Source organism: Quercus suber, unplaced genomic scaffold (genome assembly GCF_002906115.3).
Source record: "Quercus suber isolate HL8 unplaced genomic scaffold, Cork oak 2.0 scaffold_311, whole genome shotgun sequence".
Classification (NCBI taxonomy): Eukaryota; Viridiplantae; Streptophyta; class Magnoliopsida; order Fagales; family Fagaceae; genus Quercus; species Quercus suber.
This window is the reverse complement of record NW_027069767.1, coordinates 410,754-482,842: the sequence shown is the minus strand read 5'-3', so window position 1 is coordinate 482,842 and position 72,089 is coordinate 410,754. Positions and strand designations below refer to the sequence as shown.

The 72,089-nt window shown below is 33.2% G+C and overlaps 3 protein-coding genes across 4 annotated transcripts; 2 read left to right on the top strand and 1 right to left on the bottom strand.

Annotated features, from left to right (window-relative positions):
- The first annotated feature begins 11,585 nt into the window (after window positions 1-11,585).
- On the top strand, window positions 11,586-17,896 carry LOC136071421 (ADP,ATP carrier protein ER-ANT1). The gene is made up of 4 exons (XM_065782713.1): window positions 11,586-11,842; window positions 14,353-14,641; window positions 16,077-16,448; window positions 17,230-17,896. Exons 2-4 carry the CDS (start codon window positions 14,384-14,386, stop codon window positions 17,539-17,541), a joined length of 942 nt encoding a protein of 313 aa, XP_065638785.1. The 5' UTR covers window positions 11,586-11,842; window positions 14,353-14,383; the 3' UTR covers window positions 17,542-17,896.
- Window positions 17,897-24,763: 6,867 nt separating this feature from the next.
- On the top strand, window positions 24,764-26,202 carry LOC111991034 (uncharacterized; the record flags this gene model as incomplete). Its single annotated transcript, XM_065782718.1, has 5 exons — window positions 24,764-24,926; window positions 25,036-25,115; window positions 25,171-25,354; window positions 25,466-25,545; window positions 26,071-26,202. Coding segments are annotated over 5 exons (639 nt in total), but the record flags the coding sequence as incomplete, so codon positions are not given.
- A 2,071-nt stretch (window positions 26,203-28,273) lies between these two features.
- Window positions 28,274-54,235, bottom strand: LOC111991050 (truncated transcription factor CAULIFLOWER A). 2 transcript variants are annotated; one of them, XM_065782712.1, is made up of 8 exons: window positions 53,851-54,235; window positions 34,876-34,954; window positions 34,572-34,636; window positions 34,387-34,486; window positions 34,250-34,291; window positions 29,255-29,296; window positions 29,025-29,155; window positions 28,274-28,578 (listed from the first exon to the last, which is right to left on the bottom strand). In XM_065782712.1, exons 1-8 carry the CDS (start codon window positions 54,033-54,035, stop codon window positions 28,473-28,475), a joined length of 750 nt encoding a protein of 249 aa, XP_065638784.1. In that variant the 5' UTR covers window positions 54,036-54,235; the 3' UTR covers window positions 28,274-28,472. The 2 variants fall into 2 exon arrangements, with proteins under 2 accessions (XP_065638784.1, XP_065638783.1); XM_065782711.1 differs by having other exon boundaries at window positions 28,274-28,581; window positions 53,851-54,230.
- Between the last annotated feature and the right edge of the window lie 17,854 nt (window positions 54,236-72,089).

The window sequence follows — 72,089 nt, the reverse complement described above, 5'->3', positions numbered from 1 at the left end:
CAGATTGCGTGTCCCAATTTGTGGCTCATTTTCTATACAATTCCAAAAACTGATGTTTCCAAATACAACAATCAGTTGTCAAATGTTCCCAGTTACTTTCAGACTTACAAAATTTAACAATAGATTGTCAAAATATGGACATGAAGCTTCTGGATGTATCATTCTGAATTTAGGTTTGTAATGTCACTTAAATAAATAAATAAAAAGCTGTTCTCAACTAGACCCAACTGCTTGGATTGTGCTACATGCCATTTTCTGCTCGTTGGAGACATGTATTTTGTGTGGTGTTATGTACGCCATCTGACCTGGTTTCTACTGTTCATTATTATTCCCCCCCAAAAACCCCCCATACTGACATACTTATTAGTTGCCACTACCCTTCTCCACAAAGTGTTGTGTTCTGACACAGCCATTTCCCCAGCAGAGCCCAATAAAGAATTATTTGATGCTTCTTATTGTGAAACACAGCATTGAAAAAAACAACCAAGTTTCTTACATTGACACACCATGGGATCAGTATCATAACAAGCTCAATACAAGAGACATATACAATGGAAAATTAAGCTAATAACAATCTAAAACAACTCAAAGAATGATACTTCCCATTTGGTTTGGTAGAGCTTATTCTTTCAGCTTTTTGAAAACAGATGTACCTAGAAAAAATTAAGGTTTAAAAAAGCTGTACTTCGAAATTGTGAAGTAATGGGGAGATACTTGATCATCTGCTGTTACACTGCTCTGTTACTCTGAACTGTGCAGTTTTGCATTAAAAGATATTTTGGGATTCAATTAGTGTTACCAGAAAAGGTCATTGACCTATTGTTTGGTTGGAGGAATTGGTTTGGCAAGCATTTGTCAAACATTTGGAATTTAGTCCCATTGTATTTAATGTGAAAAATTTGGTGGGAATGAAATCAACGTACATTTGAGGATATAGAAACAACAGGAACCCTTTAGGCAGTTCTGTTTTGTGGTTCTTTATTCGACTGGTCTAGAGCAAGGGGATTCAATACCACTAGTTTGTACATAATTCTATTCTTGTGTATTCTTTAGCCTACTCTTATGTCCTTCCTACATAGCATAGTCTTTTTGCAATAAAACAAATCTTACTTATCCCCCCCAAAAAAAAAAATGTTGTACTTTGAAAAAGTGTGGTTTCAAAACAAAATACCAAACAAGTTAATCACATTGACTACATTCAAACATATAAACCAACTTCTATGCACTTCAAATTAGATGCCTAAATATTGGTTTCAACATCCAATTCAAAATTATTGAAAGGCTTAGATCATATCAAATCCTATTAATTGCACAGTCCATCTTAACCACAGCACCAAAAGTCAGAAACCAATTCAAATCACATACAAGCTGCAAAACCAAAAGGGTATCCTCAAAATCAAATCCATTGACCATAGAAGCAAAGCAAATGAAAGACATAGCATCATAGCAACATAAAAAGGGGTCAATACTCAATAGTATCCTTACCAAAGCTGTGTTTTCCACCCGATCTTCATGATGATTATGATGAAGTACAAACAAAACGAGACCTGCAATGGAGAACAAGCCAAGCAGCGCCCAGATCCAAGACGAAAACTTCCTTCGAACCGGGCGCCGGTACTCGGCTGCCCGCCGCCGCATCTTCCGCCGATTCCTTCCACAATTCACAACCAAATCAAGGATTCCACGCCAACACCGACACCCATATCGCAAATTTAATCATAAGAAAATTCCACCGCCAAAAATCAAGTTTTGAAACTGACCCACATCCCAGATTCAATCAATAACCCCAAACAAAACGAGGCCCATGCCTGTCTCTCTCACCTTATCAAAACTTTTCAACTTCTGGGTCACACCCAAATACACACATGCAAAATCAAGGATTGGAGAGAGTGAAAAACACTCGGGAAATCATGTGTGTTTGCTTGAGAAACGGGCGGTGAAAATGAATCGAGCAGGGAGTGATGGTGAATCTGTAACTGTGTATGTGTGAGTGTTTGGAAAAAACAGAGGGATTGAATTTTCAATTTAGTATAGAATTTAACCAAAGCTTTTATGTACGTGACAGGAAACATGGTAAAAGCCTTAGCACATGAAACCATGTGTGATGTATTTTTACTATTTTAGCAACCTAGTAAACTTTTTTTTTTTTTTTGAGATATTTGCAACCTAGTAAACCAAACTATGACAGTGTTTGCTCAAAAATAAAATAAATACTAGTAAACTATGATAGTGTGGCACTTTCTTTTTCTATTTTGGAATTTCATTAGTAAATAATAAAGAGTAATGTTAAGTTTACAATATTTTTACAATGATTTACAAATCTTGAATAACAAGTTTTTATTTTTTTTGGTCATGAATGACAAGTTATCACTAATGAGTAAAAAAATTATTTCCGTAGAGTATACCACAATTTAGATGTCTAAAATCTTTTTGGTCAAATGCATACTTTTTTTTTTTTTTGGTTTAAGGTAGTGAAATGCATACTAAATAAAAAGATTGTTTGTGTGTGTTTCACTTAGCTTAATCACTAAAGTTTCTTGAGTTCGAATCTCACCAACACTAATTGATATATTAAGTTATTAACTTAATAATAAAAAATTATTATTATAAAACAGATATCATAAATTCAAATTCTATCATATCTACTTTAAAACAGAGAACATTTAGTTTTAGAGAAGCAAATTATAACAAGTGAGATTTTTTTTTTTTTTTTTTTTTAAGAATGAAGTGAGATTACTTTAATGTTTCATTTTTCTGTTGTGATATAATAGTTTTTTTTTATTTTTTGGTAGAATGATATAATAATTCAGTCCATGGAAAATAGTATCCTAAGTCTAACCACTCTGCCCATAAAAGGAAGTGTTGTAACTTGCAAGATTATGCAGATGCAATATATTTGGTCAACTTAAAATTTTTGAAAGGTCGCAAATTTGATATTACAAATCAACAAAGTGTAAAAAACACTGATTTGTACATTTAGTGANAAAAAAAAAAAAAAAAAAAAAGAGGAGAAAACGCAGAAAGGAAACACGCCGTGACTTTCCTCTGTATCCAAACCCATATATTAAGTCAAGTTCCCCCAGGTTTTTCCTTTGGAACAAGTTATTTTTGTAAATCTCCAACTTATAGTGAAATTGTTTACTTCGGGATTGATAAGTCAAGTCTCCCTAAGTTTTTCCTTTGGAATAAATTGTTTAATAAGGCTTCTTGGGTCACCATATCTTGTATCATATTTACTTTTTTGCTATGCTTGATATGTATGCTTAATTATTTAACCTAAAGCTTTCATAATTGATTTAATTTACAACTTGGCCTGAAAATTGGTTAAATACCGCTCAGGGATCTAAAACTAACACCAATTATTGAATTATATATAATAAAAAAAAAGAAAGAAAACACAGGCCCCAATCAATTGTTCTGGTGGAGTTTTTTTTTTTTTTTTTTTTGAGTGTTAATTGTTCTGGTGGAGTTGATAAAACATATTTGGAGGATAATAATAATAATAGTAATTGCATTAAATGATTACAAAAGGCTCAAGCAATAATATTAAGAATCGTCAAAATTAAACCTTTATACCGAACCTTATTTGGCATATGCGGCTAATGATGACCATTTTTTTTTTTTTTTGTTTGGTTTCTTGTTTCTTGGCTGGACAAATAAAATGCTACATGACAAGCAATTAAAAACAATTAATAGACTGAATAGAGTTTGGCATCAACCCAAGAGAGTGACTACCCCCTGGCGAGGAGTGAAGTATTTACTACTATTTAGTGAAAGATTGAAGTTGTCAAGAAAATGGAAGATTCTGTAGGGGACCAAACAAAGAACTGTAATGATATACAACTTTGAATATGGTCCTATATGTTTGATTACAGGCTGCATTGTTTAATGGGATCAAGAAACTTAGACTAGAAATTGTTAAATAAATCAAACTTAGTTTAACCTTGAAAGTTTGATATTGGTCCCTTTATAGGTCAAGTTCGAGTCATATATGTGCACTCAACCAAGTGGGTGGACTATAATATATATTCATATACATGTTCACTGCCCACTCATGAGTGAAGCATATGGGAACAAATTGGGAGCATCATATAACAATTACATGTGATATCTAGTCAGAGCCTGGGTAACCAGTAAATGACATGTCCCACAACAATGATCTGAAATTTAGAGTACCATATGGTCCCAATGAATAATTTCAGTAACAAGTCAAGTCCAATATCTTAATCTTATGACCAAATCAACTGCTATGTTGAAATATATTAGCAAGTTTAAATACACTGTTTTGTAGATATGGGATATGAGTTTTTAGGCTGGTCTTTTGATCAAGCAAGTCTCAATGCTTGTTTTTATTGAACATGGCTTAAAATTATATGTGGTAATTGTTGTTTTTTTTTTTTTTTGGTAACTATGGAAATTCCATTTTTCACAAATAAATTTTGGGTTAAACATGTTTAAAATGTGGTTTTTTTTTTTAATAGATATGACAGGATTTGAAACTTATATCCATTTTATAATAATTGCTCTTTACCATTAATTTAACGTCTTATTGGATTTTCTTTTTAGTATAGGCGTGATTCGAATCCAATCCTTTCATTATTCAATTATAAAAAATTTTATAAATTGAACTAACTATTGAAAAATGACAAATTGAAGTAACATGTGTGAGAAGTCTTAATAGTAATTTTGACATTTTCCTTTTGTTAAATGGTAAAGAACCTTATTCCTACTATTTTTAGATCGTGAGATCCATTGCTAGTGTCTCAAGGCATGATAGATTCTCTATCCTTGCTTGGGGAAAGCACGAAGGTTGTTTAGGGAACTATTATCGAGATTCTTGGGACCCTCTTTGTTTGTTAGTATCATGCCTTGATAAAACGTTAAATTCTGGGCTTTCACTTACAAAATAACAATAAAATACTAATAGATTAAGATTGCATAACTATAATATACTAATAGATTAAGATTACAAATCAATATTTTTTTTGTTCACTAAATGTACAAATCAGTGTTTTTACACTTTGTTGATTTGTAATATCAAATTTGCGACCTTTCAAAAATTTTAAGTTGACCAAATATATTGCATCTGCATAATCTTGCAAGTTACAACACTTCCTTTTATGGGCAGAGTGGTTAGACTTAGGATACTATTTTCCATGGACTGAATTATTATATCATTCTACCAAAAAATAAAAAAAACTATTATATCACAACAAAAAATGAAACATTAAAGTAATCTCACTTCATTCTTAAAAAAAAAAAAAAAAAAAAATCTCACTTGTTATAATTTGCTTCTCTAAAACTAAATGTTCTCTGTTTTAAAGTAGATATGATAGAATTTGAATTTATGATATCTGTTTTATAATAATAATTTTTATTATTAAGTTAATAACTTAATATATCAATTAGTGTTGGTGAGATTCGAACTCAAGAAACTTTAGTGATTAAGCTAAGTGAAACACACACAAACAATCTTTTTATTTAGTATGCATTTCACTACCTTAAACCAAAAAAAAAAAAAAGTATGCATTTGACCAAAAAGATTTTAGACATCTAAATTGTGGTATACTCTACGGAAATAATTTTTTTACTCATTAGTGATAACTTGTCATTCATGACCAAAAAAAATAAAAACTTGTTATTCAAGATTTGTAAATCATTGTAAAAATATTGTAAACTTAACATTACTCTTTATTATTTACTAATGAAATTCCAAAATAGAAAAAGAAAGTGCCACACTATCATAGTTTACTAGTATTATTTTATTTTTGAGCAAACACTGTCATAGTTTGGTTTACTCGTTCAGTAACCTAGGGGCTTCAAATTGCCGTCAGTTGGACTTGGGGGCTTCAGCCCGTCAGTTTCGTCTTGATCTAGTCAGTATGCATCTCATTACTTTTATCTTTCGTCACAACTTGACCCGTCAGCCAGAACAGAAGCTGACGGGTGAAGTTCATGGTACCTGTCATAATTCTTCTATATCATCATTAAAAAAATTGTTATGTGTTTTCGTTGTGACTCACGGGATTAGTTAGAGGCATTCTGAAGATCAAGTCAACGCAATAATTTTCAGAATCTTGGAGTGAAAAATACTTACTTCCTAAACTTTGGAAGAACTAAAGGGATTGGTTAGAGGCATTCTGAAGATCAAGTTAACACAATAATTTTCAGAATCTTGGAGTGAAAAATCACAGTGATATTTATCTTAAGTGCATACCTTTTGTAATGGTTTAACGGGGGGTGGGAATGAGGTATTTTGGAGTTTCATTGGTAGAGTTGGTCATGATATTAAAAATCAGATCATTCAAAGAATTGTAAAAGGAAGAGATTCAAAGTTTTCAATATTAGATCTAGGTCCAAACAAGGTTAGACCATGATAATGTCATAATTAATTTAATAAATAAAAAATGGAACAAATTTGTAAAAATTAGCAGTCATGATTAAAAAAAAAAAGATATAGAGAAATTAAATAATTTTCAAGTACATTTTTGCAACTTTTATATAAAAAAAAAATACTGCACAAAAAAAATATAATTACACTTAATCCTTCAAATATAAAAAATAATTACTAAACAAGAAAATAATTTTGATATTTCACATATAATAATGTTAAGTATATTAGTCACAATAAAGATTTATGATTTTAATTATATATTGTATGATGAGAGCATTTGATTTTTTTTTTTTTTAATATATCTTAGTTTTTGAAACTTAATCTAAAACCAATTTGTTTTAGCTTTAGAGCATCAGAAGCCTTGCGCACAAGTTTTAATCCTACCGTTTGAAACTTTAACCTATTTTCTATACTATTATTTAAGAGGTTTCTCCTGTTTGGACCAATTTTTTTGGTCCAAAATACCCTTATTTTTCTAAGTTTAAGTAGAGATAGAACTAAAGGACAACAAAGTAAAAATGCATTTTTAACTCCAACTAAAACATTGCCTACAAAATAGAATTACTCTCCTAGTAACCCATTTATTTAAAAACAAACTTCACCTTTAAACTTTTCTCTTTCTTTATTTTTTTAATTGGCTGAATTTTTTTTTTTTTAAAACCCACGTTAAAAAGGTTTTTTTTTTTTTTTAATTTTAGAAACTCACGTTAAAAAGTTACTATTTTTTTGGGTAAAATTTAATAATTTGCATCAATTATAATTTGGGATTTCTACATTTTCCAATTACAAAAAAACCTAGGGGTGCGATGAGTGTTATACATTTGTACCAAATATTAAAATTATAATTGATGTAAATTATTAAATTTTACCCAAAAAAATAAAAAAAAAGCCTTTGAGCACGTGTGTGAGCGCGTGCTTAGAGGCTAGTTATAAATAATGAGCATGGTCTAAACTATATTTGAATCCTGTTTGTTCTAGAAATCAGCCAATTTAACTACGGTTTGAATAGCTCATGGACTTTTAGAGTAATTTTGGTTCTTGGTGCTTAAAACCAACCCTTGAGCAAGTTCCCAATTAACTTAATTGGACAAGGTAGTTTGGTCTGGGTTTCAAAACAATGGAATTTGTTATCAATTCCTTATAAAGTGGGAGAGGTCCTAACAACATTTTTTTTTTTTTTTTTTATTTTAGAAACCCACGTTAAAAAGTTACTATTTTTTTGGGTAAAATTTAATAATTTGCATCAATTATAATTTGGGATTTCTACATTTTCCAATTACAAAAAAAACCTAGGGGTGCGATGAGTGTTATACGTTTGTACCAAATATTAAAATTATAATTGATGTAAATTATTAAATTTTACCCAAAAAAATAAAAAAAAAAAGCCTTTGAGCACGTGTGTGAGCGCGTGCTTAGAGGCTAGTTATAAATAATGAGCATGGTCTAAACTATATTTGAATCCTGTTTGTTCTAGAAATCAGCCAATTTAACTACGGTTTGAACAGCTCATGGACTTTTAGAGTAATTTTGGTTCTTGGTGCTTAAAACCAACCCTTGATCAAGTTCCCAATTAACTTAATTGGACAAGGTAGTTTGGTCTGGGTTTCAAAACAATGGAATTGGTTATCAATTCCTTATAAAGTGGGAGAGATCCTAACAACATTCCATCCTCTCAAGTAGATTAAGGAGACATGCTCTTAATTTATTCCCTAATGCTATAAGATGGCAGTCTCTATCTTGTTGCATTTAATATAAAAGGATGGTGATTGGTGAAAGGTAATAAATGCGGATGTGATGGGGAGGTGACCTCTCACAGATGCTCCTTTGAGGTGGGGGTAGGGAAGAGGGGTTTCAACTATGTGTCTAAGTCTTATTGGTGAGAGTTAGCCTAAGTTAGGCTTTCTAGCTACTATCGTTGTATAGACCTTGAGAGATACTTCTCGTCCACATTTCAGTATTCTAACCAATGAACTATGTCTAAGTTCCTAATCATCATATAAGCCTTGTGCTGACAAAGGATGCCATAGGGACGCTTGAGGATTCTATCCTTTTGTCTAAGGATGGCAATTTTGCCCTACTCTACTTGACCTACTCCTCACCGCTTTGCCCCATGCAAGTGTACCCTGTCCCGCAAAGGGGATAGGGCAAGATTTTAGCCTTGCACCACGAAGAGGGGCGGGGATGGGTTTAGACTTTTTAGACCCACCACGTCCCACCTTACCCTGCATTGACAAGAGTTGTAATTGTAAATTTTTCATCCTCTAAAAACCTACTATTTAAACAAACATATCAATATTAGCTTATTTTATTCTACCCAATGTGGCTCTCTACCTTTCTTTTCTCTCTAGCAAGGTTGGAAATAAGGTACCAATTTTGTTATGCATTAGGAGTTTGGATTATTTTGTTATGTGCTATACTATAAGATTTTTGTTTTTGTTATGATATTATCTTGTTAAACACTTGGATTATATTATTTAGTTTTTGTTAAAAATTAGTTTGATTTGATGGGATAAATTTAGTTGTAATTTCAAGTATAATTTTATTAATAAACAGGTTTTATTAAAAAAGGTTGGTTTCAGTTAGTTCAACTGGTAAAGTCTCTGATGGTTAAATAGGAGATTTGGGGTTTAATCCCCACCTACACCAAAAATTGATTGGTGTCTTTGTTTAATGATAAAGAGCTATTATCAGGAGCGGACGCCATAGATTCATAGGCTGAAACTCTCTAAAAAAAATGTTTTATTAAAAAAAATTGCAATAATTGTAGGGCAGGGCTAGGAATGGCGACAGGTTAGGTTCGAGGCAAGTTTCTTTATGCTCAAACCCGCCCCACAAGCCTGCCCCCGAAACTCGAACTCGCCTTGTTTAATAAACAGGGTTTTTTTAACCCCCAAACCCTCCTCTGTGGGCCCCGCCCAGCCATGTGACTTCAGGGCACAACCTGTGGCCCAAACGATGGCCGAATCAATATAAATTTATATATATATATATGTGTGTGTGTGTGTGTGTGTGTGTGTGTGTGTGTGTGTGTGTGTGTGTGTGTGTGTGTGTGTGTGTTTTGCATGAATCTTTAAGCCTTGTCCCATGGCCCAAATGAAACATAAACTCAAATCAAACATAAATAATCAAAAAATAAAACATAAAATTTGGATTCTTGGTCCTAATGGGCCCAATTCAAAATCCATTGCTTTTTCAATCAATCACATGATAAACTTTAAAAAAAAAAATGAAAAAAATAGCTACAAAATAAATCTAGGACCATTACAACAAGTTCAAAAAGCTACAACATCATAAAACTAACATCTTAAAAAACCAACATCATAAGAAACAAAAGTTAAAACTTCAAACTAATCTTTCATCCTCTTCATTAGGATCCACATCATCAAGAATTTGCACCTAGTGCTTGGTTACAATTCTAACTAATTTGATTCTAACTATCTGTTACAGCAAACACTTCCAGCCTCCCATGCTCCCTCCAATTGCTTGCAATTGACTTGGAAGTTGCTTGGAGACTTAATTAATCTCCTCAACAAAACCTGGCATAGTTGAAGAACCTACAAAAAAAAAAAAAAGAATTAAAAAATGGAATAAATTTCATCAAATTATAACCAACAAATATAAAAATACAAATTTTCAAGATGAAATAATACACAGAAATCCTAATATTTTTCAAGATGAAATAAAAAAAAAAAAACTGTAAAACACCAAATAATATCACACAAATTTACAATAATTTCAGATTTCTCATTTTCCCTTTCAAAATCACAAACACAAACACAAAAATCCTAAATCTTTTTCAAGATGAAATAATAAATAAAAAAGTGTAAAACACTAAAACAAGAAATTTAACACAATTAATGCATGAAGCCACCAAAAATTTAACACAATCCATGTGAATATATGTTCAAGACTTTTATCAAAGCCATTATTTGTGTTCAGAATCATTAGATATGGAAATGAAACCAAAAAATAAAAAGGGTGTAGAATGAACTCGTGAGATAAAGGGGTAGATGGCGTCAACACAAGGAAGAGGGAGGGCTTGTGGGGGGCAGCAAGCGGCAGGCTGAGAGAGTGAGAGTGAGGGCGGGTTGCGTTGGTGTCTTGGTGAGAGTGACAGCTTGAAGGGAGGGGGTGGCTGAGAAAGAATGAGAATTGGGAATGTGAGATTAGGGTAGTTTAGTAATTTTAATATATATAGGTCGGGTTCGGGGCAGGTTTGCATAATACCCGCACCAAACCCGAACCCGTTACAGGTTGGTTTATTAAAACCTAAACCCACCCCTAATGTTTCACAGGTCGGGTAAAACCTGCCTCATTAAGGTCAGGTCGGGTTAGGTAAATATTGTCATCTCTAGGCAAGACAAGGATGGGGTAAGACAAAACTATGTGAGGCAAGGGCAAAGACCTTATCCTTCGGCCTTGCCCTACCACATTGTCATCCCTACTTTTGTCTAGCTCATTTGGGCTAGTCTTAGGTTAAGTGAGCTTTCACAATGGCCCATGTACTTTGGGCCTATGTATTTTCCCCCTTCCACTAAACAATGTAGAAGATAAGACTAGATTGCCTTTTTTTTTTTTTTCGGACATGAGACTGGATTGTATTTTATTAGTTCCATTAACAAAAGAGTAAATATGATGCTACTACACAATTGGCCTAGATCCAAATAAAATAAAGTTACAAGTACAACAATTTTATAACAAAGCTAGGTGGCATGTTATTAATAGTAGATAAAAAAGTTGTGTTAGTAATGGGTTTAGGTGAAAATAAATAACAGTTTGTCATTTAAATTTTGTTGTGAAATTATTGTGTTCATATCACTACACATCTAAATATCCAATCCATGTGTATATTACTCACACCACAAAGTTGAACCACAGAAGCCCATAATAATAATAGGTTTTTGTTAATGGTATGCCTAGAGTATTTGTTAATTGACAATTTTAATACAGTTTTGATACAATTTTTATAAAAAATATAAAAAAAAATTGTAAAAAAAATTAATTACTTTTTTTTCTTTTTGCATAAAAAAATTTTAAATTTTTTTTCTAAATCAATTCATTCTTTTTATCTTTTCCTACAATAATAACCAATTCCGATTCCTTTAACCTTTTATATGATAATAATCCGATTCTTGAAAGTTGTTTCCCTCTCACGTATCCAAATTCCAAATTCCTACCACTAAAAAAATGGTTGATGTAGCACAACTGCACAGACAAAAACAATGAAACGTGACGATATGACATGACCACTAAAAAATTTTGGAATCCACTTTTGGTGTGAATATTCCAATCCTCGTCCAAACATTAGTGGTGGGTGAGGTGTGATTTGTGAGCCGCGAGAGGGGAGTCCCACTAATAAACATCCCATTTATCTCAATAACCCAACCAGCCAAGCCAAGCCAAGCCTCACCAGCTTTGCCATTTTCCTATCTCTCAAACATTTTCCAGGTTCCTCTGTCTCTCTCTCTCTCTCTCTTTAATATTATATTTCATTGTTACAACATTTGATGTCATGCCCGTTTGGTTGCTGAGAATATCTTGGATTTATAGATGAAAGTCTACTTTTTACACTCTTTGGATTTTCCAATGTTGTGGGACCCGACAACCTTGAAAACCATAACATTAACTGAGAGTTAGAGATATATGCCCCCTTTTTTTTTTCTGGGGTTCTTCTTATCCTTTTGAATTTCTTGGGCATGAGTTGGGATTGGCTGTGTGTCAGCCTTGTTCAGTCACATTTACCAATTATAGAAAAATAAAATTCTCATTCTCGGGCCCAAAAGTTTTGGAGCTAAAGTTCTCAAGCCTAAAACTTGTGAACTTGTTAGGTGGCATTAAGCTGAGAGGTTGAACTTGCTATTGGGATTATATGTTTTCTTCTCTGAATTGGGCATTTGGGCTAGTGATAGAAACTAGAAAGTGTTGGTTCTGGGGTTTGACATGACTACGAGTGTTCAATTAGGATAATGGAATGGATATTTTTGGATAGGTCATAGCTATATGTGAATGTAAATTAGGTGCCATTAGATGTAAAGTAGGTGTGATACAAACATTTCGTTTTTTTGTTTACATTTTTTTTAGACAAACTAATTTAATTTTTGTGATAATTCAATTGTTATCACAAGTGGGGGATGGAGAATTTGAACTTGTTCTTCTTATAAAGGAGACTAGACAATGCCACAGATGAATGAATGAGATTAGCATAGAGATTCTCTGCATTGAATTTATTTGTAGAGACTGGTATGGTTTTGAAATTTTGTTGTTAATGGAAGGTCTGGTTTTTAACTGGTTAATGATTTCACAGAAGGGGCTCTTGGAAGTGGGATTTTAGAAGAATATTGGTGTAAGAATATTGCTTTCCTGAAGGAGGGTTTCTATCTTTTCTGACAATTTTTTCGATAAAGAGGATTATTTGAGGTGGTTAGTGTGGAGATTTAATCTAAGTCTTACAGTTCTAAGATGTTGTTGTGATTGGGATATTATTAGTGTTGATTGGACGGTCATGTCAGATTAATTTCATAGGAAATTCGATTATGTGTTGACTGGAGAGAGAAAAAAAAATGTTATGCTTCAGTAATAATCTTGTATGTGATTCTAATGGGCTGCAGACTGGAAGTGATTCTAATTATGAGGAATGTTTTTTTTGTTACTCTTACTCAATGCATCTTCTTATAATGGGTAGCTGTAAGATATAATTTAAGGATGGTAGACATTTTTTTAATTAGAAAGTTTATGATCTATAGTACTAGTTGTATATTTAACGTACTGGCAGAATTTTTAGCATATCTTTGCATGAGAGTCTTGATTGTTCCTGTTTTATTTGTTTGGTGCATTGGGTAATGCCAAGTAGGTTTTAGAAGATCCAAGAGGAAATTATTCAGTGATTAAAAGATTCTTCTTTTAATTAACTTCCTCAATCCGCAGGTTGTACTAAGATTATAGAAGTCCTTTGCCAATGGCCTTTGGGCTAAATGGCACTTTTAGCCCCATAAGCATGGGGTGGTGGGTGAGGATGGGTTTCGAATCCCCTTGGGAGTGCAAGTATTTACCTAGCACATGAAGAAGAAGTCCTATACTTTAAATTTTTGACATAATAATTCTGTAACTCTTGAATCATTGTTGAACTATTACCAGTAACCACGACATCGTTCACATATCAATAAGAGCTATAAAGTACAATCTAGCAAGCTTAAGGGAGAGAACATGATAAGCCTGACTATGTTCATGTTGACCCTTCTTATAGAACCAACAAGCCTTTAAGGTTTAACCATGCTTAAGTTGATTCTTGAAGACTACATGGAGCTTTTTTAAGTTTAAAAATCCTGTTGGAACTTGGAAGCACTTTAGATAAAACTCTGGTGATGTCTTCATATTGACTCCATCAATTTTAGAGGAAATTCTTGAGGAACTGCAATTTACACCATCCGGTTAAGCTACCGTGATTGATTCTTTGCAAGTGAGAGAGTCCCATGTTGAAGAGTAGATGGAGCTTTCTTAAGTTTAAAAATCGTGTTGGAGGCACTTTATATAAAATTCTGGTGATTTCTTCATATTGACTCCCACAATATTAGATAAAAACCTTGAGGAAGTACATATTATGTGATCTGGTTAAGCTACCATGATTGATTCTTTGCAAGTGGGAGAATTCAATGCATAAATCTGAAATGAGAATCTAATAGTAGTCTATACCTTTGTAACAGAAAAATGTGAGCTTGGCAAAGTTTGGTTTTATTGTGGGAGAAAGGATCTGCTTAGCATTTGAATAGTGTTAACAAAAGTACACATGAATAGATACACAACATTAACTATGTACATAATTTATACCCTAGCAATTATTGTTCTTCTTTCAATAGCTTACATTGTTATGTCAGATTCTCAAAACCTTCATCTTTTAATAATTATCATTTCCAGTAATTCTTGTACTTGCTTTCCCCCCCTCTTTTGGTTTACTGCTGCAGAGCTAGAGAGACAAATTGAGAGATAACAGGAATGAAGACACAATCTGAGAAATTTTCTCTAGATTTTGTATTGGGAGGTGTAGCGGCAGTGATATCAAAGAGTGCAGCTGCACCAATGGAAAGAGTGAAACTTTTGTTACAAAATCAAGGAGAGATGATAAAGAGAGGACAGCTCACGAGACCTTATATGGGTGTTGGTGATTGCTTCAAAAGGGTCTTGAGAGAGGAAGGCCTGCTGTCTTTCTGGAGAGGCAACCAGGCAAATGTCATACGATATTTCCCTACTCAGGTATTTTTCTTTTCCTCTCAACATCTTGTTTTCCTTTTAAGATTTTGGGCTGGCTTTTTATTTTTAACAGTATGGTTTTATGTGTATTTTTATTATGGATAAATTTATAGTATTGCTCCCTGTAATGTGTGTCTGGCTTTGTGGAGCCTAGTTATGTTTGATCCGGATAATAACCCAACCCGAAATAATGTTGCGTGGTTTTTTAATGGGAGATTTTCTGAGGCTTAGTCAATGGAGCGGAGGCTTCCGAACCACGTAAATACTGTCTTGTGCGTGTGATTATTTTTCTTTGGCGTGTGTTTTCTCTATTTTGTTTCTCACAAGTTTGGGAATTTCAGTTAATTCCCTACAATGTGAGAGTCTTATGGTTACTCTTTTTGTTTGTGAGCTTGTTTTTACAATTATTCTTAGAATAGAGCTGATCCTGGCATTGTTGTCTTAAGGTTTTTTTTTTTTTTTTTTTATTTATTTATTTTTTATGTGATTAGTTTTGCCCTTTTCACAAAGACAAGTAATTCAAAAGTTGGAATTTATAAATATAATTTCTGCAAAAGTATGTTGAAAACTGCCCACGGGATTTATTAACATGCAGAATTCTTTATTTCATGAACTGTTTGCATTCTTTGTTTCCCATTCTGTGGAGCTTACATTGGCGTTTATATTATTAATTCATATATAATCCGGGCTTAGATTTGTTAATAATAGTGTTTCAAATTTCAGTTCAGAGTATAAAATGAATTTCCTGTTATTTTCCCCCTCCTTGGGGTTATGTGCTGGTAATCTCTTTAGGAATATGCACAAATCTTCAATTTTATTATTCTTGAAAAGATCAGTTAAGTCCTACTTCAGACCAGCTTTTCTGTAGAAACGTATATTGGGTGCTTGGGATGGCTTGTTAGAAATGGCTTTTTACTCTCTATCATAAAGAACTTCAGCTATTTTCCTACCTAATCACTTGAAGGTGTTGCATTACTTAACTACATAATTATTTAAAATGTGATATTGACTAGGAAGCACAGACACTTAAGGGTGACTCTATTATGTTACAATTTTTCAAAAATTGCTCATGTTGTCGTGTCATACTCGTGTCTATGTCTATGCTTCCTAGGATATTGATGTCCAATTTTGTAAATTTCTAGCATAGAGAATCAATAATGAGCAGATAGTAAATTTCTGCTTCATTGTATCCATGCAAGGCCTATGCTTATTAGATTGCAAAAACCTTACCATATATATGCAACATTCTTGTTAGAAAATGATATTCAAAGCTGTATACAAAAAGGATTGTTTTTCTGCTATATCATTTGAAAGTTGCACTTTTGTTTGCATGCTTAATGCCATTTGACAGTTCATTTTAAAAATTATTAATAAAATTTATCTGCAAATTACAATCCTGTCAAATGTTTTCACCAAACAGATGTTAAATTGTCCATAGGCTTTCAACTTTGCGTTCAAAGGTTACTTCAAAAGCATTTTTGGACGCTCAAGAGAGAAGGATGGATACATAAAGTGGTTTGCTGGTAATGTGGCTTCAGGAAGTGCTGCTGGAGCAACTACTTCATTGTTTCTATACCATTTGGATTATGCACGTACTCGTCTAGGCACTGATGGAAGGCAGTGCCAAGTTAATGGTCAACGCCAGTTTAAAGGGATAATAGATGTATACAGAAAAACCTTGTCAAGCGATGGAATTATTGGCCTGTACCGGGGTTTTGGGGCTTCAATCATGGGAATTACTCTGTATAGAGGCATGTATTTTGGGATCTATGATACGATGAAGCCAGTTGTTTTGGTTGGGCCTTTTGAGGTAAGCCTCTATATTTAAAAATAATTTTGAGATCTTTGTTTGAATATAGTACTATGATTGCAGCCCCAGTGAAGGGGAAGTCACATGGCTTCATTGTTAGTTTTTCAGATCATGTGTCTGCTTGTAATTCTTTGAGGTGACTACTTTCTTCTGATATATTATATTATAAAAAGAAAATCCTGTGCCTGAGAATCTATTTAAGAGCGAGTGAATTAGCATCTTGACCTCTAACTGTATTCTGGAAGCATGATCCTTGACTACTCTGGGGTGGGGGGGATGTTATTTATCTCCATTGTTGAGTTTTTGGATCATGTCAGTGTCCTCTTGTAATTCTTTGAGGACACTACTTCTAATAAATTATCTTATAAAATAAAAATAAAAGAATAAAAAACGTGCTTGAGAATCTACTTGAGAGTGAGTGAATTAGCATCTTGACTGCTAACTGTATTCTTGACCAAGTTAACTGACATTCAAATGGTTGGCTATTGTTGTGATAACAGTAACTCAAGGTCCCCACGTAGGAGATAGTCAATTGGTCCAATGAATTTGAACAGCTGATCTAAGGGAAGTTGATAACTTTTCACAAAATTATTTCATGATTATTTTCATTTCCAAATTTATCTGATCCTTGATCCTTCTATGTTCTGTTGAAATCACATGAATGACATTGTGCTTTACAAAACTATTTCAGGTTCTTTCATGCTATTCAAAATAAAGAATTGCTGCCCCTTTTTAGACTTTGTTTTCAACCCTCCAGAGTAAACCATCTACCTTTCTGCAGGGAAATTTCTTTGCTAGTTTCCTACTGGGTTGGAGCGTCACAACAGTCTCTGGCGTCTGTGCCTACCCCTTCGACACAGTGAGACGGAGAATGATGATGACCTCTGGACAACCTGTAAAGTACCGTAATGCCATGCATGCTTTTAGAGAGATCGTTCACCATGAGGGTCTTGCGGCATTGTTTCGTGGAGTCACTGCAAATATGCTTCTTGGTGTGGCAGGGGCTGGGGTACTTGCAGGATATGATCAGCTTCACAAAATTGCATTCAGACATGGTCATTCTTTTGAGCCACATCAAGGAGTTCTTAAGTGAATCATGGTCATAGGATTTGTATATTATTATAGATTATAAATTTTTTACCCAAGAAGGGTCCATTGAAAATTTTCATATAGTAAAGAGGGGAAAAGAAAAGGGAAAGAAAGAAGAGGCTAGGAAGGAAGTAAACATGGATCTTTTGGGTCAGCTTCCTCCTTGAATGCAATGTCTTTGTACAGTTAATAATTCTGCTGTTTTATTTGTGATACACTTTGTACGATAATAGTTTTTATTAATAGAACTAGGTTTTTTTGGAAGTAGTACCATTCTGTCTTATTTTGGAACTGTTTCAAAGACACGAAGTGAAAATTTTGCCCAATGTCAAGTCACATAACAGGTGGTGGTTTTGTCAGTTATCTTTTTTGGACTCACTAAATGTTCATGTATTTTCTTCTTTTGTTGTTTCATTTCTTCTTCGAAATGATTGTGTAGAGAACCTAAATCTTCTTGTATCATCATATTCCGCAATCAGGCCATCAATTGTGCTTTACATCCAAATTTTAGCATCGGAGGAGTGAAGAAGTCATGCCCTCAAAAATCTTCTTTCCTGTGCTGCCTAAATTCAATGCGTATGATTATGAGGCATTATATTACCTTGAGTAATATTTATTTTACACCTGTTATTGTACACAACCACACACACATTTTGGATCTATTTGAATACCGCTTATTTTGCTGAAAACACTGTAGCAAAATAATTTTTAAGTTATGAATAGTGCCGTGAGACCCATAATTTACCTAGAAATCTGCGTTTTGCTGAGTTTGGCTAGGTTGTGAACAATGTCGTGGGGCCCAGCCAAAAACACAAAACGCACAATAATTCCTAGGCAAACGCACACTTTGCACTAAATCATGACTTGAAGTCATTATTTCAGTACAAAACCACAATTTCAATGCAAAGTGTTTGTGTATATGGTTATGTGCAATAATGAAGGGTGCACTCGTATTTAGTTAAATCTTTCAATTTTCATCTAGAAAATACTTATTTTTTAATGCTTCAAGGACTAGCCCAAAATGAAGGCTAATTATGTAAAAATCCCTAAAGTCCCATAGGGGTTTCATAATAGAACTTATCTTCCCCCAAAAAGAATTTTTTCAAAATAAAATAATTAGGGTTTTAAGAATTTTATTACAAAGAAATTATAAATTGATTAGTTGCTGAGCATGGGCCCGCTTACCCTGGTCTATTAGATTTTACAATTGTTGGGTTAGATTTGTGTTTAATTCTTGAGAAATATTGAAGCTACTTCAAAAGGAAGAGCGAAATTTCATATTATTCTCCGTTTGCTGTGACATAATATGAATGACTCGAAACCTCATAACGAGGCAAAGTGAAAGAGAAGTTCTTGACCCTACACTTTCAAGTAGAAAAATTAATTATATTTATGCTTCCCATATCCGATCTTGGGATTGTGCAAATGAAGAAAAACCTAGAAGGAGCGTGTGGGACCCCATTCCCCTTTTATGAAAGTAAACTTTGATGCACCGACATTGAGGAGAGAGCATACTTAGTACTTAGTAGTGGTGGGTTAAAAAAAAAACTCTTTGCTTGGGCAGAATTGACAGTAGACTAAGACCCTCTAAAAGTAGAAGCTAAGGTGGCCTAATTAGTTGTAGGAAAAGTAACAAAGTTGGGTTACAAGCATGTCATTTGCCAAAGAGATGTTCTAATAAATGTTATTTTCCTACTTCAGAAACTGCAGCCCATGAAAGTGCGTTCCCTTAATATAATGCAAACTACAAAGATCTATAGCATAATGAGTAGATATGGGAGTGACATAAATTGATTGATCAATTGAACAACATAGAATATAGGTTAAGTAATAGTGAAATAGGTAAGGCTACCAACCAGTTTACAGTAGAGTGTGGCATTTGAGAGAGGTTAGCTATCAAAGGCAGTGAGCTTCACATAACCTCCAAAAGAAATAGTCTTGCCATCAGTTCATCAAACATAACTTTTTGCCAAAAGGTTTCAATACTAGCCTTGCAATAAGTATGGGGTTCATGAAGAGTGGCAATGATAAAGAAGCAATGGCAATCAATGAGATGAGATGGAGGAACTCTTTCCTAACTAGAGCGAATAAATGTAAGGCTAATGGAGCAGGATCCAACGTGCATTAAGAGGGGTCGAAGTTGAAGCATCTGTTGAGTTAGATTCCATGACAAAAGTATTTGAGGGCTTGTGTTAAAGGGCAATAGAAGGATATGTGAATATAAGAGACATGACAAAGAATCAAGATACTAGAGAAGGTTCGGTGCTTCCAAATTCCTCATGTCAGGAGATATGTACGCGTGGCAATAGGGTCATAGCAAGGATAATCCTTGAAAGCTCAATAGTGCAAATCACTATAACTTGTTTAGACTCTCAATTTTAAACTAACGGCTAAATTGTTTTTACCCTACTTAACTAAGTGCAAAATAAGGGTAAATGAAATGCAATAAACCAAAACTACTCTCTAGTGCATAAACATAAACAATAAGCAATAAATGTAAAGCACAAAGAGTAAGAGAAAAGAGATGCAAACACAAGATAACACTGAAACATGTTATCGAAGATGAAACTGAAGTACTCGAAGAAAAAATTCTCCGCTGCCCTTTAAGCCGAAATGATCAATTAGTGAATAAAGTTGGATTACAAGGATATTAAAAAGACCCTCCAAACCTAATCTACCAACTATACTTGAACCTTTCGAGTTCCAGCTACCAATGGACTTCACCAAGTCATTTCTTCACTAATTATCTGGATCCCACAATTAGCTTTAAATTGCATCCGCCAATCGATGGCTTCTTCCAATGCTTCCCACATGCACCATAACAACTCTCAACACTTAGATTGTGTGAGGTATGTGTTTGGGCTAAGAACCTTTCAAGGTTAGTATTTTGAGATAGGACAGTGGGGTAAGATTCATTATTCTTGTAACCGCTTGTTTCTTGATTAGTGAATTCTTCGAGAGTAGTGAACTGAAACTCACTCGGTGAGGTTTTTTTTTTACGAAGATTTTCCCCATCGTGATCAAATCGTCATATCAAATTTATTTTTTAATGTATTTAATTTAGTATGATGATTTGATTGTGCCTCCACGTAATTTACATATAATTTGAATAATTAATCAACTTGAGTAATTGAATTGATTAATATGAGTCAATCTCTTTTAACCTAACACCTAGTGAGTAGGGGCTCAAAATTGGTTCTTAAGTTGTAACTTGCAACACTTTGAGGTGAGAGGACCATACTGTCGACAATACTTGTAAAAGGCATTTTCTAGTTTGGTTGTGAAAACTCATTTAGTATGCGTTTAGGTACAGATTTTTTTCTACGTGTTTGTGTTTTGCGTTTCCAAACGGTGGGACCCATGCTACAATAGCAACGCGTTTAGTGGAGAGGCAGCAACTTTTTCATTAAACGCAGTAACTTTTTCATTAACACACTAAATATGCGTTTGGGTACAAATTTTTTTCTATGCATTTGTGTTTTGTGTTTCCAAACGGTGGGACCCATGCTACAGTAGCAACGCGTTTAGTGGAAAGGCAACAACTTTTTCATTGGAATGGCATTGTTCAGTGGGTCTCGTGCACTATTCACGAGACCTACAAACCTTTTTTTTCAACAACTTTTTCATTAAAAATGTGTCCCACGGCACTATTCACACATTTAAAAATTATTTTGCTACAGTATTTTCAGTTTTCAGTTTTTGGCAAAATAAGATGTATCCAAATGGACCCTTAGTGTGTAAAACACTTGTGAATGTTTAGACCCCCCAAATACAAAGTACCCAATACAAGCTTATATTCAAACAATATATATGCGAAATATGAAATATAAGCAATACCCAAATATGCAAACTACTCTAAGCCATATTTTAATCACAACTCAGCAGTAATTAAAAGCAAAGAGTAAGGCATAAAGAGAAGCAAACACAAGATAACACCGGCACGTGTTATCGAAGAGAAAACCGAAGAACTCAGTGAAAAACCTCTCCGCCGCCTTCTAGGCAGTAAAATGAACCACTAAAAAATTAATTAGGATACATAAATAGCAAAAGACCCTCCAAGCCTAATCTACTCGATGCACCTAAGCCCTCCAAGTTTCTTACTCCAACAAGGTTACGCCTAACCGTGTCTTCTCTAACTTTCTGAATCCCGCAATTAGCCCATTGCATCAACCAATATGAATTGGTTCTCTCTTGAATTGCTTCCCAAATACTAAGAACCTTCTCACTGCTATGAATTGGGTGAGGTTAGGATTTGGCTTAAGATCCTCTCATGGGTATGACAATAGAGAGTGTGAGAGTAGAGGAATTTGAAGAATTAAATGTATAAGATTGTGGATGAATCAATCTTGTTTTTCTCTAGAGTTTTTCTCTCAAAATTATCTCTAGAAGCTCTTTACATTTCTTAGGTATAAGGGTATTTATAGTAGGGTATGAGATGGAATGTGAAAAGTTAGTTTTCAGCAAAACAGGGTGTACTGGTGACTCATATCGCGACTGATCCCAGTCGCAAGTTCCAGTCGCCAGTTGCCAAACTGACCAGACAATACTTTTTGTCTTGTAGTGGTCCTGATCCTTCAACTTCCTGCATGCTTTACACGTGTGCTACATTTTGACAAGTCACCACTCGTGAGTTCCAGTCATGAGTCACTTCTTGTTGTACACTCTTGATTAAATCATCATACTCTCTCACACACAACCCTAACATTATTTTCACCTAAATACAGGGTTTCTAAATGCTGAATTACAAGCAAATTTGGCACGGAATAAAACCAACACATAGTTAAATAAATTCAACTTTACAGGTTGAGAGGAGGACACCTTAAGGTTGGTTTAGATGAAGTTAGATGAGCACTAAATATGACAATATTGGAGGATTGCATGTGCCTTGGCATCCAAAGAACAAAACGTTGGAAAGATTTTTTAGGCTAGGTGGAGATTATTGAAGGCCACACAAACGTGGCTCTATGGCTCTAATACCATGTATAAATAAAATGGACCAAAAAAAAAAATGTTAACATAGTGTTCTAATTAGAGTCTCTATATGCCTGATTAAAAAAAAAAAAAAATGGAATCTCTATATGCCTCTACATAATTTGTTTACAATACTAGAAACATGAAAAATGTGCGAAATATGCTAACAAAAGGGTAATCAAATGGCACAAATAGTGTAGCTGTATAACACTGTACATTTTTAGATCTCTGTAAACTAGATTGTTTAACCTAATTAATTAGTCAAGTGATTACTTAGATAAATTATTCAATTCTAGGTTAACACATTCAAATCATATAATGTAAATAATGTGGAAATATAAAGAACACACAATATAATAACCCAGAAAAACTAAACCAGTAAAAAACTTGGGGAGGATTTAACCTAGCTATCCTCAAGGTAAAACAAATCCACTATGAAAGAATTGGAGTTTGTACAATAAGACTTAGACCACTAACATCCTATTGTTCCCTCATGTAGAAAACTTACTACCACGACCACGTGATAACTCTGAGTTCACGGACTACTTCTTTCCTTAATCCACAACAACCACAAGTTCTCCTACTTGTGTTTTCTTTAAACTCTTGAAACAGTAACCGAAGAGATCACCAAGTTCTTGACATCAATCTTAATCTTGATAACCCTAAGTGTGTATGAAGGTAAACACCTCTAGATTTCACAGAAGATTCACACACACACACACAGAGCATATCAACAACCTCTAAAATGTTGCTAGAGTTTTTCCTTTTATACTTGAAGCAAAACATAAAACCCTACACGTCATATGGGCTTGGGTTGAGTTAGAAATTCTACAGCAAAAACAATCTACACGAAGTTTGATTGATCGAGTTTAATTTTCGATCGATCGAGCCTTGCAAATTTAGACAAATAAATCCTACAGTTACTCGATTTCAACTTTACATATAAACACACTTTGAGCAGTTTAAATCTAGACTATAAGTTTTAATCATGGTTTACCAACACATTACACATTGAAGTTCTAATACATTTAGTTCTTAAAGTTTTAGAACCTAACAAACACAAAAGAGAAGATAACTATTTGACACAACCACGAATTCGAACTTAAACGTTTATTATATAACATATGATATCTATATTTAGGAATTGTATCATGTATAAGTTAAGAACCCCCAAAATTTTAGAATCGTACGGGGTGTGAGAACAATGATAAGTTGGAGTCATATATATTAAATTTATTTTAAAAAGTAGGATTAGACACATTTGATTTGGTAGCCATGTGCTGATGTGCATAAGGACATTTTGAACATTAGTTTGATATGTTAAACTTTTTATTAATATATCCTTTAAAAAAAAAAACATAAATTCCATTTTTCGGAAACAAACTTTACATTTACAGACAGAACTCCCAAGCAGAGCTAGCATATATCATATATATGCCACTTCTCAGACGTTCCACAGCCTGACAGCCAAATTATCTCACATATTATCAACAATTATATTAAGCTAAAAGCCAAAAATTCTTATGTCGCTTAGTTGTAATCAAAAACCCTCCAAGCTTCTTGCTCTTCCTCCTCACTGCAATTGTCATGCAAGAAGCATTTTGAATACAGAATTCCACAACTTCGCTGCTGCGATCCCTCTTTCCTGCCCATCTCTTCACTAGGCACCATAATATATTAGAAATTTGTATATCTTGTTCAATATTAATAAAACACTCTAATTGCCAAGCTGACTTTGTCTCATTAATTATAAATTATTTACATATATTAGATTCTGATACAAGAGGAGAAAAACTTTAATATTCTCATTAATAATTGATCTATCAAACGTGTAGAACCAATAAAAGAATTCACATATTATAAAACTTCATGGTTTGCACGTTTATGGTCATGGAGAACCCGACAATAAGTTAAAAAAAAAAAAAAACAAACAAACAGAGACTAATTTGTATTGACTTTGAAGAGAAGAGTCATGAAAACGAGTGGCACAAAGATGAAACAGTAGTTGCGGCCTAATCTTATATATATACATACACCCCTAGCTAGATCTATTTTCCCACCAAGACCTTTCTCATTGTCAAGAATTCATATGGGCAGGAAAAGAGTTAGAGTGCAGAGTGTGTGTCTTGGCCGTGCTCCTGCTTGTTCTCGAATATGTTCCTTATTTTTTCGAACCAAACCCACCTCTGATTCCAATATTGGTAATCAAAAACCGAGTTTTCTAGCAATAGCAGGGATGACTTTAGCCACGATGACCCGCAGAAGGGTTTAAAGCTGGATCGGAGATTGGCAACAAGATAATGGTAGTTGTTGATTCCAGCCTTGAAGCTAAAGGGGCTCTCGAATGGGCACTCTCTAACACAATTCAAACCCAAGATACCATTATTCTTCTTCACATAGCCAAGCCCTCCAGACGAGGTGAGATTACTTTTTTTTTTTGGTTTATTAATGACACGTTAATTTATAAATATACATAGTAAAATTTATAGTATTTTTAACAATTAGTTTTGGTTGGTTATTGGTGCAGGGCCTAATGGGAAGGGTAACCTAAGGGCGTACGAATTTCTTCACTCCATGAAAAATACGTGTCAAACGAGAAGGCCTGGGGTAAGTTGAATACTTGTATTCAATTTTGATCTTTCTACCTACAATGTTGTCGTGANATGACTTTAGCCACGATGACCCTGCAGTAGGGTTTAAAGCTGGATCGGAGATTGGCAACAAGATAATGGTAGTTGTTGATTCCAGCCTTGAAGCTAAAGGGGCTCTCGAATGGGCACTCTCTAACACAATTCAAACCCAAGATACCATTATTCTTCTTCACATAGCCAAGCCCTTCAGACGAGGTGAGATTACTTTTTTTTTTTGGTTTATTAATGACACGTTAATTTATAAAATATACATAGTAAAATTTATAGTATTTTTAACAAATTAGTTTTGGTTGGTTATTGGTGCAGGGCCTAATGGGAAGGGTAACCTAAGGGCGTACGAATTTCTTCACTCCATGAAAAATACGTGTCAAACGAGAAGGCCTGGGGTAAGTTGAATACTTGTATTCAATTTTGATCTTTCTACCTACAATGTTGGTCGTGTATATCGATTGGAGAGAGGTCAACTTTGTTTATGTTTTTTAATTTCTTTTTAGTATTTTATCAGTGAAGAAAGCTTATTATATTCAGTAGTACAGAGAATTGAATTTCATGATCAATATAATAGTATTCTAAAATGTGAGTGCACATCTTTTAGCTTAATAAATGAAAAAAGAAAGAAGAAAAATAATAAGAAGAGTTGTGTCTATATCTTGTCTCTTCTGGGTAAGGTACATCTAACGTCGCTGATCCTCGCAATGTGTGCCTGTGTATATAAAAAGTCAACTAGGTGTAAGGTGCTGATATACGTTTATAATTGCAATTTTGCAATGATTGTCATAGTTCATTAATTAAACATAGACATGCTTTCTTAGAAGAATATTTTACGTAACAGAATGACAAGTTTCTCCTTGAAACATTAACACAGTTAGTTCCTGAAGTTTGTTCTGTGTGATATGCTTTGTTTCGAATAGGTGCAAGTTGAGATATCTTTGCTTGAGGGAAAGGAAAAGGGTCCAATAATAGTGGAAGAAGCAAAGCAACAGAGAGTGTCCCTATTGGTCATTGGACAAAGAAAGAAATCATCTAGATTAGATATTAGATAAACTCAAAGACTCCACGATTCAGTATATCATTCGTCAAATACGTGTATACCATATTATAATTGTTAATTTTCAATCGCTTGTATTTTATTATAATATGTCCGAATCCCAAGAACAAGGCAGGCGTGACACGTTGCAAACTGCTTTATAGTTTGAATTAGGCTCGCGGCAGCTGTTTCCAGAAGTTCGGCAAAATTCCATGAATAAGAAATGACTCCAAACTCGAAAGTGACTCGCTTGCATTCTTTGCCACTTTCTTCAACCCTCTCGTTGACTTGCATACAAATGACATTTAATGCATGGCACTGTATTGGAATTATCTCTCACTTTCAAAGGGTACAGAGGAGTAATTATTCGTACTCTTCTATTATCTCTCATATAATAGTACATATCATTAATAGTGAAATCTATTATATTTATCTCAAATAAAGGAATATTAACGTCACTATCTTCTAAAAGTACTTAATATTTTTTTATTACGCATCCCATACAAATTTTTTACAAATTTAAAAATTATAAAAATAAAAAATAAAACCCCTCCTCCCATCCTCTCTTAAAACTCAAAAAATTAAAAAAAATTAAAAAAAAAAAACCATTTCTTTTTGGCTTCATAATCATACAATATTTTCAATCATTAACATTTAATTAGCAAAAAGGATTATCTTAATTTACTTTCAATTCTCTTAAAAGCTTTGTGATAATATTTGGTAAAATGTATTGTTGTCAAGATTAATTATATTATTTCTACTACTTCTACCCATTATTATTAGTATTATTAAAAAACAGAATCCTAATTTTTTAAAGGAATCGTCTTGTCACTCTTGTGTCTAGTGCACAGAATAACACCAAAATCAATTTTTGTCTCTTTCTTTTTTCTTTTTTCTTTTTTTTTTTTTTTTTTTAATTCCAAGAAATGGCTTGGGGTTGGGGCACCACCACAAGAAATTTTAGACCACCGACTTCTAGAAGATTGGTGTGTGTTTTATGATTGATACGGATTAAGCCAACTGTTCAATTAATGGTCATGACAGTTTGAGTTTTTGATGACTGACGGCCATTTCTCATCATGGTGATAGGAAATTGGACACATCTTTGTGTGAAAACAATGAACAAAAGGTAGACTTTCGTAAGAGCCTCACATGCGATGCACCAGACTTCGCAAGTTACAATCATCATGAACTCAAGCTGAAGCAGACATATTATGCATTTATGCCTAAAAATCCCATTTTGATAGCACTTGCAACTCTCCAAAGCCCTAATCTCATGCAATTACTTGGTGGGCTACTTATGAGTTCTTGTTTGCTGGCTAGCTCTAATGAGTGCATAAAACGATGAATGTAACTGTGATTTGCATAAGCCATTAAATGTTTACATGGGGCTAACAATATATCATAACTTTTTTTGTCTTTTGGGTTCTCTTTTTTGCTTTCATACGTTAAATTTGAAACCTTAAGTTGCCAATAATTGAAAGAGTTCAGACACTACCAAAATGTCTGGTATCTCATAAATAAAAAAGCAATTTTTATTCTCACTCTTACAAGAATAATGGAACACGGATTTTAGCCATTTTACTACTTGCACTCACTTGTATACAAGGGCGGACCCACTTAGAAGGGTGGAGCTATGGACCCAAACTTTTTTAATTTTATAAAATTATTCTTAAAGTTTTCTAAATTTTTCAAAAAAATATATGGTTAGCCTCCAAAACTTCTCAAAAATTAGATTTTTACCCCCAAATTCACCTAAAATTTTCAAAATAAATATGATTAGCCCCGAAACTCTTCATATTTTTTTATATAACACTACCAAATTGGTTCAATTTTATATTTATTATTATTTTAGCCCCCATTCATAAAATTTTAGTTCTGCCCCTGCCTTTATAAGAGGACGCGAATAATGCCATAGTTACTTGTCTCATGGTAATTCAGTAACTCTTATGAACTTTATCTAATTTTTCCTTTTGTTATAACGAAAACAGCACATGCACCATGCAGTAAAACCTACATAATTTCTGATGTTCCATAGAGGATATGCGTGCATGTATGTATTATATATACATTAATGGGTCTATATCTAAGTACACAAAGCCATGCATTGTAACAAACATTTTGAGACTGTTCAATCAAGCATCAATATTCAATACAACACAGTTTACAATGTTAAAGATTCAGGATCACATCCATATCTAAGCACACAAAGAGACATAAAAATTTGCATAGATAGGAGCTCGAGCCTTGAGGGTATATATATATATATATATTATATATGTCATTCTATTGATTAAGATGACGAAGCATCCAAGGGGGTAGGAGTGTATTGGCTTGATTTTGAGATGGAGTTGTTTCTTCCTCTCTTCCATAGCCGCTTGCTTGGTAAGACCTGCTGCATTGCATATAGTTTCACCTTCTTTAATTTTCATATGTAATAAATCTTGAATAAGAATCAAAGTTCTGGTTCAATGCTTTGATGCTACAAAGTATTTAATAAGCGATGCACTTGATCATTTTTCTTATGATGCTTTAGGCTTCCAAATTTTATCTGATTAGGCATACCATGTATGACAAGAATATGCACAAAGACAACCAACCACTCACATTAGTAGCAAAATCATATACATGAAATGTTGTCAGGTACAATGGGCATATAAAATGCTCCCTCACATGGGAGCAGACTACGAGCGTGAGACTCATCCCTATGTAAGAGGGTCAGATACCGACTCCATATACACATGTGAGATGCACAAGTGCACACATAAGATAATGCATGCGTATATGCACATTGCAAATGAGAGAGAGAGAGAGAGAGAGAGAGAGAGAGAGAGAGACCCAATGTTCCAAGGCTGCAACGGTTGGGGGGGCTGCAACGGTTGGGGAAGGACGGAGGATGATTCCAAGGTATGATTCTGCTGCTCCCATAATTGTTCCTGTTGGGCTATTTCTTTCTCCTTCTCCTTAACCTAATGATTGCTCAAAATGTATCATGTAACATATATTTTTTTAAATTTGAAGCCATTGGTGCTAAGAAGAATTCACATTTGTTACCATAAAAAGTTTACCTTTTTTGCAAGCGAGTTGTTTTGCTCCTGTAATGCCTTATCCTGTCATGTAATACGTTAGGCAACCCATCAAATAACATGAATTTCAAGGTCACTCGTTAAAGTTGCGTTTGGTAAGCCTATATATTAATGTAAAAATACATTATGACCTAATACGTTCTTTTAAGACATTGCGTTTGGTATTTTTTTTTTTTTTTGATAGGTAAAAATTAAAAATAAATAAATAATACCAAACGCAATGTCTTAAAAGAACATAACTGTATTTGGTTATGTCATTATAGAAAATATCTTTTACTTTAAATAATGATTTATTATAAAAAAAATTATGCAATTAATATATATTTTTTTAAATAATAAGCATAACACAAAACTAAAATATAACTCTATTATATTCCAAACATAAGTCCAATATAATTACAGTCTCTACTTAAAAACAATTACCCTAAAAAGAAACTCATTCACAATGAGAACAAAAAAAATTCTCATTTCCAATGGGATTCCACCACAAAAAAAGATGTGATGAAAAAAATAATCTCAATACAAGACCCAAATGCATCAACTACCCAACAAAAAGAGAGGGAGAGCCAGCATATATGATGAATTTGCAAAAGCAACAGAAAATAGCAAAATTTACAATAATTATATTTAAAAAAATTGAACAAATCAGATATTCAACGTTTCTGTGAACAATATGGCCATAGATGTAGAATTCATAAAAAATGCATAGGATGACTCGGAGACTTAGGACCTTGGCTTAGCATGAATGTGTCCACCGAGCGGGACAGAGTGTGAACCCTTTGCAAATGGAGGTTCTGGCTCATTTCAAGGGTTCATATCATTTGAAAATTTTTCTTGTTATATTAGTACAACTAAATTTGAATAGGATTAAATGAGCCCGTTCTCTCTGGTCTACTCGGGTAGATTAATGAATTTACAAAAAAACGATCATTGGTAAACAAAATTAACTAATTTGATCGTAAAAACTTACAAAAACTTAATTAAGGTAGCAAGTTAGAGAGAGAGGGGGGGGGGGGGAATTGCTAGGAAGCATGGATACGGACATAGATATAGGTACAATATTGTAACATTAGTTATTTTTTAAAAATTATAATTTGAAATAACCGGTATGACACAAATATAATATAAATACTGCATTCTAAGTGAAGTGTCTATACTTCCTAGCAAAGTTATTATAAAAACTCATTTTATACCTTAGATTGATGAAGAAAACCCAACATCGGCAGAAAACAACGGCAGAAAATCAATTGGTAGAAAAATTGTGGTTGATTTCACTATGAGCCACAGCCGTCAATTTTGCTAACAAAAATTGATAATATATCGATTAAATATTTTGTTTATTTTGTTGGGAGTCAGAGCTAGCATTGTTTACATCATCGTAACCCACGAAACCCTTGAAAAAGCCGCGAAACAACATCGAAAAATAACACACACACACATTGAAGCTAAAGGAGAAAATTAAGAAAGAGGGAAAAAGAAAAAAAAAAAAAAGAAAAATAAATAAAATAAGAGAAATACATTTTTTAATAGAGAAGGAGAAGTAAGAAGAAATAAAAATAAGAATCCTCAATTTTCAAAAAATATCATTTTGGATATAGAAAATTAGAAATGAAAAAAAAAAAAAAAAAAAAAAAGACAAAGTTTGGCTACAAACTTGACTATAGTTTAAGGTTACAACTTCACTAAATATCTTTTTATTAAATGTAAAATTTGACAAATCCATCATTAAATTACATTTTCTTGATAAATAGCTATGTTATCAATCAATTGTTTAGATTGTATGTTTTTGTAATTTAAAATTACATATAAAAAAAAAAGTTTATGGATCATATAGTAAATAACATCCGATTAACATAAAAATTGACATGTATGTTAAGAGCATAAAGAACATGCAATCCAATAATTAAATTTTAGCTACAACCGTTAGATTGCATATTTTCAAAACTCTAACCGTTAGATTGCATGTTCTCTACACTTTTAATACACATGTAAAATTGTGTTAATTGGATATTAGTTACTATATGATCTATAAGATTATATTTTATGCATAATTTTAAACTATAAAAACTTGCAAATTAAACAACCTATTGATGATATAACTATTGATCTTTAATTTTCTAGAAATTTTGCAAGCATAGAAGATATAAGAAGAAAATGTAATCCAATAGTAGATTTATCAAAATTTACCTTTAATAAAAAGATATTGGGTAAGATTGTAGCCTTAAGCTATAATCAATTTTGTAGCTAAACTTTGTCGTTTTCAAAATATGTAGTAATATTAGTTTTTTTTTTAAAAATGAAGTTGTAGCCTAAGTTTACAACTAATTTTGTAGCCAAACTTTGTCCAAAAATGAATTTCCTAGAAATTAATAAACTTGCCCAAACACTACCAAAAATTGCATGAATTGAGAAAGCAAGTGAGATAAAGAGCAAGAAATAAAGAGCAGAAATAAAAATTAGCATGTTTCAACTTTCAACTTGAAGGCCTATGTCCACAGTAGAAAATTACAATGGATGGAGTATGTGATATATATAGGAAATACAAGGTAATATGTAAATTATAATTGCATGTTGAATTGCAAAACTACTATAATCCATAGTAGTATACAACCATGGTTTTTAAGTATTTATAGTATTAACTTATTGTATTTTATTATTTCCCTTTTGAATATACAGCACTGTCAGTTTCTTTAAGATCTTCTGATCTTTCTCTATGTGTGTGTGTTAAAATAGGAGGTGTTTGGTACACCATTTCAAACAATAATTTTCAGTTTTTAAACAACATTACACGAATTTTCATATTTTTTCACCCACACATATTTCTACACATGTTTTCCAACAACAAAATACATATTTTTAAATGCATGTACCAAACACCCCTAGTATTCTAAAAAAAAAAAGGGTAGAAGCTGGAAGACACCTCAGAATGGAGGATCAGGCCTGATATGAAATATAGAAAATGCGAGATAGTTGGCAACAACAAACGACACATGGAGACCAAAGAATGTGGTGAAGTACAAGACAAAATGACAAGGAAATAGTGACCGAAGAATGGCATATGCAAGACATCAACAAAGGACAACTTTGTGGTGAAGTACATGAGCTAGTTGGTGGCCTTTGGGGGAACCATACAGGAGCTTCATCTTGTTACCATGTTAAAATCATTTAAGTGAATGAGAAAGTAAAGAGGGATAAATAGACTGGTACCAAAGCGTGACTTGGTTTGGCTTAATAACCTACTTCCAAACAAGTTATACCTTTATTATATTGTTTTTTTTTTAGAATCACAACTCAATATCTTTGTTATATGTAATAGTTATTCATTAGGATTTTCAGTTCCTTAAATTGAGCAATAACATTCCTCTTTAGAAGGTGTGTAATAATTGTTGCGAAATTGCCTCAGATTCCAAATGTGGTTTGGAAAGTCAATTGGATTTTCTAGTTAAAGAAGAAAAAATTAGTTTAGTTATTTTTGGATATCTTTTGACATGCAAAAAAAATTCTTTTGAGTGAAAGAAAAATATATTCCTTTTCATAGAAGTATTGTAATCCTTGTCCACCAAGGAATAGAAATTGAAGTATTATAAACAAATTGTGCTGTAAAGAATTTAATGACTTTAGCCCAAGGATCCTCCCCTATGGGGTGAAGAGAAAAATAATAGAATTGGACATGAAACCAAGAGAAGAAAATGAATTTTTGCTTGGTAGGTAGCACAATGAGAGATACAAAAAGGTTTGGGTTTTGTTGATATTTTTTTTTTTTTGGTAAAAGCACACAAATCAAGTAGAATTTGTGGGGGGTTTTGTTCAATGATGCAGAGTGAAGAAAGACGAGTATATCGCAGTGCACAATGAGTCTGTGTGAAAAGAAGAAGAAACCGCAATGAGCACAATGAGTGTGTGTGACCAAAGAAGATTTTTTCTTTACACAAGGAATATAAATTTGAGATTTCTTGAAAAATATATTGCAATTGATTTTATAATTGTGGATTTATTCAGAGTTTGATTGATTGAAATTGTTAGTTAATTCATATGGGACTAGATTGGGACTCAACAATATCTATTCTTTTTTTCTTTTTCTTTTTCTATTGAGATATAAATCTTATTCCAGTGGGACCTAACACATGAGATTTTTAACATTTTAAATGAAACGTAGAGTAAAGTAAGGGGAACTAAATTTAGCTACAAATTTGGTTGTAACCTAAAGTTACAATTCCCACTAAAATAATTAACATAGTTATATATTTTGAAAATCTAATTGTTGAATTGCATGCTCTTTATGTTTTTGACACGCATATCAAATTTCATGTCAATAAATTGTTATTTACTATTTGACCCATAAACTTATTTTTTATGCATAATTTTAAACTACGTAAACTTGAAATTTAAACATTTGATTGATGACATTACTATTGATATTTAATATTTTAAAAATTTTGCAAGAATGGAGGATATATGAAGAAATGTAATCCAATAGTGGATTTATCAAAATTCACATCTAATTAAAAAATATTAAATAGAATTATAGCCTTAGGTTATGACCAAGTTTATAGCCAAATTTTGTCAAAGTCAGGGATCAAACTCATAATTTTTGCTCTAATTTCATATTAAAATTACTAATTCTCCAAATACCTATCAATCCTCCTAAAAACTTAAACTATTAAGAAATAGAAATTTAACGTCTATATTCAAGGACATCATCAATAAGGCATGGCTTAGGGCCATAAAGTTTTCAGCTTCATAATAGAGGACCATACAAAGTTAATAATTGTAAGGACCACATCTATGATTACTCATGAATAACAATGAAAATTGTCTGCCATTTATCAGTTAGATAAAGTAACTCATGAGTTTATCCAAAAAAAAAAAGGATAACTATACTCATGAATAACAATGAAAATTGTTTGACATTTATTAGTTAGGTGGTTCTCCGCTACATCAGTTATAAAACATGAGGGTGAGGCAGCTGGGGCTTACCTTTTTCTGAAGATCTGAAATGGATTCGTGCATAACCTGGTTCTGCAAGTGAAAGATTATTTTATTAACCATAAAAGTTTTGGCTCACACCACAACACCAAAAACTCCAAAACATTTACTATTACAATGATTTTTACCTTTCTTGTCCTTATATGTTTAAGAGCAGAATCAAGCTGTTGCTCCAAACTCTGAAGCTCTTTAAGACTCAAGGAATCAAGATCTTCTCCCCTGAAATGCCTGCAAAGAAGAGGAAGTAAGTAAACTTCTCTGCTGTTTCTTTCATTATAACAAAGTACACAACTGCCTGTATTCAAGTTTGTACTTTTGATTTCTCTGTAAAACCTCCATCCTTGCTTTAAGCTTTGCATGTTCAAGGTTCCAGCTTCCCTAGAAAAAATTAACGGGTTTAGTCAACGAAAGTACCATTCTTTGTACTTACTCTTTATACTCCCTGTCCAACTGGTGTGGCAGTTGCAATCTGTAATCAATGCCAAATTAATTGCCATTTTGGTTTTTGAAATAGGAAAATAAGAAAATTGTAAGCCACATCAGTCAGAAGCTAGAGTTAGCTTGTATCTAACAAGATTCTTGAATTTGAAATTTATTCAATGGATTAGAAATCACACGTTTGGTTCAAGATCATTTGCAAGAAGCCGCCTCTCTGCATATGAATATCTCTCATATCGTTCAAGGATCCTTTCCATACTGTTATCAAAGGAAATAGCATGATAATCTATTAGTCAGTTGATGAATCAAAACTTCAAGCACATAAAAAGGAGTTTGTAGTTATAACAAATTTAATTTTAATGAATAATTATTCTCAAAATGCCATAGCATGATAATCTATTTCGAGTAACGTTACAGACACAAACTATTTTACAACATTTTTACAAACTAATGTTGTGGCCAACTTCTTACTGGTTTTTATCTAAACTCACCATTAGCATCACTTTTTCATTTACCAATTATTACTTACCATATCGGCCATTTGTAAATTTTTTTATAAAATAATTTTTGTATCTCTAGCATTACTCATCTATTTTTAATAATCTAAACAATCCTCATAATGTGATTACTCTTTTGTATTCGTTAAGAATAGATTTCCCAATAATTTAGATGATGAGATTTTTTAATCTATAATTAGATTTTAAATTAAATGAGAAACTAAATAATATGAATTTTCTTTATTAGTTTGCTTGAAAATAGGATAAATAATTGAACAAATACATAATTACTTTATTAAATTACTTAAATAATACCCTAAATTAGTTTTTTTTCTCACTTTTTATAATTCTGACATAATTAGCTTTTATACTATGAGTTTTTTTAGATGAACTTATTTTTATTGGCTTCTTTTGTTTAAAAGATATGTTGCGTAAAAGTTCAACTATACCTTTTGAAAAGTAGTTTTTAAAAAAGATGCACGCAAGATGGTGGTGAAAGGAAGTAGTATTTTAAGCTAAAACAAACAGATCCTAAGATAGAATAGATATGCTATTAAATTGAAATATAACAAGAAAATGATCTAATCTATAAATTTGTTCTTTGTGTCCTGAATTTTTCATTCAAACGGTAATGCACTTGTACATACTTTTATTCACGTTTTATTTTTTTTTTATGCCAAAATTTTTGCATGCTTTCTGCCTTAGGTTAATTGAAATATGTAAATATTATATATTGTACATATTTCATTCTGGACATTATTAAGAATAATAATTATATATAATAATCCTGTATAAAAAAAATTATATATAATAATCCTGTATAAAAAAAATTATATATAATAATCCCTAGATTTGAGACTTGAACGAAGCATTTATAATCAAAGAAGAATACAAGAAAGACTGAAAGAGAGAAACATAAAGTGCAGGACTAAGATGAAACGTATGTACCACGCGCATGTAATTTCTATTAAAAACTTTTGTAACTTTGTAGTAATCTAAGAGCATTTGTACCCGTCAATGCGATAGAAAAAGTGCTTAATTTTACACGTTCAAATCCAAAAATCATCCACATCAATTAAACTAAAAATATGTAAATTTGCAAAGTTGTTATACCTTTTATATAAATTTACATCGACACTATTCATTTTACATTTATTTTTTAATTCTTTCTTTACATATCTTAAAGATAAAGAAAGAAAGTGAATGATAGTTGTTATATATGAAGAAAGAAAAACAATTAAGAAATTAAGAAAATTGATATTTTAATGCAATAAAGTATGTAATAGATAATCTAATATCGGTGTTTTTAAAAAGTGGTTGTGTAAATTAGAAAAAAATAAGATCTTATCCTAAAATAAATAGAAATTTTTGTACGAGCTAATGAGAATGCTCTAAGGCTATAACACCCTACAAAAAATTAACATGATTACAAATTTTAAAAATCTAACTGTTAGATTGCATGTTATATATATTCTTAACACATATGTCCAATTTCATGTTAATTAGATGTTATTTACTATTCAATTTATAAACTTATTTTTTATATATTAAGCAACAAAATTTGAAATTTAAACATTTGATTGATAACATAACTATTAATATTTGATCTTTTGGAAAATTTGCAAGCATGGAGGATATAAAAAGAAAATGTAATCCAATGGTAGATTTGTCAAAAGTTATATTAAATAAAAATATTTTGAGTGGAGTTGTAGCCTTAGACTACAACTAAGTTTATTGCCAAATTTTGTCTTTCATCCATTATAAACAAAATATTGTAATTTCACTAGTCTACCATAGAAAAAAAAAGGGTGGTATTACATGTTTCGACTACATGTATTCACACTCTCACATAAAGATGGACACCACCCTTGTGGGAGCATTCCATGTGAAAGGGTGAATACATATAGCCCAAATATGATAGATTTTCCCGGGGTAAGGGTGAGGGTGTGGTTATTTCCCTAGACTATCTTAGACACACTCCACTGTGTGAGACATGGGATATGGTAGTGTAGAATAATCCAAAAAAAAAAAAAATTGGAAAAAATCATTTTCCTAAACAAAAGTGGAGCATTTTCTAACTAAAAATCACCACTCATGATGATAAGTTAAAAGAAAATCTTGATTATGAGAGGAAAGTATTTTATTAATCCAATATATGCATCTTTCTCTTATACTACATGAGTCTTACACAAGTATGGAGTCTACACGCCATAAAAAGAAATATGTATACCAAATATATATATAAAATAATTATTGGATTATAAGGAGCTGGCCATGGTAAATATTGTGATAAGTAATGTATAGCACTTCAATGAAAGAGGTTTTGGGGGAGGGGGAGGGGGAGGGGATGTAAGTTCCAGCTAGCTTAACTAGTAAAGTTTTTTATTGTTAAATAAGAGATTTAGGGGTTCAATCCCTGTCTACACAAAAAACCGATTAGTGCCTTGATTTAATGATAATGAGCTATCATCAGAAGTGGTCATCATAGGTTAAAACTTCTAAAAAAAAAAGAAAAGTTGGAAAGGGGGGGTTATTGGCTGTAAGGTATTAAAAAACATTTAAAAGTATGGCATAAAAATGAAAATAAAATATTATACACTGATTTTACTAACAATGTTACGAGTATAATTATTTTCTAACTCTTGATTCTCAACAAAGAAAAAAAAAAATACTAACTATTTGAATAAATTATGTACACAATTGTAGGTTTCATTTGTGGTAGATTCAATATCTGATTTTAAGGGGTGAAAAACTTTTATGTAAGACATGCATAAATGTGCTCACAAGTACATGAGACCAATCAAAATAATAAATAATTATTCATGTGAATACTAAATGATATTTTAATATAATTTTTTTAACAGAGTAACACACTATATCGTTATCTATGACGGGTTTCTTCATTTTACACCTGAATAAATTCTTCTTTTTTTTTCTTTTTTTTCTTTTTTTAAAGTCAAAATTCCAACTAGGATTCATATGAATGGATTTTTAGTAGGCAGACAAACCTAATGTACAATTGGGTGGGGTGAGAATTGCCCCTTAGCCCCACCCAAAATCTTATATATATAAATATATATATATATATTAATGGATTTCCTTTATGCATTTATTTTTTATATAGTTTTTTTTTTTTTAATGTTATATATTAATGGATTTCCTTTATGCATTTATTTTTTATATAGTTTTTTTTTTTTTAATGTCATAACTAATGAATTATATACTTTTCATAGTTCAAACTTCACTAAGAAAGAAAAATATTTCCTATTTTATTAATATCTTTTAAGGTTCAAGATTTATAATGGAAAATAAGGATAGGGAAAAAGATTAAAGAAATGAGTATTAATTAAAAAAGGAAAAAAAAATTGTTTCTTTTCAAAATGATAACAAAATTGATAATAGGATCTCAAATTTCTTATATAATAATTAATTTTTCTTCAAAAAGTTGTATGTAAAGTAATTAATTATGAAAATAACTACATACCAAACTGCCTATTTTGATATTATTTTTTAGATTAATCTTTGAAATTTTCAGTGCAAAGAGGATCATGATATAGTTCTAAAAATTTATTACAATTTGAATATTTTATGAATATATATCTACCAAAATAACACAAGTTTATCTATTTATTTACACAAATTTATATAAATAAATAAATAATAAACACAATACAAATTTGCTATTTATTTTTTAGATTTCATGCATTAAAATATCATTTACTGTGGTTGGCTTTTTATTTTCCAAGTTGCCTCATACATTTATGTGTGGATAATAAATTTTGCCTCCCTAAAATCAAATTTTAGGCTCAACCACCAAGTACAACTCATGTGAATTCGTTGTTTTGGTTAAACCTTACATGTGGATTCTATACATGGTACCCGTATTCATGATAAAAATTTATGTTGGGATATTCTACTATTCATGTGGGTGGAGCGATTATCACTCCCAAAATCTTGAATAATTTTCTTATCTATATAATAATTTATGTAAGACCAAACAATTTTACTTTTGTCAGACCTTTAAAATTGTGCCACAAAAGGTTTGTAGGCCTCACAATTTTAAGCTCAAAGGTCTCTTTGGATACTCTTCTTACTGAAAATACTGTAACAAAATAATTTTTAAATATGTGAATAGTGCCGTGGGATCCAATTTTAAAATTGTTTTTGCTGAAAAGTAAACAGTACAGGGGACCCACAAAAATAAATGCAAACGTGCAATGCAAGCTAAAAAACGCTATCCAAACTCCACCTAATTATACAGTACATTTTAGTGCAATAATGACATATTCTTTCCTATCACATAATAATGGGTCCCACTAATTATTATACTACTTGAGCATTGTATTTTTCTCAATTTTATATCCATTATAATTATATTTCAATGTGTTTTTTAGAGTCGTAAATATAAAGGTTTTCAAATGGTAGAATATAATTTCATATACAAACACAATAATAATAAATGTCTATTTATAACTATCATAGTTATCGAATTTCATATAATAGAAAATTAATTTTTTACCCACTAATAACAACCGGCCACATAGAATTTGTTGTGTAAATATTGTGGACATGACATTGCTCTAAAAAGTAAAATAGGGAGTATCATTTTTGGTTAAATAAAATCTTTCATTTTACTTATATAAATACAAGCTTAATAAATACTTATAATAACTTCTATAATTATTGTCTAATTATTACAATATAAAAATTGCAATTTTTTTTTTCGAAGAGCAAAAATTGCAAAATTATTGCTTCGAGATAAGAATGGAACATTTATAAACAATAAAGAATAAAAAGTGTCACGGCTACAACATTTTCATTATTTCACAACAAATTATAGCCAGTAAATTGTTAGAGCATCAACATCAGTATATGTAAAATTTTTCTATCTGTTTTACACTAAGAACCCACTTTTTTTTTATTTTACAAAAAAATTTTGCAAAAACACCTACATCAGTTCATCTATTATACACTATGTTTTTTTTAAATAATCATTTATTATTTTATTATACACTATGTTTTCATTTTTTAGAACAATACTCTCTCTCTTCTCCACAGCCCGACCATAGAACCACTCCTCTCTATCTCTAAAACTGTCCCTCACAATCTTCCATAGCCAGAGCTCGGCTTGAGCTCCGTCTAAGGCTGAGAGCCCCAAAGCCTTCGCCAACACCAATGGCAGCGAAGATCAACAGCACCACCACAAATAGTGGTCAAAACCCGATCCTTGAACCATCATAGACCCAATTTGGGTGGATATGGTCCGATCTTCACTCTCGCTCTTGGCAGCGACGAACACTCCTCCCAAGCTTCCATGGCAGCGGCAATTCGAGATGGGTTTTGGGTTGATTTGGTTTTTTAATGGGTTTTCCGTTGGAGATAGGAAGCTAGAGAGCAAGGGAATAGAGAGACTAAAAGAGTCAAGGAAGCAAGAGAACGAAGAGAGGAGACAGAAAAAAATTGATTTAATAATCAAATACAAACTACAGTAACCATGTAAATATGCTCGATTACTGTAGTATTTTTGGATATGTACAGTGTTATAGACCCATTTACAAGGGTAGTTTTTGAGGAAAAATGTGTAAAATTCACCACTTTCTCTATTTTCCATGGACTAGTGCAATTACTCTTATTGGTTCTAATTTGAATTCACAACTTAAATTACTTTTTGCCTAGCCATAACAATTAATAACAACTTGACATATAAAATTTATTGTGAAAGTATTATGAAAATATTGTTAACATAGCATTTCTTATAAAGAATAAACGTTAAAAAGAGCAATAGAGGACTCTATCTAGGTTACTATTGGACTTAGACGCTAGATATTCCACGTGCATGCAATTGTAATTTCTATTAAAATTTACAATACAAAAATGGTAATTTTTATTGCACACACTATACACATAATTTGATTTTTAAGTTATGATTGCAGTTCAAAAACTCAAATATATGTATGTTACATGTAATGGGCAACCTATATGCAAAAGGGTCCAAAAGAAGTATCACTATTTTCCTTTTATTTTTCTTTTTTCTTTTTTATTACATTGGTACGAGAGATGCTGGGCATATGGTGGGATCCACTGCACACTAGGATATGAGACATGGTGGCGCTGAAGAATAAAAAAAAAACACAAAAGAAAACTAGTTCATTTTCTTCATAGAACACACACATTACTTGATTACAAAGGAGGGTGGAAATGAGGTGATCTTTGTGATAAGTAAGACATTAATCCTTCCCAAAGATCAGCTCCTAGCCAACCAAATCAACCCTTAACCAAAATCACAAGTTCCCTCTTTCTATCTAGAACTGATCATCATTATATTGGTGAAATAATCCCGTGAACTCTTTATTTATTTTTTATTTTTTTAAATAATCCCGTGAACTCAACTCTGTTAAAAAGTAGCTCAGGCAAGGGAGAGGCTTATTTTCTAGTAAGATAATCTATTTTTGTTCAAGCACCCAAATATGATCATATGTATCAAATTGGATATCTTTAGGATTTCCAATTCGCATCATACCGCTCACATACTGTTGTAACCCAACTCCCCAATAGTAAGAGATAGCCCAACAATGTGTAAAGATTTTTATTTATATTTTTTATATATATTTATTTCAAGAGTCCGAATTTAGTAAAAATAAGGTGTAAAACTCATATTTTACACCATCTAATTAGAAATTTCCACATCAATTATTTACTTAAAACTTTATACATCCTACTACACCTAATAATATTTCAATAAACTCTCACTTGAGTTGAATTTTCAAATAGGTATTAGAATTGATTGTGTGTGGTTGTGCCTACTCTTTAATATGTGATAAGATGGTGTGACAAAAATGGGATTGTTAAGTATAAAACTTGGATTTTACACCACATCTTTATAGAATTTAATCTCTAATTTCAATGTTGAAAACTTATCTAATTATCTTTTATTTACTCTTTTGGATATTAGTGGTAGAGTCCTTAGTAATTCACTCTCTAATTCTCTTACTCACTCAATATGGTAGTTCTTCGAGGGAACTAGTCCTCCACTGATTCTTCGAGGGAATCAACCTCCAAGTTAGTCTCAATGAGAGCTAAGTAAATGTATTCTTATTATCCCTTATGTTACAATCATTTCAGTCTTTATACTAGTTATTGTCTTACTGTTGGTACTCCTTATTACAGCACACACTCCAACTAACAATGTACAATACTTTGATGCTTGCTCTAACTGATTTGCTCTAACTGATTTTGTACAAGTACCTACTGCACACAATTATCACAGCTATGATGTCTTGTACCTAACATTACCCTCCCCTTTTAAAGAACCTTGCCCACAAGGTGAGGGAATTGGTGCTGTAGCCTGTGAAGGAGCTCCCAAGTAGCATCATCTGGTGAAGAACCATCCCACTGCACGAGAACCTCAGTAACCTGTCTCTGCCTCCTTAACTGGACTGATCTCTGCTGCAATATTGCAACTGGTTCTGGAGATAAGTGACCCTGGTCATCCACTGGTGGTAGTGTAGGAAGAGGAGAGATGTGCTGACCAAGCTTAGCCTTCAAGCATGAGACGTGAAAAACAAGGTGAATGCATGAAGTTGGAGGTAAGTCCAGCTTATAAGCAACAGAACCAATCTTCTGCAGAACTTGAAAAGGGCCAAAGAACTTAGGTGCCAATTTCCCAACCTTCTTTAATCGAATGGTCTGCTGTCTAAAGGGCTGCAACCTGAGGAAAACCCAATCCCCCACCTCAAAGTGTCTCTCCACTCTATGCTTGTCAGCCTTAAAAAAAAAAAAAAAAAAAAAAAAAAAAAAGGCCCTTGCACATAAATGTATAAAACTTGGGCTAGTTCAGACAACTACAAGACGTAGGAGGCCCTGTCTAGTAAGCCAATTAGTCAGATTCCACAGCCCAACACTCGTGTTCAGTTCATAATATGGTCAATTACTCTAGAGAATAGGGTTACAACAAATTTCACAATTAGTGACGTCACATATTGTTATTAATTGATTAAAAATTGATGTTAGTGATGGACTTAAATAAGAAACTATAAAAATTTGAAAACCCAATTATAATGAAATTTTTTGTATTTGTAGAAATCTTAGCATGAAGAGATGAATTCTTATTGAATTAGCACTTGACATGAGGGTGTACAATGTAATATTGCATCTTGATGATGTGATCTCTTTCTTGGATGAAAAATGCAAATTCACCCTTGGATCAAATCTAAACTTGAATAAAAGGGCAGAGCAGAAGAGTCGAGCTGTGGGGACAATAGCTCCCCGGGCTCCTGCAAAAACTGCCTTTCCCCCATTGATGTCCTTTTCCACTGAAAAAACAAAACAAAAGGTAAAAACAAAAACAAAAAACATATATACCTCTCACTTTTTTTGGTAGTAGAATTTGAAAATTACTTTCTCTTTCAATAAAGTCCAACAAATTGTTCTATTACATTTTGTATATTTAGGATTCAACTCAAATTTGAAAAGAAAAAAAAAAAAAATCCATTTTGCGCTTTTTTTTTTTTTTCTTTTTTCTTTTTTCTCTTTTACAACTTTTTATAGGTTACGCTCCATTTATAGTCGGACATCTATTTAAATAAAAACAAAAACAACTGATACAAGACATGGCCTAACAGTGAATTGCCAATTATCAAAACAATGTAACATATTTGTAAAAATTGGAAATGAAAGATATGTACTTAGGGTAGAAAAAATAAAAAAAAGATTAAGTATATTACAAATTCTTAAGAATTGGAATCTTGAGAATCATTTAGTTAGTTAGAAAATAAAATGAATTAAACATAGGCGACTAATTAATATAGGAGTCTAATGCATTATAATGACTACGTTGACAACGCATGGTGACATGGCACAAGGCCAGCAGCCAAGCCTAAGGGTTCATTTCACATACGCCATAATGTTGTTGTAGCAAAATTCACATGTGCTAGGTTCTTAGAATTTTGATGGGAAAAATAGATACTAGCACTAGCACATGCACATGCACAATTTTTGGAAGATGTTAAAAGTAGGCCAAAATAGCACAATAGTATTATTTACCGAAATATATATCAATCTACCACTATTTTGAAAATATTTGAAAAATTCACTACTTTTTGGGTACCCAAGTTTTTCATGGTATTCGAGTTCATGGAACTCAAGTATCATGGAAAAATTTTGAAAATTTTTTATGGTACTCGATGTTAGAGTCCTTAGTAATTCACTCTCTAATTCTCTTACTTACTCAATATGGTAGTTCTTCGAGGGAACTAGTCCTCCACTGATTCTTCGAGGGAATCAACCTCCAAGTTAGTCTCAATGAGAGCTAAGTAAATGTATTCTTATTATTCTCTTTCTGTTACAATCATTTCAGTCTTTATACTAGTTATTGTCTTACTGTTGGTACACCTATTACAGCACACACACTCCAACTAACAATGTACAATATTTTGATGCTTGCTCTAACTGATTTTGTACAAGTACCTACTGCACACAATTATCACAGCTGTGATGTCTTGTACGTAACATTACCCTCCCCTTTTAAAGAATCTTGCCCACAAGGTGAGGGAATTGGTGCTGCAGCGTGTGAAGGAGCTCCCAAGTAGCATCCTCTGGTGAAGAGCCATCCCACTGCACAAGAACCTCAGTAACCTGTCTCTGCCTCCTTAACTGGACTGATCTCTGCTGCAATATTGCAACTGGTTCTGGAGAGAAGTGACCCTGGTAATCCACTGGTGGTAGTGTAGGAATAGGAGTGATGTGCTGACCAAGCTTAGCCTTCAGGCATGAGACGTGAAAAACTGGGTGATGCATGAAGTTGGAGGTAAGTCCAGCTTATAAGCAACAGAGCCAATCTTCTGTAGAACTTGAAAATGGCCAAAGAACTTAGGCGCCAATTTCCCAACCTTCTTTAATCGAATGGACTGCTGTTTAAAGGGCTGCAACCTGAAGAAAACCCAATCCCCCACCTCAAAGTGTCTCTCCACCCTATGCTTGTCAACCTGAAGTTTCATTCTGTCCTGAGCAGCAACTAAATTAGTCTTGAGAAGACTCAAAATCTGCTGTCTATCCTGCAAATACTCCTTAACAACAGCAGCCTTAGTAAGTCCAGGAATATAATCCAAAAGTGTGGGTGGTTGAAACCCATAAAGAGCTTCAAAGAGAGTAAGTTTAGTAGCTGTATGATAGTTGGTATTAAACCAAAACTCAGCTAGAGGCAACCACTCCACCCATTGCTTAGGTTTGTCTCTTGCAAAGGCTCTGAAATACTGCTTAAGGCTTTTGTTGACCACCTCTGTCTGGCCATTAGATTGAGGGTGATAGGTAGAGGACATAACCAACTCAACCCCTTGCAATCTAAATAATTCCTCCCAAAACTTAGAAGTAAAGATAGGGTCCCTATCACTAACTATAGAGTTAGGCATCCCACGTAACTTGAATATGTGTTGCATGAACAAAGAAGCAACCTTAGCAGCTGTATAGGGATGGGATAAAGGGATGAAATGAACAAACTTAGTAAGTCTATCCACTACCACAAGCAAAACATCCTGTTTTTGAGATTTGGGCAATCCTTCCACAAAATCCATACTGATAGAGGTCCAAGGAGTATGAGGAATAGCCAAGGGTTGTAAAAGACCAGCAGGCCTACTGGTTTCATGTTTGATTCTCCGGCATATATCACAGCATTTAATATAGTCCTTTAAATCTTGTTTCATTCCCCACCAAAACCAATCCCTTTTGGCTCTATGAAAAGTTTTCAAATAGCTTGAGTGCCCACCTAAAGGACTGTCATGCACCAAGCTCAACACTTTAGACTTCAAACTGCAGCTTCTGCCCAAAAAAATTCTACCCTTGTAAAGCAACAAACCATTCTGCAAACTGAACTTGCCAGAAGCTTCAGAACTGCCAGTAATGGACTGCAAAATTTGTTGGACCTCTGCATCTCCATGATAACTAGCCTTAAGCTCGTCAATCCAAGTAGGAGTAGGAAAGGAAATGAGAAACAAACAGCTATTGGAATCAACTTGGAAATCAATACAAAACAAACTGCTAACTGCCTCTGAAAGTACCTGATGTTCATCAAGGTTCTCACTCCTCGGTTTCCTAGATAAGGCATCAGCTACAACATTTTCCTTCCCTCTCTTATAGGCAATAACAAAAGAGTATCCCAGCAACTTAGTGATCCATTTCTGTTGCATAGGAGTTCCAATTCTTTGCTCCAACAAATGTTTCAAACTTTGATGATCTGTTTTAATAACAAATGGTTTACCCAATAGGTATGGTCTCCACTTCTTTATTGCTGTAGCCAAAGTAAGTAACTCCTTCTCATAAGTGGATAAATGAATGCTCCTGCCTTTCAAGGCTTGACTATGAATAGCAATTGGTCGACTTGCTTGCATTAACACAGCTCCAATACCATAACTTGAAGCATCACATTCTACCAAGAAAGGCTGAGAAAAATCTGGTAAAGCAAGGACTGGAGGATGAGAAACAGCCTCTTTAAGATTATGGAATGCCAAATCAGCCTTTTCATTCCACTCAAATGCATCTTTCTTGAGTAAAGTAGTAAGTGGGGCAGCAATAAGACCATAATTTCTAATAAACTTCCTATAATATCCAGTTAAACCAAGGAAACCCCTCAAGGACTTCACAGTCTTAGGAATAGGCCAATCTAACATGGCTGCTGTCTTCTTAGAATCTGGCTGCACCCCTTCTCTAGAAATAATATGCCTTAAGTACTCAACTTCAGAACATGCAAAGGCACATTTGCTTCTTTTGGCAAAAAGCTTATTGTTTAGTAAAGCTTGTAAAACAGTTTTGAGATGCAAGACATGAGAACTCAAATCAGGACTATACACTAGTATATCATCAAAAAACACCAGCATAAACTTCCTAAGAAATGGTTTGAATACATCATTCATGAGAGATTGAAAGGTTAAAGGAACATTAGTCAACCCAAAGGGCATAACTAAAAATTCATAATGGCCTTCATAAGTTCTAAATGCTGTTTTCTCAATATCCTCCTCTTTCATTCGAATTTGATGATAGCCCGATCTCAAATCTAACTTAGAAAATACCCAAGCACCACTTATTTCATCCAATAGCTCATCCACCACAGAAATAGGAAACTTATCCTTCACTGTATCTTTATTGAGAGCTCTATACTCCACACACATTCTCCAACTACCATATGCTTTCCTTACTAATAAAACAGGAGATGCAAATGGACTTTGGCTATTTCTAATAGAACCAGAGTTAAGTAGGTCTGTAACAATATTCTCAATTTCTGATTTCTGATAAAAAGGGTACCTGTATGGTCTCTGACATATTGGTTGAGTTCCTGGCTTGAGAACAATCTGGTGCTCATGTCCTCTACATGATGGTAAGCATTTTGGTTCCTCAAAAACCACAGCAAAATCCTCTAGCAAGGACTGCACCTCTAGTGGAAGAAGCTGCTGTGCAGATGACTCCAGTGGGTGCTGTGACACAATTTGCAGAAGCAGCCCCTTCTGGTTTGATTGTTTAAGAAACTGATCTCCAGCTTGTATGACTGAACCTGTGGGCTTGATGCCTTGCAACCACACCTTCGAACCTTGATGCAAGAACTCCATCTTCAATTGTTTAAAATCCCAACTGATCAGACCAAGTGTACTTAACCATTGGGTGCCTAAAACCACATTACAACCCCCCAATGTTAAAACATGCAGATCCACCAAGAAGTCTGTGCCTTGCATTTTGATCAACAAATCTTTACATTCACCCTTAGTTCTGATCAATTCTCCATTAGCCACCCTAACCTCCAAAATCCTTGTAGTATCTATAGCCAATTGCAAGGTTTTAACCAACACAAAATCAAGGAAATTATGAGAACTTCCAGTATCCAAAAGTATCACAACCCAATGCCCTTTAATCTAACCCAAAACCCTCATAGTTCCTGGTGAAGGGCTGCACAACAGAGCATATAAAGTAATATCAGCTTGATCTAACTGAAATTCTGCATTATCCCCCACTTCGACAATTTCAACTTCATTAACCTCTTGCACTTCTTTTATCATGAACAGCTTCAGACCCTTACACTTGTGTTTGGGCTGCCATTTCTCATCACAATAGTAACACAGACCCTTTTTTCTTCTTTCTTCCATTTGAGTTGAAGTAATCTTTTGTATAGGAACTCTTGCCTTAGACTCATTCTTACTGTCAGATTTTTCCATTGGTTGTTCTTGCCAACTGCTTCTGCTAAACTTAGAAAATGGCCTATAGACCTTCTTGCAAGTGGACAAATATTCTTCTTGAATTTTAGCTTACCCAAAGGCAGCATTCAGAGTTCTTGGATTTTGCATCCTCACTGCCAATCTTACTTCATCTCTTAAACCACTCAAAAAACAACTAAGCTTGTGAGATTCAGATAAGTTCCTAATTCTGTTACTTAACATCTCGAATTGGCTCTTGTAAGCAGCCACAGTAGTAATCTGTTTTAACTTGGTTAAGGCTTCCATGGGATCATCATATGATGAAGGTCCAAATCTAACTTGAATGGCCCTGACAAAGGTCTCCCAAGAATCCAAAGATCTCTCACAATCTTGGAACCATATCAATGCCTCATCATCAAGATGATAAGAAGAATTCCAGATCTTTTCTTCCTCAGGTATTTCATAGTAACGAAAGAATTGCATAGCCCTAAAGATCCAAGCAGAAGGATCACCATCACTAAATCTGGGAAATTCTAACCTGATAGACCTAGGAATTAGAGCACCAACCTCAAGTCGTGGATGGCGCATAGGCTGTTGCAGCACCTCTGCTTCAAGACATTGATTTTCTTGGTGATGAGCTGTTCTTTCCCCTTGATTAACTGGTTGTTGTACTGTTGGTAACCTCTCTTCCAACATAGCTTGCATTCCTCTGAAATTGCTATCCAATTGTTCCAATCTTCTTGAAATAATTTCCATGGTAAAAGCATGATCATCCAGTCTCTGTTGTACCAGCGAAACAGAGTCACTCAACAGAGAATATTTGGTTTCTTGCACCATGGCTGAACCTACTCTAATACCAAATGTTAGAGTCCTTAGTAATTCACTCCCTAATTCTCTTACTCACTCAATATGGTAGTTCTTCGAGGGAACTAGTCCTCCACTGATTCTTCGAGGGAATCAACCTCCAAGTTATTCTCAATGAGAGTTGAGTAAATGTATTCTTATTGTTCTCTTTCTGTTACAATCATTTCAGTCTTTATACTAGTTATTGTCTTACTGTTGGTACACCTATTACAGCACACACACTCCAACTAACAATGTACAATATTTTGATGCTTGCTCTAACTGATTTTGTACAAGTACCTACTGCACACAATTATCACAGATGTGATGTCTTATACCTAACACTCGAGTTCCATGAACTAGAGTTCCATAAAAACAATTTCGGAAATTTTGAAGGCTATTTTTTCAAAAAAATTAAACTCGAGTTTTACAAACTCGAATTTCAAAAAAATAATAGGTTGTTAAATGTTTCACAAATAATGGTATATTACAAAATATTTCGCAAAAGAGTAGTATTTGGCAGTTAAAAGTAAGTAAAAGTCAAGTACTTCTCTTCTCAAAAAATAAAAAAAAAATAAAAAAAAAATAATTTACGTGCTTAATTAAAAGTTGCATGTGATTATATATTACGATTATATTCTATTGGTTCATGCAAATATGTCTCTTCCCAAGAAATTCACGTTTTGCCTATAAATACCCTTGGACGTTTATTTGAACAATACATAATTTTTATTTCCACAGACACAATTATGTAGTCTTTGATCACCACCCTAATGGGGCTGCCATTCATGTTTAGGACAAACAATCCAGTCCATCAAAACTGCTCTTAGTCATTCAACCCCCAGTTTAGTTCTGTCATTGGTCAAACTCCTCTTCGGTTTTCAATTACCAGGACAAAATTGGGAAATGCCCCGTTTGGGTAAAAATAGCAGCATAATGCCATTTTCTCCAAACTATATAGGGAAATACCCCTCTTTTGTAACTCGATTTTCTCAAAATCGAGTTAGGCCCTATAGCGGCGTTTTTTAGGAGCCTATAGTGACCTTTTTAGGACCTATAGTGGCGTTTTTTAACTCGATTTATAAGAAATCGAGTTATAGGTAAAAAAAATTAAAAAAATTGCCTATAACTCGATTTTATGGAAATCGAGTTACAAAACGTCACTATAGATCCTGAAATTGTCACTATAGGTCCTTAAAAACGCCGCTATAGGGCTCCAGAATTTTTTTTTTTTATAACTCGATTTTGAGAAAATCGAGTTACAAAAGAGGGGCATTTTCCTATATAGTTTGGAGAAAAGGGCATTATGCTGCTATTTTTACCCAAATGGGGCATTTCCCAATTTTGTCCTCAATTACCAAACCTATCTCCCTCCAAATTTGGTTTTCCTTCGTTAATTAAGCTCCACTCTCTCTCTACCTCCAAACTCTTCACCTTCATATCCAATGAGCCCCAAACAAACAAAAAATCTCATCCAATTTAAAAAGGAAAACAATATATTTTAAAAAGGATATGGGGGATCAGAGGTCACATTTAGGCGGGTGGATTACGTGTATGGATCTGGTAGAATGTGTGTAGGTGGAATGAGTTGTGAGAGGTGATTTTTTCTTTTTTTCTTTATTTCATTTTACATTATTTCAAACACTTGACATATTTTTTGGGAGCACTTTCAAAATGTAACTAAACACTACGGGAAAAAGAACATTTTCTTCCGAAAACATTTTTAACTGAAAATATTTTACATCAAAAAACAATTTACAATGAAAAAAATGGAAAAGTTATAATTTTTTTGGTCTACAAATATTCTTGAACTCATGGCCCTGCCATCAATCATGTGTTGGGCCCACATTTTTCCTAATATGGAGGGTTATGGAGTGAGATATGAGCTCAGACAGTAGGTCCCTTATATATATCTTATTGAATATGTTATTTTCCTTTTTTTTTTCCTTTTATTTATTTATATATATATATATATATATTTTTTTTGAAAAAATTGCACAGCCCTAAAGATCCAAGCAGAAGGATCACCACCACTAAATCTGGGAAATTCTAACCTAATAGGCCTAGGAATTAGAGCACCAACCTCAGGTCGTGGATGGCGCATAGGCTGTTGCAGCACCTCTGCTTCAGGACATCGATTTTCTTGGTGATGAGCTGTTCTTTCCCCTTGATTAACTGGTTGCTGTACTGCTGGTAACCTCTCTTCCATCATAGCTTGCATTCCTTTGAAATTGCTATCCAATTGTTCCAATCTTCTTGAAATAATCTCCATGGTAGAAGCATGATCATCCAATCTCTGTTGTACCAGCGAAACAGAGTCACTCAACAGAGAATATCTGGTTTCTTGCACCATGGCTGAATCGGCTCTGATACCAAATGGTAGAGTCCTTAGTAATTCACTCTCTAATTCTCTTACTCACTCAATATGGTAGTTCTTCGAGGGAACTAGTCCTCCACTGATTCTTCGAGGGAATCAACCTCCAAGTTAGTCTCAATGAGAGCTAAGTAAATGTATTCTTATTATCCCTTCTGTTACAATCATTTCAGTCTTTATACTAGTTATTGTCTTACTGTTGGTACTCCTTATTACAGCACACACTCCAACTAACAATGTACAATACTTTGATGCTTGCTCTAACTGATTTGCTCTAACTGATTTTGTACAAGTACCTACTGCACACAATTATCACAGCTATGATGTCTTGTACCTAACAATTAGTTTGTATTCTAAACATCATTTAATGACCATGAATTCACTTCATTAAGCATTATTACTCTTAAATTGATAATCCTATATGTTTAACAATATATGAACAACAAAATGCTTAATAATATATAAAATAAAATAAAAAACATACTTAATAATTAATCAATACACGTATCTCCATTGTACCCTAGTTTTTCATAAATCACCATATCTCGTATTATAGTGTACCCATACCTTTGCTTCTTAGTTTATTTTAGGAAGAAGTAAACTTCAAACAATATCTCCTCCTATTAATCTACTACGTGCTAGTTTATAAAATTATCCGTGTATATTATTTCAACAAATCACATGATTCTTTTAAAAAGTCATGTGACAAAAACTAAACATAAATAGTCTTTTTAATAGCTTCAAATTGGTTTAAAGTAAACTTTTTCCTTGATTTTTTTTCAATGGGTTTTTATTATTGTACTGTTTTTTGGCTGAATGAGTTTAAAAAAAAAATGCACCATTTTTTTTGGATGTATGCATTATTTTTTTTTCTCAGCAGGTTTCAAAAGTGTACAATTTTTTGGCTGAATGGGTTTCAAAAGAGTAATGTGGACACTATTTTAACACAATTTTATGCCACAACTCATCACATGACGAATTATAATTAATAAGAGTGTGTCCCCACATGACCCATTAACACACCCTTACCGATCCCAATCCGCCATGTAGCAAATTGTCACAACAAATTGTACTAAAAGTGATGTACATATCTTTACTTTTCAAAATTGTACCCTCTTTTTGTTAGATGGGTTTCAAAACTGTACTCATGTCACGGGAAAGCTAGATGTACCATTCAATTGTGTAATTTTGGCTCATAAGCTCATGATAGTATTACTAATTGTATGTGCCTACATGCTTTTGTCTTCCGGTTACAATGAATTACAATCTCTTTCTTTTTTCTTTTTCTTTTTTTGCAGGCAAATCTTTTTTTTTTCGTTTTTTAGTTACATGTTTTGCTAGGGAGGAACTTTAACAATACATTATTTTCTTGAACTTCCCCTAGAAATCGGTGCCAAGTTACAAAACCATGCTCCTATGTGTGTACACTCTCCGTGTGTAGGTGTCAACTTTATGTCCAGTCATGCAGACAAATCAAAGTTACAGAGTGGTTCTTCTCTTTTTTAGAGAAGATTTACTGTTTTCTATCTTCAATTTAAGAAAAATAAAACATTGAATAAAAGTTTGTTTGTAACATTTTATTGTGTAACTAAAAAAAAATTAAATCTATTTTCTTAAAACGCAACTAAACAAACCCCCTAATCTGCTAATCTCCTTTAGAGAGGACAAAGAAGAGAGGAATAAGAATTTTTAAGTCAATCCCATGTACAGCAAGAAACACCTGAAATAATGTGGAATGCTACGTTTAAACCTAACAAATCTGCCATAGATTCTTTCTCTTTCTCTCTCTCTCTCTCTCCGTAGAAAACATAGGATAATTGGACGGAAAAGAATCTTTATGTATTGTATGTATCATGTATATATGTCTAAAAGTATCTGTTACACAAAAAGGGTTGTTTTCACCCAAAAATCAAGAATGAAAACATAAATCCTAAAACAACAATGGAATTATAGTTTCTCTAAATCTTGAACATTTCATCCAGCACATCAAAAAGAATATAATTTGCAGCAAGAAATGAGGGTATATCAATCAAAAAATAACAAGAGTAGAGACCATATAGTATTGACCAAAAAAAACAAAAAAAGATGGTCTTTTTGTCAAGAAAGGAGGCCTCAAAGAAGACTAAAAGAGAGACTTCTATATACATTGAACCAATAAGACCAAACAAAAAAAAAAAAAAAAAGCTAAGACTGTATGATATGATATTCTATATTGAACACAAAAGAAGAACAAAAAATGAAAGCAACAATAATAAATATTTCTCTTACCAAGAATCCGTAGAGTACTCAAAGAGCTTCCCTTTGGTAGAGAACACAATCAAGGCGACCTCAGCATCACAAAGCACAGAGATTTCATGGGCTTTCTTCAACAAACCTGACCTTCTCTTTGAGAAAGTGACTTGCCTGTTGATCTTGTTCTCGATCCTCCTCAACTGAACTCTTCCTCGGCCCATAATTTTTTAGTTTCTTGACCCCAAACAAAAACCCAATAACACAAATATGGAGAAGACAAACACAGAGAAAAGAGAGAAAGAGAGAGAGTTGTTGTTTTTGTTTTTCTTATTATCTCTCTCTCTCTCTCTCTGTTGGTATATTTAGGAGTGAAATTTAGTTAACACAGTGCAAATATGAAAGAGGAAGGTCTGTCTTCCTATGCGTATATTTATAGGAAGTCGAAAAACCAGTTGGACCAGTGGAGGATGGGTTTGATGAGAGGGATAAGTGGGATTGGAAAAACGAGGTGGTTTCGTCAAAAACGTTGTCGATTTTTGATTGGTTTGACGTACTAAACAACAGTGTTGTACCTGATTTGTAACACTCTCTCTCTCTCTCTCTCTCTATATATATATATATATATATATTTATATGTATGTATATGTATATGGGGATCGAAGCCACATGCATCAACAACAACAATGGTGGTCCACATGGCTTTTGGTACGCATTATATGTTCGTGCCTCCAGGGAGCTTTGTACGATATTTAAACCTTTCTTTTGCTCTGATTGTGTTTTGTTTGTTCCATCTTACACTCTAATTGCTGACGGCGCTTTAACCATTGTGTATTTGAGCCTTTTTTTTTTTTTTTTTTCTCTTTTTTAAGCTATGTATATATTCTTTTGGGGGACCAAAGTTAATGTTGTTGGGTTGTGTTGCTTTCTGTTTCTTTTATCATTTTACTTACTGGAAATAGGGTTTTTTTTTTTTTTTTAATCATTTTTTTTCCTGACTGAATGGTCCAGGGAAAAAATACTTATGCCCTCCAACGTGGAATTGTGTGGGAACTAGGGACCCATTTACAAGTTACAAGGGTTTATGGGGACGAAATGGCTAAATAACCATAAAATCCTAACAATATAATTAGTTGTCAACGTTTTCAAACTATTTTTTTTTTAGCACCTCGAGTCTCAGAAAATCGAGTTATGCGCTCATACCTCGAGTCTTTGATGCTCGATTTTTATAGTTTGACCTGGCCTAGTTCCACGTGGCATCCCACGTGGAACTCGAGTCTCTGAGACTCGAGGTCCAAATCAAAAAAATTTGAAAATATTTTAAGTATGCAACTCTCTCGTCTACAAACCAAAATACCAAAAAAAAAAAAAACAAATCAGATCACAGAGGGAGAGAAAGAGTCTAGAAAAAGATGCTCAAATACCATATATATGTGTTCATCAGAAGGAAAAAAAAAAAAAGAGAAACCCAAAAAAAAAGCTCCAGGCCGGCAAGTCCCAGGCCGGCGCGACCGGCGCCGCAGTGCGGCCAGGGTCGCGCGCGACCCAGGGCTGCGCGGCCCGAGTCGCGCAGGTCGCGCGACCCAGGGGTCGCACGGTCAGGTCGCGCGACCCAGGGCCGCGCAGGTCGCGCGACCCAGGGCCGCGCAGGTCGCGCGACCCAGGGCCGCGCAGGTCGCGCGACCCAGGGCCGCGCAGGTCGCGCGACCCAGGGCCGCGCAGGCCGCGCGACCCCTGGGTCGCGCGACCCTGGGTCGCGCCTGTTTCTGGGTTTTTTTTTTTTTTTTTTTTTTTCTTCTGGCTTTCGGCTTGTTTCTTCTTCTGCGGGTTTTTTTTTTCTTCATGCTGTGATTTATTTCTGGGTGGGTGTGGTTTTAAATATTATCTTAGACCTCGAGTCTCTGAGACTCGAGTTCCACGTGGGATGCCACGTGGAACTAGGCCAGGTCAAACTATAAAAATCGAGCATCAAAGACTCGAGGTATGAGCGCATAACTCGATTTTCAGAGACTCGAGGTGCTAAAAAAAAAATAGTTTGAAAACGTTGACAACTAATTATATTGTTAGGATTTTATGGTTATTTAGCCATTTCGTCCGGTTTATGGACTTTTATGGGCCACGTCATATATATGACTTCCCATCTCATATATGCATGGTTGTGTGTCTTGAGATTTTTTGTATTCTTTTGTTTGTCTCAATAAAAATAACATTTTTTTTATACGGCAATAAAAATGACTTGATTTAGGCTGCACTTGTTTTGGATGAAAATAATTTCTTGAAACCATTTTTCGTAAAATAGGCTTTTAGTTGGTTTTGAAAATAGAATTTTTTGGAAATCATTTTCATTTAACTGTAAAATTTGCTTTGACCACTAAAATGCATTTCCGTTCGTATTTTCACTTCAATTGATTTCTGGAGAGAGAGAGAGAGAGAGAGAGAGAGAGAGAGAGAGAGAGAGAGAGAGAGAGAGAAGGGAGCGCGACGTCGCCGGCGAACCTGAGGTCCAGTCTGACGATCACACGCACCAGATCGCATCAGTCTCGTCACCGGCGAACCCCGAGCACCGCGCCGCTCAATCTCGCCTTTGATCTTGCCTCCGCCGCACGTTCTCGCCTTTGCCCCAGAGCCTTCGACCCACCGATCTTCGACCTTTGACCTTCAATCTTCGATCTTCGACCTTCGACCTTCGACCCGCTCGATCTCTTTCTCTGTGTGATTTTGATTCCTGTGTGATTTTTTATTTTTGTTGTTGTTGTTGAATTGGATTTTGTTCTGTGGATTGAAATTTTCTGTTGTTGTTGATTTTTGTTGTTGTTGTTGAAATTTTCTGTAATAAAATTTGTTTGGATGCTAAGAATATAGCTGAGAAAATGTGAAAATTTTGTAAGAAAATAGCATTTTCAGAATAGAACCAAACACATGAAAATATTTTCCTCAACAATTTTCATAATACAACCAAACACTTGACAGCAACCTAGACCGCCAATTTGCATTGCCCTTACCGCCACATCATCCACGCTGACCACCCTTACCACCACTCATCAGTTGGAGTTCCAAGAGACTGTGCCAGAGAGAAGGGAAAAGAGACGAGGGGCTTTTCGCAAGGAAGAGGGAAGAAGGTGGGGGTGTCGGTTTGTGCGTTAGAGAGATATGGAAAATGTTTTACTGCTGTCTTAAGGCTATATTTGGATCGACAAAAATTGATTTCCAAAAAAATTTTCTACCTTTGCGGATGTTTAGAGCAGCAGAAAATGTTGGTCAACCAAAAATTGTTTTCCGGTTGACCTTAAAATAAAGGAAATTATAACGAAGATTAGTTTGCAGTTTCATTTTCAATAAACCATTTTCTTCTTATCCCAAAACTTATCAACTAATGAACCTCTCAACCCCCACTACTGTCGGTCATGATATATATATATATATATATCTAAAATTTTTATTTTTTTTATTATATGTGCTTGGAAGAAGAAAACATGTGAGAAAGTAGTAGAAAATATGCTTTCCATAACATTTTTAGGAACGCAACCAAACACTTCAAAATAATTTCTTTTCCAAAAAATTATTTTCACCTAAAAATATTTTACGATTTGAAAATATTTTTCATCAAACCAAACACAGTAGGGTAAAATATTTTACGAGTTTTTTACACAAATTTTTAGTCAATTGAAAATATTTTCCAAGTTTGACTATATTTTACAAGTAAACAAACACTTGAAAATGGGAAACTATTTTCCATAAAATATTTTACATCAAAACAGATGCAACGTTAGTTTCGCTGTAAAATGTTTTACGAAAAATATTTTCAGAATTTTACTATGTTTGTTTCATTGTAAAACTTAGTCAAACTTGAAAAAAAAAATTTGTTGACCGTAAAATCTTTTATAAAATGTTTTAAAATATTTTACTTTTAAAAACTTGGTAAAATAATTTACAAAAACACATAGTAACTTTCCTATTTGGTGGGTGGGTCATCAATTTTGTAGCCTAGGACACCGACTCTGTTAGCCAAAGCCAGCGGTTCGGCAGCTAGAGTTCGCAATTTGATGGCCGAAGCCATCATTTTTGGTAATTTGCGCTTGGAAAATTTTACATATCATACCAAACACCTAAAAATGTTTTTAAATATAAAATAAAAAAAATTTTATAGGGAATCAAACGAAGCTTAAATTAAACTAAAAAAATGAGTTGGTAAAATATATAAACCCAATATTTATTCACTTTTAATCATGACCTTTAAATATACATTTATATGAGTTCTGATCAAAGTTGTCTAGAAAACTACTAAAGTTTTTATCAATCTTAAGGGTGAAGCTTGTGAGTGCTCCCAAGATGATGCTGATGCATGGTTAATTTTGAACTTGTGTCTCATCATATTTGGTCCAGTACACTAGAGTTAAGCCGAATTCAATTATGAAAACTTATAAATTGATGTGGTAATAAATATGATTGATATCACTTTAACAACATAAAATTGAAGGGTAACGTTAGGGAAATTACAAATTTTATTGCATAACCTTTACAAAGTGATGTGTCACTAATCACATAAAAGTGATTAATTTTGACATATATTTATTAGGTTTTCCGAATCTACTAATCACATTTATGACCACATCAATTTGTAAATGTAATGTAGTAAAATTTGTAATATTTTTAGCATTTTATGAATGGAAGAAGTTTTCCTCCAAACTAGTTCACGTAAAACTCTTTCGATCCACTACGTGGCGATTAAGAAAACAATTCATGTGTATTATTTAAACAAATTGCATACCTCATTTAAAAAGTCACATGATTAAAAGTATACATGGATAGTCATTTTAATTGTCACATAGTGAATTTGAGGAATTTTCTTACAAATTGAGTTGAATGTAAACTTTTTCTTTTCCAAAAATAAATGTGTGAGTTACATCTTCGTGATTTGTAATACTCCAATTTGTAAGGTTATATACTAATATTTGTTATTGTCCTAACATCACTAACGTGCACATATGAGCTATACCATATACTCTCTTTTACACTTACCTAGCCTCCTAAACTATAAAAATGCTCACTATAATCCCAATTTACAATTATCCCCCATAATTATGATAATACACACTTACTTCCCTATAAAATTACTCATAGAATGAGGTGCAAAATATTATACGGGTAATAATTTTGGAGGGGGGAGGGGTGTAAAAGCATCTACATCAGTTTTTTCAAATATTTAGCTAAACTAATCCCTCAAAACTCTTTTCTTTTTTCTTTTTTTTTTTAGTTTAGCTATATTTTGTTTTTATATGCATGGATTAGCCTCAGTAACATATCACTATTTCATTTAAATATTATTTTTAAATCTTATTCAAATTTCCAAATCTACCCGGCACAACCCAGCACAGCCACAACACAACAAAGTCCGTACTGGCGATCTTCCTCACCGCCAACATCGGAATCATCACTTGGCCTTTGCCTCCAAGCGCCAACACTTAGCTCAATCCAGGACCGTGAATTGAATCTTAGCCCAACAAATGGGTCTTCTTTAACTCGATGAATCACATCTAGGTTGTTGATAAGGGTTTTTGAAGTGGGTTTCTAATCTGAAGTGAGTTTTTGAAGTGGGTTTTTTTATGGGTTTCTTCAAGTTGGTGGATCTTTTCAGATCTGATATGAAAGCCAGTTGCTAAGAAAAAGGTCTAACCATAAATACCATTCGAGATACTGAAGGGTGCTTGGATTTTATGGTTGTTGCTTCTAATAGGTTTGATGTTGGGTTTTGGATCTTGGTCATTGATGATGGTGGTTTGATGTTGGTTCGAATGGTGGTGGCTACATATGGGGGCGGCTACGTCTTTGGGTGGTCTGATGATGGTGGTAGCTAGGTATTTGGGTGGTCTAATGATGGTGGTAGCTAGGTTTGGGTGGTTTGATGGTGGTTGTAGCTAGGTATTTGGCGAGAAAAGCACCTCACCACAAGTAAGAGCAATTACATCAGTTTATGCAAAAAATATTTCATTTTACACGGCTAAAACCGACTTTTTCTATTTTACACACTCATTTTTACAAAACACCCATATCAGTTTGTCTATTATGCACATTTATTCAAATAAAATATTCATTTCCTTAACACTTTCATCTCTCTTAGAGACCCAACACAACTCGCATAGCCACCGTCATCGGCCACCATCTCTCTCCAGATTGACGCCTCTGACCTCCGATCACACTGGAATCCCAAAGAAAACCAATTAAAAAAAGAAAAAAAAAAAAGAAACAAACCCAGTAATAAAAAAAAACCAAAAAACTCCAAAGATTGATGAGATGAGAGAAAGAGAGAGCTGTGCGCCTGAGTCATCGACGCCTCTAGCCTCCGATCACATCGAAATCCCAAAGAAAACCAGTAAAAAAAAAAAAAAAAAAAAACACAAAAAAGTATAAACCCTGTCTTAACTTGATGAAGAAAAAAAAAAAAAAAAACTTATAAAATGAATAAGTATAAACCCTGTCATTTTTTTTAACTTAAAAGTAGACTATGTGAGGGTTTGGATAGAGCTGATAGTTGCAGTGCGTTTTATCTTAGTTGCGTTTTCTTCTTCTTATTTATTTTTTTTTTTTTTTGCCGCATTGTTTGACTTTTGAGGGAAAAAATTACAATGCATAAACAGTGCAGAACTGTTTGTGCACTGTTCATATACTGTTCATACATTAAAAAATATTNGAAAAAAAAAAATAATAATAAAATTACTGTTCACCTGTAGGTTATTGTTCATTGGCCTAATTGCATTATTCATATCCCATGAATAGTGTAAGAGACGCTGGATTAAAAAAAAAAAAAAAAAAAAAACGCAAACACAGGAGAATAGTTTCTATCCAAACGTATACTTAGGTTCCGTTTGGATACAGGTGAAAACTGAAAACACTATAGTAAAATAATTTTTAAATATATAAATAGTACCGTGGAACCCATTTTTAATAAAAAAAAGTTGCTGAAAAATGAAGTTTGTGGATCCTGTGAACAGTGCACGGATCCACTGGTGTGCACTGTTTAAGAGAAAAGTCAACAATCACAGCTTAAAAAAAAAAAATGAAAATGCAGTCACAAAACGCGCTGCGTTTCAGCTATCCAAACTGCACTGTAGTTTGAAGAGTTTGATGCGTGAGATTTTTTGTTGTTTTTGGGCAAATTTTTAACCTCAAATAGACTGATGTGAATGTTTTAAGTATGCACATTAAATACTCTAAGTGTACATTCTCATAATTTAGGACAATAAGTGTAAATAAGTATGGTTTAAGAAGGAAAGTGTAATCCTTTTCAATTATTATATAAGGTTTTAATATAATTTTATGTCAGTATATAATTTTTTAAAAAGAAAACAATGTCTACGTTTGGATAGCACGGTTAGTTACTCAAAGTTGTATTGCGTTTTCTGTTTTTTTTTTTTTTTTTTTTTTCAAGCCGGATTTGTTGACTTTTGTGAGAAAAAAACACTGTGCGTGTACTGTTCACGCACTGTTCATACACTGTTCACACACTGTTCATACACTGTTCACACATTAAAAATATTAAAAGTGGGTCCCACGGTATTATTCATATATTTAAAAATTTATTTTGCTACAGTGTTTTCAGCAACAATAAGTTTTTAGCAACTTTCAGCAACAATAAGTGCTATCCAAACAGACCCAATATAATTTTTGTTACAAAAAAAGGAAAGTAAAGCCGTGGAAATGTCATGTCCCAAACTTCATGCACAAAAAAATGAAAAGTCAAATTGAGATTAAAAAAATATTTTTTGCCTTTTGAAAAGTCAAATTGGTATCCCCGAAGTAGCCTATAATTTCTATTTCGAGGTTGAAGTGGCCTTATTTCCCATTTTACTGTTGAGGTTGGGATTCATTCAAAGATTCGTAGTCCTTTAATAGATCGGAAAACAGTACTCTCACTAGTCATTACGGCGCTTCTCGAAATCCATGTAGCTTGAATCACTTTCATGTATCCTGTAGTGTTTGTTTTCCTCTTTAAGGGTAATCAGAGTCTGTTCTTCCGTATCCTGCTGTTTATATTAACTCCTTTTTCCTCTCATTAAGGTTTTAGAGTTGCCTTATCGGTTTATGGAAACTTTTTGTCTATTTTATATATATAAAAAAAAATTATATATTTATTTTTATAAAACACTCATATCAGTCTATTTATTCTACACATCTATTAATGACATATTCATTTTTTTACAATTTTTTATTTTTTTTTATTCTCTACTTCTCTTTCTCATAGACTCAACACTACTAAAAAAATACTAAAATATTAAATGCATGAGCTATAGTAATTGTGCATATATACATGGTTACTATAGCACTTGTATATTTATGCATAATTTTACACTCACTAATATGAATGTTTTTTTTGCTTAAAATGTGTAAAATGGACTATTTTTTATATTTTGCAAAATTTTACATGAGCAGATAGGGTTGCCCTTACTATTTCTTGAGAAAACTAAAGGAACCTTCTTTTGCAAAGTTAGGACGAAATTTTAACTACAGACATATTTTGTTGTTGAATTCAATCAAAGTTATTAAATTCTGACTTACTATTGCGAAGCATATTTACAATTTTATTTATTTATTTAACTGCTGGTAGTAGCATAGTAATTAAAAATAACCTAACTTTGTACATAGTTTTTTTTTTTTTTTTTTTTTTTTTTAACTTTTTCGATGAGTTATCACATTCGGTATGAACGTGTTGACCTATCTCATTTCCTTGGTATGGTAATAAATGTTGTCGCTGGTGATTGGTGAATAGCTTGAAGTTGATGGACCACTCATGCAAGCCATAATAAAAATAACCTAACTTTGTACGTAGTTTTTTTTTTTTTTTTAACTTTTTCGATGAGTTATCATATTCGGTATGAACGTGTTACCTATCTCATTTCCTTGGTATGGTAATAAATGCTGTCGCTGGTGATTTTGGTGAATAGCTTGAAGTCGATGGCCCACTCATGCAAGCCATATTACTGTCACAGTTTTACACCTTTACCTGCTAGCTAGTGACTGTGCTATGATGGATTTCATTTCACTTGCTTGTGTCTAAAACACGGCCGGCCCACATTAAGTCTTAACTAAAAAGGATTCTCAAAAATAGTAATCAATTTATTAGATGACGGCAAATATTTCTGGTTTTGAGGCGCAAGAGCATTCACAATAAGTAAGAGAGGTAAAAATTATAACTTTTAGTAATTTAAAATTTTATTTTATCTATTTTAACAATTTATTTTATAATATATTTAATATCAAAGCATCTAAAATTTTTAGATTTTCATTCAAATATTCTTTTTTATTACATTTTTATTCTTTCTTTATGTTTTCTTTATCCTTTGTTTTCAAATGTATTTTCAATCGATCATTTTAACGTAGCAAGCACATTTTTTAAAACTCTACTTTTTTTAATAAGAATTTTTTTTAATTGAACAATCATGTGGGCCCCATGCTTGGAGTATTTGAAAATTTTCTCAGCGATCTCATACATACTCCAATTGAACTAGCTATTAACTTGTCAACGCTATTTACATAAATCACCTAAATCATTTTGCTCCAATTGAACTATCAACTATCAACCTAGCACATTCTCAAAAAAAAAAAAAAAAAAATCTTGGCAAACATATTACCATAAATCATATACTCCAATTGAACAATCAACTATCAACCTGGCAAACATATTACTTGAAGTAGTTTTAGCAACACTAAACTACCAATGTAGTCCACAAAAATATTCACATACACAACTCACAAAAAATTACAATAAAAACTCACATGCCATAACTCACACACCTAAGTTCCTATGACTCACCATCCCAAGTTACTACAACTCACCATGTAATTGCCATAAATGATCAATAAGGTCCGATTGGAGTTGAGAATAAATTTGTTGATCTTTAGTGCGTTCGTGATGTTGGATGAATGCCATAAATCCATTTGCATGCTCACGTGACACTTGTATAGGAGGATTATCCACTTCATCAATTTGTTCATAATCTAAGTCTACCGCTTCATTTTCATCTTGCTCATCTTCAACAATTATGTTATGGAGGATTATGCACGCTTTCATGATCTCTTGGAGCGTTTTAGGATAGAAAAATTGTGCAGGTCCACGAATAATTGTGAATCGTGCTTGGAGTACTCCAAATGCACGCTCAACATCCTTCCTATACGTCTCTTGGGCTTTTGCAAATAATTTTTTTTTTGAGCTGGGGTTGTTTTCACAAATGTTGACCACTGTGGATATATGCCATCAGCAAGGTAATATCTCATTGTGTAGTCATTACCATTGATTGAGTAATTAACTAGCGGAACACGTCCTTTAGCTAGCTTGGACAATATAGGAGATTGTTGTAACACATTGATATCATCATTTGACCTAGGTAACCCAAAAAACACATGCCATATCCAAAGATCATATGATGCCACTGCTTTCAAAATAATAGTGGACTCACGAATATGACCACAATATTGACATTTCCATGCAGTTGGACAATTTTTTCATTTCCAATGCATGCAATCAATTGAACCTAACATACCTGGAAATCCACGCCTTTCGCTATAGGCCAACAATCTACCAATGTCTTCATTGTTTGGCTTCCTCAAATATTCCTCAGAGAAAATATCTATCACCGTTGTAACAAATTTTTTTAGACTCTCCATTGCAGTTGTTTCTCCAATCCGCACAAATTCATCCATAAAATCACTAGTTATTCCATAGGCAATCATCTTGAGTGCAACAGTAATCTTTTGAAGGGAAGACAAACCAAGCTTTTTGCTACCATTTCTTTTTTGCTTAAAGTAAGAATCATGAGCTTCTACCTTAGATTGAATACACCAAAAAAGAGAATGGCTTATCTGAAATCTCCTCCGAAATAATTTCTCAAGATATATTGGTGGGTCGACAAAGAAGTCGAGATAAATCCTTTCATGGCCTCCCAAATGGTTACGCCTGATATAGCGACTATGTTTACGTTGTGATGTCGAATCCATGACAACTTTTTTGATTATCTCATCCTCATCGGAGTCATAAAAAAGAAGTTTACGAAACAAAAAGTGACCCATGGATTCAACCTTCAAGCCAAAATCTAAAAGCAAAAATTTTATTTGCATAAGTAATACACAATGAAAATAGATATAAGGACAAAAAGATAAAACAAGGCACGTAGACAGCGTACTAATAAAATTAAACATATGTTAATTTGTTGTACAACCAAACTCAGGTTATAAAAAAATAATATTATGAACACCATAGGCTAAAGGTTTTTGAACTCAAAATCCAAATTATTAAAACATTTAATTCTAAATTCGCATAACAAAGGTCATTAAACAAACAAAGGTCATTAAACAACCTATTATAAAAACTACAAAACAACATCTTCCAACTAACGAGCTTAGATGCTCCTGTATCACTAATATGGTTCAGAGTATTCCACCACAAGTTCTAACATAACCCATCATCCAATGGTGATGCAAACAACCTATAGAGAGAGAGAGAGAGAGAGAGAGAGAGAGAGAGAGAGAGAGAGAGAGAGAGAGACCAAATTCGTGATAAATAGCATCTCCTTTTTTATATATAGTATAAGATAACAAAATACATCAACCTTTTTCTAACATAAAAAAGTTGATATTCCCTAACAAAAACATTAACCCTTTTCTAACATAAAAAAGTTGATATTCCCCAACAAAATACATTAACCCTTTTCTAACATAACAAAATTGATATTCCCCAACAAAATACATCAACCCTTTTCTAACATAATTGAAGTTGATCCACCACAACAAAATACATCAACTATTTTCTAACATAGAAAATTTCATATTAACATAACAAAATACACCAATGCTTATAAATAAGCAACTACCAAAATAAGGCCTATCAAAGACATCATTTACATAAGGACAAGACACAAGGACAAAACCAAAAAGAACAAAAAAAAAAAAAAAAAAAAAAAAAACAAGGGCAGATTGCAAGTTAACATAAAAAATAGAAATAACAATCTATATAATGCATGAAAAGATAAATGTCATGATGCATGCTCTAATGCAGTGATAACAAGTTCAATTTAAGTTTAGAATCACAAAATTGGCTTGAGCATAGAGTTTATAACAAAAACCCCAAAATTTTGAAAAGCCACTTGTTCAATTTGTACCAAATTGACCAATTGATCATCACACAAGATAGAAAACAGTTTATTATGATCAAATTAATCAATCTAACAAGCTAATTTCATCAATTAAACTCAATTTGAACAAAATCCCCAATTCGGGTATATTCAAGCCCTAGAATTTTCAATTTTTCACAACACATCAAATTGATCAAATTAAACACCATAGATCATGTTTATAACATCCCCCAATAAAAACCCATTGATCAATTTCAAGAAATATGGCTTGAATCATCAAAAACCCCAATTATGCATAGGTTTGAAATTTTCAATAAAAATGCATGAAAAATGCATGAAACTTGAAAATAAAAGCAAAAGAGGGCAATATGGTCTTACCGGCCTTTGGAGAGAAAAACCTTGCAAAAAAAAAAAAACAGAGAAAAACGACAAAAAATTTGATTTGAGCCTTGACCGAGTCGTATGGAGAGAGAAAGTTTGAAAAACTTTTTGAAAAGTAAGTTGAACATGTCAAAATCATCTTTTTTAAAAACTCTCTATACAATTTTCGATTGATCGAAATTTAGGTTCGATCGATCGAAAAAGCTTCGATTGATCCAGTATCAATCGAGCATCAATCGAAACAGACAGAGGTTGACCAAATATTTTAATCGCAATTTCGATTGATCGAGGAACAGATTCAATCGATCGAAATTCGGGAAAAAACAAAGTTTTGAAAAACAAAATATTTTTGTGCAGAAACTCCTTAAAGCATTGAATTTTAAAAATAAAATGCATGAGTATGAGATGAAATATCTTTCAAAAACACAAGTTTTGAACCCAGTTTTTCCAAAATTAAGATTTTCAATCTATTCTCTTAAATTATCAAGCATCAAATATGTTTTGCATAAAACTCAAGGAATTTTCAAACTTGGTTGGTCAAACCAAAGACACATATAATAACATGTACAAAGTTTAACAAAGAGTAACTTGTGTAGTGTGTGCAATTAGCAAAAGTTTAAGATATATATGAGGTGATATGTGAATAGAAATCAAACACAAAGTCTACAAATTTTATCACATAGAATTTGAAAGAGACTATCACCGAAAGAGTTACATCATATAACTTCCACATCTCCTAGATCATAAGCTTGCAATCATGTAAGTTTCTTGATTTGCCTCTGTGGGGGAGTTTTTTGCTCTAAGGAAACTTATGAGTACTCCTTAGGCAATTTTTGCTCTTTGTCCCACATTGGAATGAAATCCTTCCTCTTTGCACCTTATAAGGCATGAACCAATGAGAAAGAGTACCACTAGTTTGGTTAACCAAACTAGTGGTACTCTTTCTCATTGGTTCATGCCTTATAAGGTGCAAAGAGGAAGGATTTCATTCTAATGTGGGACAAAGAGCAAAAATTGTCTAAGGAGTACTCATAAGTTTCCTTAGAGTAAAAAACTCTCCCACAACCTCATTGTACACATTAATTTTATTTGATTAGAAAGTTCTTTAAAAAGCCGGGATAATTTACACACCAATTTTAGTTGTTTGATTTAACTTTAAGTCCAATAATGTACATACCAATTTTAAGCATTTAAACTGATGCTACACCTTATGTTGTTTTTATGCATGTGCTACACTTTCTCGAACACAAAATCTTACAATATACACTAAGGTGTTTATGATTGGCTAGTGAACAGTGATGAGATGGTTATTTATGCTTTTCTCAAAAGGTTCAAGTCCGACAGTCAAAGACATGTGACTTCAAGATCAAGACAAAGTGATCAAAAACTATAAACATATTTCCCACACAACAGACGCTACAAAGCTTCAACTAGTAAAATGCAAGAAATAAGCTCATCCAAGCTAAATAAGGTTCAAAGACATGTTATGTGAAAATAAATTGACCAACCTTGTTTTCAAAACCAAGAAAATAAATACAAAACACAAATTGCTTCCCTTTTCCTTCTTTTATTTATTTATTTATTCATTATCAAAAGAAGAAACAAAAAAAGTTCTAAAATGAAATGCATGAATGTTATGCAATGCAAATCCTAGAAGTACAAAGAAAACAAAAACTAGAGAACAATGGTCACAAAGAGTAGAGTAATGAAGCATAAGGACCAAGAAAGCCAAAAGTGATTAGGGACACCAAATCACACCAGACTTGATGAAGAGTCTCAAACTTACTTCTATCAAGAAGCTTGGTGAAGATGTCAACATTCTGACATTCCGTAGGGATGTACTCAAGAGCCACAATCCTTCTTTCAACTAGATCCCTAATAAAGTGATATCTAATCTCTATGTGTTTAATCTTAGAATGTTGAACATGGTTCTTAGAGATATCAATAGCACTAGAATTATCACAATAAACAAGCATGGTATCTTGTGATATCCCATAATTACTCAAAAGCTTTTTTATCCAAAGAAATTGTGAACAACAACTTTCAGCAGCAATATATTCTACCTCTGCAGTAGACAAAGACACAAAATTTTGCTTTTTACTCACCCAAGCAACAAAATTGGCTTCAATATAAAAACACCCACCAATGGTGCTTTTTCTATCATTAGCACTACCAGCTCAATCAGAATCAGAAAATCCAGCAAAAAGACAGATTAGACTCTTTTGCTATAAAATAATCCATAATCACAAGTTCCACCTACATATTTTATGATTCTTTTAACAAAATTCAAATGTGAAACCTTAGGATTAGATTGAAATCTAGAACATACACCAACACTGAAGGCAATATCAAGCCAACTAGTAGTCAAATACAAAAGACATCCAATCATGCTTCTATATAATGTAACATCAACAAACTCACCTGATGGATCATTTGTTAATTTTGCATTTGCAGCCATTGGTGTCTTAGCATGGGCAGTCTTGTCTAGTCCAAATCTCTTGACTAGATTTTTTGCATACTTTGCTTGGTTAATGTAGATTCCTGAGTCCGTTTGCTTCACCTGCAATCCCAAGAAATAAGTTAGTTCACCAACTATGCTCATTTCAAACATTGCCTTCATTTCATTTGCAAAAGAATAAGCAAGAGAATCATTAGTAGCACTAAAAACAATATCATCAACATAAATTTGAGCTACCACAAAACCATTCTTATCCTTTCTTATGAAGAGAGTAGTATCTGCAGATCCCCTTTTGAATCCATGCTCAGTGAAATATGCAGTCAATCTATCATACCAAGCCCTAGGAGCTTGTTTCAAACCATAGAGGGCTCTCTTCAAACTTGTAGACATCATCCGGTCTGTGAGGACCAACAAAACCCTTTGGTCATCAAGCTCTCAATGAAATCTCCTTCTTGATAATCCTAAGCATGTGTGAAGGTAACCACCTTTCAGATCTCACAAGAGATTCACACACACAGCAAAATATAGCAACCTCTAAAATATGGCTAAGGTTTTCCTTTTATACCTAGGGCAAAACATAAAACCATACACGTCATATGAGATTAAGGCTGAGTTGAAAATTCTGTAGAAAAAATAATCTACACGACTTTCGATTGATCTAGTCTAATTTTCAATCGATTGAGTTAGTCAGAATTGCACACTCAATTCTGCAGTAAACTCGATTCCAATTTTACATAAAAGACATACTTTGAGCAAGTCTAAAACAAGACTAACAACCTGTTTTGATCATGTTTTGCCAACAATACAAATTAGAGTTCTAATACATTAGTTCCTAAGTACTTAGAACCTAACAATTGTAGTATGAATTTGAGATTTTAAATTTCATAGAAGCATATGCATCAAGATTCAAGAGTACCATATACCCTAGTGGGAATAGGATAACCTTTTTATGTTGAAATTTTCCTTAAATGAAATAATGATATAACATGTTCAAAATTTCCTGAGTTGTTAAAAATGATATTATATAAATTGAGTGACATAAGAAGTTAGTGACGAAAGCTTTCTTGATGTTTTATATGAGACAATTCTATTTTGTTATAATGTAAAGTACCTAACATAGACCACATATACATGTTAGGATTAGTGCCCTAAAATCCTATTGTATGATACTATGTATGTTATTATATATGACATTATGTATGACTTAATGTTGTGATTAATAAAGTTGCTTTATTATTATCTAAAATGATGGTAACATGAACATTTGGACATTATCATATAGTCTATGAGATGCATAGTATGTAATTTATGTGAAAAGTCACAGAAGATATAAATTACAAGTTCTTTGCAAATTTAGAATTTTAGTTCGTAGTTGGTGATGAAATTTGGCATTTCATTTGTGAAGACTATAACATATCAACTAAGATGATTTATCTTGATTATGGAAGTGGAGACTTCTAGTTAATATGTTGATATGTTTTAAGAGTTAAAACATATTGAATTGGACTGCTGTAAGATTTATTATTCTTCTAACGACTGTTAAATGAATAATAAATTTTACAACTTTTATTTACATGAAATCTTAATCCTAAGAGAATGATGGATATGATCATGAAGTGTAGGTTACTTTAATATATCATGAGTGAGATCTAAAGTTATGGTCAAAATCTTAGTATGTTGGGCAGCCACATTTAGTATTGATGGAACATATATTCTCAAAATGGAATTCATAGTCTCTTAACGGAGATACAAAATATTCTCTTGAGATAAGTTTAATGGGTTTGTTATTTAGAATGTTAGGCTTAACTACTTTAGTAAATAGTTACTAAAGTATATATTTATGAAATTCAAAGAAGGTTCTTCAATCATCCTGGCACTTAATCAACATGTGCCGCCCATTTTAAATACAAGAAAAAAATCTTGAAAAACTGTTTTACGCTGCACAAGCAATACTTATGGGCCAGTTCTTTTATTGTTTAGTCATGCATGAATTTTTGGAATACGAAAAAAAAAATTACTACACCAACAATAAAAGCCTTAGTTCCTTTACCCTTTTTCATGCTCTCAACAGACTATTTATTACACTAATTACTATATATATATAGGGAATATTAACAAATTTCCTTAGAGTATTAGTTAATAATTCATTTAAAAAAAGTTTTATAAAAAAAAAATTAATATTTTAATAATTTTTTTTTACTTTTTATAAAAAATTGTGTCAAAACTTTCTTATAATAAATTGTTAACCAATATTAGCATGACAAAAAAGACTTAAAAAAATGAAAATAATTATGACAAAAAAGATAGCCAGGCGTGAAAAACCAATGACGACCTAACGCACTTAATGGTGAAAACATTGGACTTTAAAAAGAAAGGCACGCTGCTGCCATATCAGTACAGACCTTTCTTTTTCAAACCGTATTTTATACTCGATTGGCCAATCACGAAGTGAAGGTTGAAAACAAGAGACAATATGCCTTTACTTTCTCTAAAAAAACAAAAAATAAAAAAGGATGGACTGAATTGAGTTGGGCTGGGGTGAGGTGAGCGGCAGCTCACGTTAAAAAAAAAAAATATATATATATATATATATATAATATTAAGGATTTTATTAAGGGATACCGAAACATAGTATTAATGACACACAAAACAGTGCAACACATTTTAATTAATGTTTTTACTATTTATTCAACCAAAATATCCTGTATTTTTAAACTTCCTTCCTGAATCTTGACGGAATAAATCCCGCATTAGATGGCCTTACGGCCTCGGGTGTGAAAGGCAACTCAAACTCAAGCACTAATGGCGAGGCGAACGAGAACTTACCACTAAACCTCTCATCGGGGTCTACTTGTTCTTCTGGTCGTTATTTAGTTAGGACATTATAATGTGCACCAAATAGCTCGTTTTAGGGTGCATGTATTGTTGGAAAAATTCATGTTTGTATTGCATACAAAATATGTACAGTGAAAAATTAACGGATCTACTTCATTCACAATTGATAACATGTACTATGTAGATTTCAGAATATAAGAACAAAAGAGTGTACTTTTGTGTGGTGAATTTCAAAACCAAAGATCAGAGGCTCTTGAGAACACATTTGATCTTCACTCCAATTCTACTTGATTCTCAAGAAATGTGGTCTCTCAATCAGTTATATATATGTATATTCTAGAGAGAATGAAAGAGTGTCCAATACTCACATACAAATCATTTCATGTATATTACTAAATTCTGTATGTTTATCTCCTTATAACTGATTATCTAATTAGGCTAGCCTTTTGAGACTTTTCAATTGGGTTCTAGTATGTGGCTTG

What these genes read in the sequence shown, in the direction of transcription:
- LOC111991050 (XM_065782711.1), bottom strand. Translation starts at nt 54,035, where the DNA reads ATGGGCCGAGGAAGAGTTCAGTTGAGGAGGATCGAGAACAAGATCAAC. An exon ending in GAGTACTCTACGGATTCTTG is followed by an intron (nt 34,955 to 53,850) that starts GTAAGAGAAATA and finishes CTTTGATAACAG; the next exon opens with TATGGAAAGGATCCTTGAAC. An exon ending in TTTCAGATCTTCAGAAAAAG is followed by an intron (nt 29,297 to 34,249) that starts GTAAGCCCCAGC and finishes ATTACATGACAG; the next exon opens with GATAAGGCATTACAGGAGCA.
- LOC136071421 (XM_065782713.1), top strand. Translation starts at nt 14,384, where the DNA reads ATGAAGACACAATCTGAGAAATTTTCTCTAGATTTTGTATTGGGAGGT. An exon ending in TACGATATTTCCCTACTCAG is followed by an intron (nt 14,642 to 16,076) that starts GTATTTTTCTTT and finishes AATTGTCCATAG; the next exon opens with GCTTTCAACTTTGCGTTCAA. An exon ending in TTTTGGTTGGGCCTTTTGAG is followed by an intron (nt 16,449 to 17,229) that starts GTAAGCCTCTAT and finishes ACCTTTCTGCAG; the next exon opens with GGAAATTTCTTTGCTAGTTT.